At 45.6% G+C, this 72089-nt stretch overlaps 1 protein-coding gene across 1 annotated transcript; it reads left to right on the forward strand.

Moving 5' to 3' along the window:
- The first annotated feature begins 24387 nt into the window (after nt 1–24387).
- LOC142302805 (extracellular calcium-sensing receptor-like) lies at nt 24388–57163 on the forward strand. Its single transcript, XM_075343917.1, has 6 exons — nt 24388–24642; nt 40753–41586; nt 43256–43483; nt 43567–43690; nt 55472–55627; nt 56394–57163. The coding sequence occupies exons 1-6, from the start codon at nt 24388–24390 to the stop codon at nt 57161–57163; spliced, it is 2367 nt and encodes a 788-aa protein (XP_075200032.1).
- Nucleotides 57164–72089: the final 14926 nt, after the last annotated feature.

Here is a 72089-nt window from a genome sequence, read left to right on the forward strand (position 1 = left end):
GGCAGATGATGGCTGAATATCACGACCATCATCTGCCAGGAATGGTGCTGGCTCAGCTGCTGACCCTGCTCCATACACCCGCTTCATCTGGTGCTCATTGAAAAGAAGTTAAAATGGTTTTCTAAGACTTTCCATAACATTTTTTTTCTTACACACATGTAAAATAATTTTTTTGCTATTGGTTTGATAAAAAAATGATTTTCTACCCTTTTGCTTTTATAGTCTCTTTGTTTCTCTGTACAGTAAACTTTGATGCAGTCAGAAATCAGCGGAGAGGAGCTTAGAAAAAGAAAGATAAAAGAGGTAACAAAGACCCATCAGATGCTTCATAGCAAGCTGACTGATGGATATTCAGTCAACTCATTCTGGAGCCAGCAATAGTGGGCGTAACATAGAGGCTACAGAAGTCAAATGATGCTAAACGTTTAATTAAACACGGTTGCAAAATGATCTTTAGCCCAAATTACATGTATTTAAAGGGAACCATCTACTAAGTTTTTGACCTATAAACTAAATGCAGTGCCATAATGGCACTAGGATGCTGATTATAATTAAATTTTAGTTGAGAAATCCTAGTCTTGATTACAGAGTAATTTTTGTCAAAACATCTGAAAATGATATAATTGGTGCCGGGCCTTGAGCATCAGGGAGGACATTGTAGATCGGGTCTCTGTAATGCTTCCTCCCCTTGCTGCCCCTCTATTTAAATGTCTCACCTCTGGCGTTGTGATTAGCTGTCGTCTCACCACCGTGCGGAGCTGTCGCCTCACCACCGTGCGTAGCTGTCGCCTCACCACCGTGCGTAGCTGCCGCCCCACCACCGTGCGGAGCTGCCACCCAACCTACACCCCACCTACTGTCTCCTCCCCAAAATCCTATAGAATGTAAGCCTGCAACGGCAGGGCCCTCTTCCATCTGTACCAGTCTGTCTATTGTAACTTGGATATTGTCACGCTCCCCGGGTCCCGACGCCGTCCCTCACCGCTCCGGTCCTCGGTCCTCCTGCCCCCGGCCACACAGCTCACTCTTCCTCCTCTGAGTCCTTCATGCTCCCTGTTCCCCGCTCCCGGCGTTCCCGTGCCATCCAGGACCCACTGTCGGGCTCTCCTGCATCCTCTGCACCGCTTCCTGCTCTTGCCTCCGGCACTCGTGCTTCGCGCATGCGCATTAGGGTGCGCGCACGGTCATGGACTTCCTCTTAAAGGGCCAGTGTTCCAGAAACAGGATATTGCCAAAGTCAGGTACTTCCTTCCAAGTGGGCGGTGCCTGTTCAACGTGTTTCATTAAGCTAGGTGTTCAGGTCCCCTCTTGCCTAGTCTCCTATTAACCTTGTATATTTCACAGAGCCAGTCCTGCCACTCTAACCCGGTCCTGACCACGGTTCGCCCTGGAAGTCCTTCGGTGACTATCGGCTGTGACCCCACCATCTTCTCCAGCCTGAACCCGTCTCCGATCATCGGCTTCACCTGTGGACCTGCCCACTTGTTCAGCTGGACCTGGATCCCGCCTGACGTCTCTACCCGACACCTGGACCTGAGCCTCGTCATCTGGAATACCTCCAGGAGCTCTGTGGACCCGGAGACATCGTCATTTCAGTCTCCTGAAGGACTCTGTTCCTGTACCGTTAGTGCTCCGGCTACCAAGCATCTAGGCCCTCTGGTGGGGTGATCGGACAGTCCCTGTACAGGGGTTAGCTCTGGGTTGCCTCACTGGAGGAGTCCGGTGCACGGCCCAGAGTATCCACCACCGGGACATAACAGATATGTATTCTTTATATATCCCCTTCTCATGTACAGCACCATGGAATTAATGGTGCTCTATAAATAAATAATAATAACAATAATAAAATAGCGCTATGTCTGACGCATGCGCTGTAAAGTTTCTTATTTTTCTCCAATTCTTCAATAAAATGATGCCGGAATCAGTGCATGTACGTACCGCAATCTGCAGCGCCGGTTTATTGAGGACATTGTGGAGATGACTAGCAACGGTGGGGGCACATGCATTGATAAAAAGATAAATTTCAATCTGTGCATATGCCACCACCACTCATATTCATCTTTACAGTGTCTTCAACACCATGGTGCCGGAGATCACAGTGCACGCATGCTCTGAATCCAGAGCTGTTTTATTGAAAAGTTGGAGAAAAACTTGAAAATCATACTGCGCATGCGCCAGACATAGCGCTAATAGCTGCGCCAGAGGGGAGACATTAAAATAGAGTAGAGGCAGGCAGCCAATGGAGGAATCATCACTCAATACCCAAGCCACAAAGTCCCGCCCCGATGCGAAAGGCACTGCACCAATGACATCATTTTCGCACATTTGTACAAGGATTACTCGGCAATCAAGACTTGCATTCGTCAACTAAAGGTATCATTTTAATCAGCATCTCAGTGCCAATATGGCAGTGCACTTAATTTATAGGGACATACACTGAGCATAGACAGATGCCAAGCTGGGTAAACATTTTTTGTGATTGTGGAATATGTGTTAGTTTGTTTGCAGTTCCTACTTTTTGCCGTTAGAGGCCACTGTTGAAGCAGGACCAGAAAGGAACGATTTAAAAATAGAGATGTTCAAATCCATACAATGCAAATTGGTGTAAAATTTTTAGCAATTCGCAAAACTCGGCAAAGGAACAATTTAAAAATAGAGATGTTCAAATCCATGGAAAAATCGGTAAATATGAAAAATTTGCGATTTGCTTCAAACAACTAAAAAGTCCACTGCCATTTTATGTTTTGCAGAAAATTGTGTCAGCCAGAGAAAGATCACAAGGTCTTGCAGCTATCATCACATCAGATGGTATAGCTAATTAGGAAGGACTATCAGAGCCTGTATAAAGTAGAGGCAGGGAATGCAGCTGCCATTTTATGGTGAATCTGGACAGTGAGAGGACGTCACACCTCAGAGATAGAGAGAGAGAGAGACATAAAATATAGAACAAACTCTAGGGATAGAGTGTGACAGCACAGTAGTAGAAGATTTGTGTGTGTTTGAAGAAAAAAGTCGTGTCATACACAATTTTTAGGACATTTGCAGGCTTTGCAGTACTTTCAATTCACAACAAAACTAATTGACATGAATATATATTTTTTGTCAAAATTTGGCAAAACTTGCAAATTCAAATTTCAAAGGATTCGTCTTTTTACGAGGCTACTGTACAAGAGTTGGGTTGGAATGTGACTGAAACTTTGTGTATTGCCTGATTCAATGACAAAAAACTAAGATAAGTAAACATTTCTCAGTGTTTTCTTATGAATAAGTAGCTGGAGGGAAAATGGAAGTATGGGTGCAGTACCACTAATGCAGAATAATGTTGATTAATTTTTGTATTTTATTTTAACAGGTCATCGCGTTTCTGGGATCAAGTCCCCTTCCTCAGGACCACATGTTGATTTATGTGGTCCTGAGGAAGGGGACTTGTTCCCAGAAACGTGTCAACCTGTTAAAATAAAATACAAAACTTAACTTGCCTATATTTCCATTTTCCCTCCAGCTACTGATTGATTTAATCCGTGGAGCTGCAGCAACCACACTTTTCTAATATTACACGCTGTTAAGAGGAGTTGTGTCTTCCACAACCTGTCCAGGTGAGTCATTTCATTTATCCTACTCACCGTCTATCTGGTAAAACCCTATTTTGCGCTCTTTTCTCTATGAAGATATTAGTATGAAAATGTTTCCATTACAACTATTTACAGGCTCTTTTCCATTCTTATTGTGGATATTACTCTGCCCCTGTTCACTTCACAATGAGGAGCCAGTGGTAATTGAACCAACAATGGTTTTATTAACTTTATATAACTTAAGGATCATGAGGGATGATATGACACAAGTAACAGTGGAAAATTAGAGTACTTCATATAGGATGAATCAGCAACACAGATCTCTGGAATACAATCACAGAATTATTTTACTTCTATCACTAACTAATGGTCAACGTACTGTAGACCCCTCTAGTAGGGAAACGTCAGTGTCACTCTATTCATTACTTTCATCTATTTTTCTAACAATTCTAAACAGTGTACAGGTTCCAAAGGGGTTGGAGACAGTATTCGTTAGGCTGCAAGTCCTACATGGGGGATCTCTGCACACAAATTAACAGCTGTCCACTTTCATTCTTGGAAGAGAAGCCTCAATCCCCACTCAATATTTTATCTTTGCGCAGGAAGCAATGGCCTGCCTATGGATCTTCACTGGCGTAGTCTGTGTCTTCATCCCAAAGTCGGACCTCTGGACCTTGACTGGCAGAGTAGTCTTTCCCAAGTACTTTTATTGGTGCAGTTCATGGACTTCCACTGTCTTTGATCATGGGGTTTTACTGGCTCTGATCATGGGCTTCTACTGGCTACTGGTATAAGTCAGGATCTACCAATTAGCTTAGGTCATGGATCTTCCTCTGAGGTCAGGTCTTGGATCTTCCTCTCAGCTCAGGTCACTGATCATCTTTTCAGCTCAGGTCACCGATCTTCCTCTCAGCTCAGGTCACTGATCATCCTCTTAGCTCAGGTCACCGATCTTCCTCTCAGCTCAGGTCACCAATCTTCCTCTCAGCTCAGGTCACCGATCTTCCTCTCAGCTCAGGTCACCGATCTTCCTCTCAGCTCAGGTCACCGATCTTCCTCTCAGCTCAGATCACTGATCTTCCTCTCAGCTCAGGTCACCGATCTTCCTCTCAGCTCAGGTCACCGATCTTCCTCTCAGCTCAGGTCACCGATCTTCCTCTCAGCTCAGGTCACCGATCTTCCTCTCAGCTCAGGTCACTGATCTTCCTCTCAGCTCAGGTCACCGATCTTCCTCTCAGCTCAGGTCACCGATCTTCCTCTCAGCTCAGGTCACCGATCTTCCTCTCAGCTCAGGTCACGGATCTTCCTCTCAGCTCAGGTCACGGATCTTCCTCTCAGCTCAGGTCACTGATCTTCCTCGCAGCTCAGGTCACCGATCTTCCTCGCAGCTCAGATCACCGATCTTCCTCTCAGCTCAGGTCACCGATCTTCCTCTCAGCTCAGGTCACCGATCTTCCTCTCAGCTCAGATCACCGAGCTTCCTCTCAGCTCAGGTCACTGATCTTCCTCTCAGCTCAGGTCACCGATCTTCCTCTCATCTCAGGTCACAGATCAGTCTCTAATCTCAGTAAATTGTCCAACCAGAAAGAAATCCGACTCCACTCACATGCATGCAATCAGTAATGGAAAGATATCCCCACAGACTCTTCAGGACTTACAGGTGCTATTTTCCAGGCAGTAGTAGTAGAAGAAGTTCAAATGCCAAAAAGACGAAAAATAAGAGTTGCACTCACTGCCCTTGTGAATAAAAGGTGTTTTCTTTATTTATAACTTCATCTTAAAAGCATGAATACAGGGTGTAGCTGGAACATAACAGATGATGGCTGTTTCATGTGCTTTAACACACTTCAATAAAGAAAAAACCTTTTATTCACAAGGGCGGTGAGTGCTACTCGTATCTTTCATCTTTTTACCTCTAATCTCAGGTCACCGATCTTCTTCTCAGCTAAGGTCACTGATCTTCCTTTGTCACTGCTGTCTCTCTGTTACTAGAAGCTTGTGACAGGATCTGGGCCAGAGTCTCTCTTTGCCATTTGAGACTCCTCACATTAAACGTATTCCCTGAGCTTTTGTTGCAGTGTAGTGGTGAAAGCTGCTGTCCTGGTGTCTGACCACAGCCATAAAGCTGGGTTTATTCTTTTGTAGTCTCCTCTGTCTGTTGTACCTTCTCCTTCATATTGTATTAGTGCAGCAGTGGGACTAGTGATCCATACCTACCAACTCACTAGCCAGGGTTTACTGAAGGGTCTCTCAGGGCTTCAGGTATTAAGGCTCGATGACAGGTGAGGAATCTGTATAGAGACTGGCTAGGAGTGCAAAGTGCAGCTGCAGGTGAGTGCCGGAGGTGTCCCATCATCCCTCTCACTAGCACCAGGGCCCACCATTGTTAAAGTGTCCCCGGTGTTCCGCTTGTTTGTTGTGGTGTATCCCCTCTTTGTTGCCTGTCTCGCTGTGCGCCGAACCTTCCCCAAGTCCATGTGTGACATCCTGTCAGCTCAGGTCACCAATCTTCCTCTGTATTAAAGAGGTTGTCTGGGGCTTTGGTTATTTATTTGTAGGCAGCTAAGAACTTACAGCAGGTATTTGCGAACTACCTACCTGTTTTGCTTGGTGACCATCTCTGGCGGTGACTCTACGCCTTCCTTTGACTTCATGTCAACAGAACAGTTTTCCCCATTTTTGTCTGCTCTGTTGATGTGGCCGCAACACTGCTGACATCCTGCAGATTGACAGCCGACTCCACGTAGTTAGGCAGTAGAGAGACGGTGGTCAATCAGCATTACATCAGCAATGACACCCTGTCAGTGGCACTGGATGAAAGTGGTGGACCAAGGGTCGGAATCTACAAAAGGCTGCTGGAAAAGATTTCCTGTTACTAAAACCTTATGGGTTAGTCATGAAATGGTGAGCTAGCAATTGACCATCAGCATATATAGATGCAGTCACATGCATCACATGCGTTCACTTCATTCAACTTTCCATTAAATGAATTGTGTCATCAGCTGATATGCATAGCTTTGTAATGTTTATGGAGGATATGAGAACTATCTGCCCAGGTTGAAATCATTATTGATGAGAGTTGAACCTAGAAGAAAGTTGGGTCTTGCAGAGGTTTTGAAAGATTCTCTGTAGGCCAGTATACTAGAGGTCTGGTTGCCGTATAGGCCTGAGGCAAGGCAAAGTTTTGTATAGTATTAGACTTTGGGAGACTTCATAGAATCAGGAAATCATAGAATGTTAGCGTTGGAAGGGACCTCAAGGGTCATCTGTCCAGCCTGTGTTTGAAGACTTCCATTGAAGGAAAACTCACCACCTCTCATGGCAGCCTGTTCCACTCATTGATCACCCAAACTGTCAAAAAGTTCCAATATCCAGTATCTAATATTTTTTATCTGTATCTTCTCTTTCAGTTTCATTCCATTTCCCCTGATGTTTCCATGTGCAAATGAGAATATGGATGAGCCCACTACATTGTGATATCCTTTCAGATAGTTGTAGACAGCTATAAAGTCTCTTCTTAAGGCGACTTTACACGCTGCGATCTCGTTAGCGAGATAGCTAGCGAGCGTTCCCGCCCCCGTCGGTTGTGCGTCACGGGCAAATTGCTGCCTGTGTTGCACAACATCGCTTGGACCCGTCACACTACTTACCTGTCTAGCGACGTCGCAGTGACTGGCGAACCGCCGCCTTTCTAAGGGGGCGGTTCATTCTGCGTCACAACGACATCACTAAGCGGCCGCCCAATAAAAGCGGAGGGGCGGAGATGAGCGGGACGAACATCCCGCCCACCTCCTTCCTTCCTCATTGCGGGTGGCCACAGGTAAGGTGAGGTTCATCGTTCCTGTGGTGTCACACATAGCGATGTGTGCTGCCACAGGAACGACGAGCAACATCCTACCTGCAACAGCAACGATATTTGGGAAATGGACAGCGTGTCAACGATCAACGATAAGGTGAGTATTTTTGATCGTTAGCGATCGCTCGTACATGTCACACGCAACGACGTCGCTAACGAGAATGGAAGTGCATCACGAATTCCATGACCCCAACGACATCTCATTAGCGATGTTATTGCGTGTAAAGCGGCCTTTAGTCTTCTTTTCTGCAAAACATTCCCAAATCCTTTAACCGTTCCTCATAGGACATAGTTTGCAGTCTGCTCACTATTATGGTAGCTCTTCTTAGAACTTGCACCAGTTTTCTATGTCTTTTTTTTAAAAATGTGGAGCCCAGAACTGGATACAGTATTCCAGATGAGGTCTGACCAAAGACGGGGTAGAGGGGAATACATACTTCACGTAATCTAGACTCTATGCTTCTGTTAATACATCCCAGAATTGTGTTTGGCTTTTTTGCTTCTGCATCACACTGTTGACTCATTTGCAGTCTGGGATCTATTAGTACACACAAGTCTTTTTCACAATAAGGATGGGGTGAGATACTTTATCAAATGCTTTGCTGAAAGCAAAATATGTTATATCTACTGCATTTCCCTGATCTCACTCAGCCAGTGATTCCATCATAGAAGGAAATTAGATTAGTCTGGCATGACTTGTTTGCTACAAACCCATGCTGGTTAATTACTACATTCTTACCAAAGGACTTACATACATGCTGATTTGTTCAAAAATCTTTCCTGATATAGAAAACATGCTCACTGGCCTGTAATTTCCTGGCTCCATCTTTCCTTTTTTTAAATATAGGGACAACATTTGCCTTTCTTTAATCTTCTTTGACTTCTCCAGGAATTTTCAAAGATTGTGGCTAGTGGTTCCGCAATTTCCTCTGCTATCTCTTTCAGTACCCTAGGATGTAATTCATCTGGACCAGGAGATTTAAAATCATTTGCATTAGCTAACTGTTCCCATCTCTCTGTTAATAGATAATGTGGATTATTTTATTCCTTCTATAGTTCAGTGAAGATCAGTTGATGTTTAGAGATGAGCGAACCGGTCGTGGTTCGGCTCGAGTTCGGTTCGTCGAACGGAGGTCCCGTTCGAGTTCAGTTCGCCGAACGTTCGACGAACCGAACTCGAACCGCATAGGAAACAATGGCAGGCATTCACAAACACCTAGAAAACACCCTCAAAGGTGTCCAAAAGGTGACAAACAACTCATAACACAAGACAAACACATGGGAAAGTGACAAGGACATATACTCATGCGAAAACAAAAGAGCTGGACAAGGAAAAAGAGGAGGAGACAGAGATATAGCCATGGCACGCCCTTCTAAAATCATGTAAAACACCGCAAGGTGACTCCAAGCGGAGTCTCCCTTTTTTCCAAAAATTGGGCCACACACACACCCACCCATTCAGTGGCAGCAGTTGTGCCCCAGTTGTACACTTCACAGCTAGATTTGCATCAAGCACATTCAAAAATACGCCATTCTTAACCGTCCCCAGGATGACACCGGGGTAGTTAGCAAAGTCTTTGCTGAACCATGACTTGTTCATCTTGGCTCCTTTTAAAAAACACAGCAAGCAAGGGTTACTCCAAGCAGAGTCTCCCTTTTTTCCAAAAATTGGGCCCCACACATACCCACCCCTTCAGTGGCAGCAGTTGTGCCCCAGTTGTACACTTCACAGCTAGATTTGCATCAAGCACATTCAAAAATACGCCATTCTTAACCGTACCCAGGATGACACCGGGGTAGGTAGCAAAGTCTTTGCTGAACCATGACTTGTTCATCTTGGCTCCTTTTAAAACACAGCAAGCAAGGGTTACTCCAAGCGGAGTCTCCCTTTTTTCAAAAAATTGGGCCACACAGACACCCCATCAGAGGCAGCACTTGTGCCCTAGTTGCAAACAGGATGTTTTGATTTGCATCAAGCACATTCCAAATCCACAAGCATTTACTCTCCCCAGGATGACACAGGGGTAGTAAATTCCTTGTGGATCCATGACTTGTTCATTTTGATGAACGTCAGTCTGTCCACATTGTCACTGGACAGACGCGTGCGCTTATCTGTCAGCACACACCCAGCAGCACTGAAGACACGTTCAGAGACAACGCTGGCAGCTGGACACGACAAGATCTCCAAGGCGTAAGTGGAGAGCTCTGGCCATTTTTCAAGATTTGAAGCCCAAAATGAGCAAGGCTCCATTTGCAAAGTAATGGCATCGATGTTCATTTGGAGATACTCCTGTATCATCCTCTCCAGCCGTTGACTATGTGTCAGACTTGTTGTCTCTGGTGGCCTTGCAAAGGACGGTCTAAAAAAATTATGAAAAGATTCCATAAAATTGCTGTTACCAGCACCAGATACGGTGCTACTGGTACGGGTAGACTGTTGAAGATGACGAGACCGTCCCATGTTTGTCAAGTTACAACTGGGAGATTCACTCCCTGCACCTGCACGGTTGTTTGGTGGAAAAGCGGATCTAAGATCGAGTAACAGCTTCTGCTGATACTCCTGCATACGTGCGTCACTTTCTATGGCTGGAATTATGTCACAAAATTTGGACTTGCACCGGGGATCTAATAGTGTGGCAAGCCAGTAGTCATCATCACTTCTAATTTTGACAATACGAGGGTCATGTTGGAGGTAGTGCAGCAAGAAGGCGCTCATGTGTCTTGCGCAGCCATGCGGACCAAGTCCACGCTGTGTTTGTGGCATAGAGGTGCTAACCGTTCTTTCTTCCTCTGACATCTCCACCCAACCTCTTTCAACTGAAATTTGACCAAGGTCTCCCTCATCCGCTGAGTCTTCCATGTCCATGGACAGTTCGTCCTCCATTTCTTCATGTTCTCTTGCACCTTCCTCAACATTTCGCCTGCTACCATGCGCCCTTGTTGATCCCTGTCCCCCATGGTCCCATGCCTGCCGCGTTGGTGATGATGAACGTCTGGACCTTGGTGATGTTGTTGTGTCTTGCGCATATGAATCCTCCTGTAGTTCCTCCCCTTCCTGTTGTCTCACCCCCTGACTCCGAATAGTGTTTAGCGTGTGCTCCAGCATGTAAATGACTGGAATTGTCATGCTGATAATGGCATTGTCAGCGCTAAACATATTCGTCGCCATGTCGAAACTGTGCAGAAGGGTGCCTAGGTCCTTGATCTGAGACTACTCCATCAGGGTGATCTGCCCCACCTCTGCATCTCGTTGGCCCAGGCTATACGTCATGACGTATTGCACCAGGGCTCGGCGGTGCTGCCAGAGTCGCTGTAACATGTGGAGAGTCGAATTCCAGCGTGTCGGCACATCGCATTTCAGGCGATGAACCGGCAGGCCGAAAGACTTCTGGAGCGATGCAAGTCGCTCAGCTGCGGCGGTTGAACGGCGGAAGTGAGCAGACAGTTTTCATGCCCTGGTCAGAAGGCCATCTAGGCCGGGATAGTGTGTTAAAAATTGCTGGACAACAAGGTTCAACACGTGAGCCATACAAGGCACGTGTGTCACCTTGCCCAGGCGAAGGGCCGCACCCAGGTTTGCAGCATTGTCGCACACGGCCTTACCAGGCTGCAGGTTGAGGGGAGACAACCATTTATTAAACTCGGACCGCAGAGCTGACCACAACTCCTCAGCTGTGTGACTCCTATTCCCAAGACATGTCAAGCTAAAGACCGACTGATGCCGTTGCGCTCTGCTGCCAGCATAGTAATGAGGGGTGTGTGATTCCTTCTGCGCAGTGCGAACGCTGGTGGCCTGACCAGGCAGGCTTGGGGCGGAGGTGGAGGACCCAGATGAGGTGGAGGAGGCAGAAGCAGTGGCGGAACTTGGACAGACAGAGGATTGACACACAAGTCGTGGGGACGGCAAGACTTGTGCAGCAGACCCTTCACCAACTATCACCATAATTACCCAGTGCCCAGTCAGCGACATGTAACGTCCCTGTCCATGCTTACTGGTCCAAATATCGGTGGTGAAATGCACCCGTTGACACACAGAGTTTCTCAAGGAAGCGGTGATGTTGTGTGCGACATGCTGGTGTAGCGCGGGCACACCTTTCTTAGAGAAGTAGTGGCGACTGGGCATTTGGTACTGGGGCACAGCGACAGACATAAGGTCTCTAAAATCCTGTGTGTCCACCAGGCGGAAAGGCAGCATTTCGGTAGCCAAGAGCTTACAGAGGGATAAAGTCAACCTCTTAGCTTTGTCATGGGTCGCAGGAAATGGCCTTTTATTTGTCCACATCTGAGGGACAGAGATCTGGCTGCTGTGTGTAGACGGTGTTGAGTAGGGTGTCCCTGGAAAAATGCAGCTTTGTGAGGAAAGTGCAGGTGTAGACATGATGTCGCCTTCATCCAACGTTGGTGCTATCGATGTCTGAGAGAGCTGTACACACGTACTTGTTTCCCCTTCCAAACCAACTGACGACCTACCAAGCAAACTGCCTGTTGCGGTTACAGTGGTGGAAGTTGTGCGTGGAAAACCAGGTGTGACAGCTGTCCCCACAGTCCTAGAAGATGAAGAGTACGCGGATGCACTAGAAGGGGCAGGCGGTGGATGGTTCGCTCCGCTAGGCCGCATTGCAGCACGGTGAGCTTCCCACCGGGACATATGATATTTATTCATGTGATGATTCATGGAAGAAGTTGTCAAACTGCTGAGGTTTTGCCCTCTACTAACAGAATCATGACAAATTTTACAGATCACATAATTTGGGCGATCTTTTGCTATGTCAAAAAAGGACCAGGCTAGGCAAGGCTTAGAGGGCATGCAACCTGCTGATCCACCCCGACTAGTGCTCAGAGGCACAGTGGTGGCTGAGGATGCAGTTGTAGACGTACTACCCGTACTCCTACTCTGTCCAGGAAGGCGCAAGGTAACTTCGTCGTCAGTTGCATCCTCCTCCACCGTCTCTGTTGACCTCCTCGAGGGCCTGAGTGTGGGTTGACAGTAGGTGGGATCTAGAACTTCCTCATCAATTGTTGTGTTTGCACTCCCCTCACCCTCAGACCGAGCCTCTTCTTGCCCTGACCGAATATTTAAGTTGTCATCCCAATCTGGTATCTGCGTCTCATCGTCATCAGTATGTTCCTCATTGTCTATAACAACAGGTGTTACAGTTTGTGAAAAAGGGTCAACATTATGCTCAGAAACTTGGTCCTCACGGCGTGATTTAGAGTCACAAAGGTTCTGGGCATCACTGCAGACCATTTTCTGGTCTATACTCACTGTAGCTTGGGAGCAGACCTCTGATTCCCAGGCTATAGTGTGACTGAACAGCTCTGCAGACTCAGCCATCTCAGTTCCACCATACTGTGCAGGGCTGATGGAGACTTCAGAGCTGGGAGAAAGCAAGTTTGATTGGGATGACAACTCAGAGGACTGGTGTTTTTTGGATGCGGTAGTTGAGGTGGCAGAGAGGGCACTTGTTGGACCACTTGAGATCCATTCAAGCATTTTCCTTTTTTGGCCATCATCTACCTTTGTTCCAGTTGTTCGTGTCCGTAAAAAAGGGAGCACATCGGATTGTCCACGGTAAGTAGTAGACATCTTACTTTTGCTGGAAGATGGTCTATCTTCAGCAGATGTTAATGGAGCTTTGCCACCTTCCCCACGGACAAACCCTTTTTTTCCTTTTCCAACACGCCTCTTCCCCTTTCCACCAGCATCTGTCATTTTGCCACTCATTTTGATAGCGACAAGATTGTGCACTGAAAATGTGGTAGTAAAAATTGAGAGGTGGTGTAGATTTCAGCGGTGGTCTAGCTTTATTAACAGCAGAATAAACAACAATAATTATCCCTGACAATGCAACTGCGGCCCTTAAACTGGCAGCAGTGTTTGCTAGTATAATGGCTTAGTAACAATGAGTTTGAGTGTGCAAAGGGCAGGAGGGTACAGTGGTAGGGTTGTGGGTCTGGGTAGAGGAATGGAAGCCTGCCTTTCTATCCCTCCTAATGGGGAAATGCAGCGAGGAAATCCCTGACCTTAGCTACACAGACGCTGTCATCTTGTGTAGCTGTTAAACTCTGTGTTCACGGACCTGTCACCTATGGCTCTGACCCTGCCGGTATTAGCCCTTAAAAGGACTGATAGAAAGTGCTATCCCTATGCTGTACAGTGCTGTGTATAGAGCGTACACAGCAGTATCGGAGATAGGCGCTGCGCCAGCGGTGACTGACACCCAGACGCAGAAGAGATAATGGCGTCCGGACGGGCAGATACTCGTTTTTATAATGCAGGGACATGTGACATGGACATCCTATCACACATGCCGTTGCTTCTCTGGCTAAAAGTCCACTTAGCTGTGTGTGTGTCTGCGATTGGCTGACATGCTGACCCTCTCCACTACACGCGCGCGCTTAGGGAAGGAAGACACGGAAAAAAAAAAATGGCGATCGCCATTATCCATACAGCAGTGATCTGAATGCGCTGTTCCCGCACACTATACACTGAAATTTCATAATAGTGTGAGTCACAGAGTGACTTACACTATTACAGCGGAAAGCCAGCTAGGAATTAGCTGGTCTTTTTGCTGCTAGAACCATTCTCGAACGTATCTAGAACTATCGAGCTTTAGCAAAAAGCTCGAGTTCTAGTTCTATCTAGAACAGCCCCCAAAATCACTCGAGCCGCGAACTGGAGAACCTCGAACCGCAAACCGCGCTCAACTCTATTGATGTTACATTTGCTTTTTAGAGAACAGAGATGCAAAATAAAAATGTAGTTTAGCTTTCTCAACATCATTTTTAACCTCTTCCACATTTTCATACTGTAAAAATCCTGTAGCATCTTTGACTTTTCTTTTGACATACGCTCCAAAACCTTTTTTATTCCTTTTTGGTCTCCTTTGCAAGCCTGACTTCATTACTTGCTTTAGCTCTTCTAAAGGGTACTTTACATGCTGCGACATCGCTACCAATATATCGTCGGGGTCACGTCATTAGTGACGCACATCCGGCGCCGGTAGCGACATCGCAACGTCTGACAGCAAGGAGCGATGATTAACGATCGCAAAATCATTCAAAAATGGTGATAGTCGCTCCTTTCCTTAATATCGCTGCTGCCACAAGTTCGTCGCTCCTGCGGCACCACACATCGCTACGTGTGACACCACAGGAGTGACGAACATCTCCTAACCTGCGTCCACCGGCAATGCGGAAGGAAGGAGGTGGGCAGGATGTTACGTTCCGCTCATCTCCGCCCCTCCGCTTCTATTGGCCGGCCAATTAGTTACGCCGCAGTGACGTCGCTATGACGCCGAACGCACCTCTCCCTTGAGGAAGGGATTGTTTGGCGGTCACAGCGACGTCACTGACAAAATATGTGCGTGTGATGCTGCCGTAGTGATAATGTTCGCTACGGCAGCGAGCACCAAATGACGCACGTGCGACGGGGGCGGGTGCTATCGCGCTCGACATCACTAGCAATCGCTAGCGATGTTGCAGCATGTAAAGTACCCTTAACTCTTGTCCTGCATCTTTGCAGACAGCATTATATTCTTTTTTAGATATACCCCCCTCTTTCCATTTGATAAACATTTTCTTTTCCTTTTTAACAAGGACCTGATAAGGAGGATTAAGGAGTTGTGTGGAAATCACTCGTGTTACAATCTAGTGGGGTCCTAAAACTGTAAAGGCCCCTTTACACACTGAGACTTTCTAGCGATTCCACCAGCGATCCCGACCTGGCTGGGATTGCTGGAAAGTCTCTGGTGAGCTGTCAAAAAGGCAGACCTGGCCAACGATGCAGCAGCGATACGGACCTGCAGAATGACCTAGCTGGTCATTGGGGACGTGTCAAAGCAGCTATTTGAAAGAGAAGTCGCTAATGAAGTCGTTGTAACGGAGTCAAACACACCAATGCATGCTGCGCAGCGGGAAACAAAGGAACAAAAAATGGTCCTGAAAGATTTGTAGACATCAGTGACCTCACAGTGGGGACCAGGTCACTGATGCGTTTCACACACTGCAATGTTGCTGGGGAGGTCGCTATTACGTCACAAAACCGGTGACGTTGCAGCGATGTTGCAGCGATTTTGCTAGCAATGTTGCAGTGTGTAAAGGGGCCTTTAATCAGTTCCTATGCCTGCCTATTGCATAGAGGAATTACTATTAGTGACATTACCGAGAGAAAGAATGAGTGTTTGGCATAGTAAGCAATACTGAGGATGGGGTGTCACAATTTATAATTTGGTATTTGGTGTTTCCAAGTTATAGGTGAAGGATAAAAAATGGAGACAAGCTACAGGAGCCAGCAGATTGTACAGTTTTAAATGGACAGGGCAGAAGTTAAAAGAGGAGTATGTAATAGAAATAGGAAGGTAGGAAACAATTATTGGAATCCCGCATGGTAAGCATTTTGGAAACTAATGTGAAACAGTCTTTGGAGTTCAACAAGGTAAAATGTTTGGAAAGTGGTCCGAAAGAATTGTTGGAATCCAGTATGGTAAGCTCTTTGGAAAGTGGTGGGAAACAATCGTTGGAGTCTGGCATGGTGAGTTTTCTTACACTATGGGAAACAATTGTTGGAGTCCATTATGGTAAGCTTTTTAGGAAGTGGTGGGAAACAATTGTTGGTGTCCGGCAGGATACGTTTTTATGAAAGTTATGGGAATACATTTTTGGAATCTGGCATGGTAAAATGTTTGGAAAGGGGTGGGAAAGAATCGTTGGAATCCAGAATGGTAAGCTCTTTAGAAAGTGACGGGAAACAAACATTGAAGTCTGGCATGGTAAGTGTCTTTGAGAGTTACAAGCCGGAAACAATTCTTGGAGTCCAAGTTTTTTTGAAAGTTATGAGAAACAATTTTTGGAGTCCGTCATGGTAAAATGTTTGGAAAGTGGTGGGAAAAAATCGTTGGAATCCAGTATGGTAAGCTCTTTAGAAAGTGTTGGAAACAAAAATTGAAGTCTGGCATGGTAAGTTGTTTTTTAAGTTATGTGAAACAATTATTAGATTCCATCATGGTGAGCTTTTCAGAATGTGGTGGGAAACAATCATTGGAGTCCAGCATGATACTTTTTTTTAAAGTTATGAGAAACAATTGTTGGAGTGCGGCATGTTAAGTGTTTTTGAAAGTTATGGGAAGCAATTTTTGGAGTCCGGCATGGTAAAATGTTCGGAAAGTGGTGGGAAAAAAATCGTTGGAATCCAGTATGGTAAGCTCTTTGGAAAGTGGTGGGAAATAATCACTGGTGTCTGGCATGGTAAGTGTCTTTGAAAGTTCTTGGCCGGAAACAATTGTTGGAGTCCAAGTTTTTTTGAAAGTTATGGGAAACAATTTTTGGAATCTGGCATAGGAATCTTTTTAAAAAGTGGTGGCAAACTATTTTGACCCTGTATAGGATTTGTGAGCAACAGGACCAATGTTATGATGGTGGCCCACTTTGACTTTTTCTAGAGGCCCCTCTTTTCCTTGAAAACCCTTGGTGATAATAGTCAAAAACGTTCCTGTTTTTTTGCTATGTTTTTATGATTTTATTAGTCATATCATTTTTTTTCCTGGGTATTTATTTTATATAAAATGTGACCACAAAATCTAAATTCCAGCAAAGAAACAAAACAATATTTAGAAATGAAGAATCAAATTATCGTTCCAACTATTATAACATTTGTATTTAATGAGGGTTGTGAGATTATGTACAATTAACATCCTCTGCCTATATATATATATATATACCGGTATATATATTCATACTGTATATATAGTAAATGTGTATATATATATATATATATATATATATATATATATATATATACAGTATATATATATATATATATATATATATATATATATATATATGACCCAGCAAAGGAGGTTGCCATGAAAGGGCGCTGGGCTGGTATTACAATGGCCATTATAATATTCTAAATACCTCCATGTATGTATTAGAATTTATTTTGTTTTTTCACAGTGTGCAGCTGGAATTTTTTCTCATATATATACATATATATATATATATATATATATATATATATATATTTCTATATGTATATATATATATATATATATATATATATATAAAAATAAATATATATATATATATATATATATATATATATAAATATATATATACTGCACAATAACATAAAGGGAACAATTAAACAAGGGTTTTGTATTTTGGTGTTCCCTTTATTTTTTTGAGCAGTATATACATATTTAGGTTTATAAATTAAGTTTGAAGTATTACTTTCAGTGTATAAGCATAATAATAATAATAATAATAATAATAATAATGATTTTCAGTAAATAATCATGTTCTAGCTGATTTATGTGATTAATCATTTTATTTTATTTTCCATTTAAGATTAGCATATTGCATATTCAAACAAGTAAAAATAAATGTACTCATGGATTTGATACATTGCCATCAAATTGTTAAAATATAAATTAATTAAAATAACTTTAATATATAACTAATGGAATTTCTAGAAAAAAATTAGATAAATCTGATCTTCAACTTTAAAAATCATTCCTTGCTTCCTTACAGCATGTTGCTCGGGTTATACATTTTCAACCTCTTGTTGTCATCTTCAATTGGACAATCTATTCCATGCAGTCTTCGCGGCAAACAAGAGCCGGCATTTGTCCAGGACGGTGATCTTATTATCGGAGGACATTTCCCAGTGCACACGTCTTACAAACATCCGGTTTACTCATTCAGAGAAAAGGACCATCAGATCACCTGTGACTCGTGAGTCTTCTACATGAATTATTTCTAAATTGAAAATGCAAAAAATTCTGTTTATCACAGGGAGAATCTATCTATCTATCTATCTATCTATCTATCTATCTATCTATCTATCTGAGTGGGTTTGGATTGGCTATCCAAAGTGGCTTTGTTCATGCATGACTTACAGTTCGGTCCAGAAATGTTTGAACAGTGACCAAATCTTTGTGATTTTAGCTCAGCATGTCCCTATTTTTTATTTAATAGTAAGTTGCGAAAAAAGGGGATGGAGTAGACAGAAAGTGAGACAGTAGCGGTCAATGATAGTTTAAGTGGGTAGGGACAAGTTAGGAGGGAGGTGAGTAGAGTAATAATTATGATAATAGTATTAAATGTCTACTGGCAAATGCAAGGTCTTGTAAACAAAATGAATGAATTGGAGACTCTTATATCAACCACGGATTATGATGTGGTGGGTATTACAGAAACCTGGCTGGATAAGGCCATTACTGTGTGACAAATGTAGAGGGCTATACTACATTCAGGAAGGACAGGAAAGACAAAAAAGGTGGTGCGGTGTGTATATTTATCAATTCTAACCTAAGACCTTAGTTCAATGATGACATTGAGGGGAACTGCAACAATGTAGAGTCAGTAAATGTACATGAAAGCTGCTAAATGGAGTTTGCTATAAGCCTCCTAAAATAGCTGAACAGGTGGAGAATGAAAAGGCAGATAATAATAATAATAATAATAATAATAATAATAATAATCAAAGCCTTATTAAGGGGGATTTTAACTATCCAGACATTCACTGTTTGTGCTAAAAACTGTAAGTTCTTATCTACTATTCAAGACAACTACCTCTCTCAGATGGTAGATGAACTGACGAGGGGAGATAATTTTCTGGATTTGGTCCTGCCAAATAGACCAGATATAATATAAGATCTACAGGTCCGGGAGCACTTGGGCACTAGCGATCATAATATGGTAAGCTTTAATGTAATATTCAATAGAATATTTGAAAAAGGGAAATGCTAAAACCTGGAAATTTAGGAAAGTTGATTTAAACAAATTATGGAAGAGCTTACCGTGTAGATTGGGACCATGTCATGGTAACTGGGGATACCGCAAAGATATACTACTAGAGTCCTGTTAAAAATTTATACCGGCTAGCAAAAAAATGTCCAGGAATAAAAAGAAACCACTATGGATAAATAAGACTGTACAAAGTATAATAAGACAAAAATAATGGGTATTAAATCTTGAAAATGAGAATACAGAAATAGCATATCAGGAGTATAAAAGTCTCAATAGGAAATGCAAAACAGAAATCAAGCTATCAAAATTAGCTACTGAAACACAAATTGGCACGGGAATTAAAGTAAATCCTAAAAAATGTTATAAATACATCAATGCCAAAATAACAAATGGTATTGGCCCCTTGGAAAATAATTTCAGGACAATTATAGAGGACAAAGACAAGCCTGAGATATTAAACAGGCACTTTTTATCTGTGTTCACCAAGGAACTGACTTTTAAAGGGACCATGCAACAAAGCAAAAATCAAAGTTTACCATCAGAGATAACTAATTTAGCACAAGAAGAAGTATGTCTGCATCTGAGAATATTAAACATATTCAGTAATGGGGACCGGAGGAATCTGTGCTAAGATCAATTCTTTTAAATCTCTTTATTAATGACCTTGTGGATGGGATTGAAAGTAAAGTGTCAGTGTTTGCTGATGACACCAAACTATGTAGGATATTAAAAATGGACCTTGATAGTACAATATTACAAAGCGATCTGGATAAGATGTCAGAATGGGTAGACACTTGGCAAATGAGATATAATGTTGATAAATGTAAAGTAATACAGCTAGGATGGAGTAATATTATTGCTGCGTATACATTAAATGGAAGTAAACTCAGGACTACAGAACAGGAGAAGGATTTGGGTATTCTGGTTACAAATAAGCTGAGCAACAGCACTCAATGTCAAGCAGCAGCTGCTAAAGCAAACAAAATTTAAGGGTGTCCAAAAAGAGAGATTAGAACTTAGGTCCCAACATACTGTTACCCCTCTATAAATCACTTGTAAGCCACATCTAGAATATATCCACATCTAGGATATTTGTCATCCAGTTTTGGGTTCCACATTTTAAAAAGGATATTCAGAAGTTAGAGGCAGTTCAAAGGTGGCAACTAGATTATTACAAGGGATGGAGGCCGCCCGTATGATGAGAGGTGGGAAAAGTTGGATTTGTTTAGCTTAGAAAAAAGACAACTCAGAGGAGATCTCATTTATATGTATAAATACATGTGTGGTCAATATAAAGGACTGGCACATGACTTAATCCTTCAAAAGACAGTACTAAGGACCTGGGGGCACTCAGGGGGGAAGAAAGAGGACTCCTACAGCTAAATAGCAAAGGGTTCTTTATAGTTAGAGCAGTCAGACGGTGGAATGCCGACCACAAGAGGAAGTAAGGGCAAATACTAGAACATTTTCTGTTATAAATTATTTATTGACAGACAAAAATATATAATTGGTGGAAGAAGGTTAAAGTAGATGAACCTAAGTCTTTTTCAAACTATGTAACTACAGTTATCTTGAAAATAAGCCCTACCCTTAAATAAGCCCTAGCAGGAATTTTCAGCCTTTGTACTAATATTTTCTTTATTTGGTACAAGCCAATGCTAGCAGAGCACCCTGTTTCAGGAGCTGGCTTTTTGGAAGAGTACCTGCATAGTATTTCTCATTACATCATTTTTGGCAAGCTATGAAATATTGGGTTTGAAAGGATTTTGAAAAGTTAATTATAGGTGGTACAAAATGTATAATAAAAGAAAAGTGGCAATTACATGGATGCAATAGTGTAAAAGAGAAAAAAAAATACTACAGCTAAGAATGTGGGAGCTGCTAGCAGCAGCAGTATGACCTCCACTGGCATTAGCCATTTGCGCAATAAAACACAGGTACAAATTTCCCTCATCTGCCTGTGTAAAACTTATCTGTGTTGAAGAATTTGGGGACATTATGGAATATACGGCAGATCACTCATCTGAGTCACAGCAGGATGATGTTACCTCTGACAGTGACGCCGTCATTGAGAGTCAGTGTTCTGCACAGAACGGTCTGCCTGATTACAATTTACTATGGAGCATTATTGTTAGATAATTTTTTTATGTTAAAAACTTGAAATGTCTCACATTACGTTGTGTTATTTTATGGGCGGCTGGTTAGTACTGAGTTACCATCTGTCTCTACGGTGAGGTCACTTTAACATTACTAAGGCCTCTTTCACACATCCGCGAAAAACCACACATGTTTTGCATGGACGAGTAAAAGGTGCGTATGGCCCTTCGTGTGCTGTGATTTTGGTACATGAGTGTTCTCCGTGTGCTATCCGTGATAACACACGGAGAACAGGAACTTTATGCTCACCTGTCCCTGGCACTGCTCTCCGTGGTGCTGATGTCTTTTACTCTGCGGTCTCCGACCCTGTTAACTCCCTGCTGCTGCTGCTTCCGGTCCTCGGTGAAGTGAATATGAGATGAGCATAATGAGTGGGGGTCGGAAGTTAGTAACAGCAGTGGCAGAGAGAGCAGTGCTGGAGAAGGTGAGTGGAGAAATTCATTTTATTTCACAGAAAGGTGCTTTTCTCCGGTGCGTGTCACACTGATGTCACACAGATCACATCAGTGTGGGGTCTGTGTGACACCCAACAGTTACAGTCAGGGCCAGAAATATTTGGACAGTGACACAAGTTTTGTTATTTTAGCTGTTTACAAAAACATGTTCAGAAATACAATTATATATATAATATGGGCTGAAAGTGCACACTCCCAGCTGCAATATGAGAGTTTTCACATCCAAATCGGAGAAAGGGTTTAGGAATCATAGCTCTGTAATGCATAGCCTCCTCTTTTTCAAGGGACCAAAAGTAATTGGACAAGGGACTCTAAGGGCTGCAATTAACTCTGAAGGCGTCTCCCTCGTTAACCTGTAATCAATGAAGTAGTTAAAAGGTCTGAGGTTGATTACAGGTGTGTGGTTTTGCATTTGGAAGCTGTTGCTGTGACCAGACAACATGCGGTCTAAGGAATTCTCAATTGAGGTGAAGCAGAACATCTTGAGGCTGAAAAAAAAGAAAAAATCCATCAGAGAGATAGCAGACATGCTTGGAGTAGCAAAATCAACAATCGGGTACATTCTGAGAAAAAAGGAATTGACTGGTGAGCTTGGGAACTCAAAAAGGCCTGGGCATCCACGGATGACAACAATGGTGGATGATCGCCGCATACTTTCTTTGGTGAAGAAGAACCCGTTCACAAAATCAACTGAAGTCCAGAACACTCTCAGTGAAGTAGGTGTATCTGTCTCTAAGTCAACAGTAAAGAGAAGACTCCATGAAAGTAAATACAAAGGGTTCACATCTAGATGCAAACCATTCATCAATTCCAAAAATAGACAGGCCAGAGTTAAATTTGCTGAAAAACACCTCATGAAGCTAGCTCAGTTCTGGAAAAGTATTCTATGGACAGATGAGACAAAGATCAACCTGTACCAGAATGATGGGAAGAAAAAAGTTTGGAGAAGAAAGGGAACGGCACATGATCCAAGGCACACCACATCCTCTGTAAAACATGGTGGAGGCAACGTGATGGCATGGGCATGCATGGCTTTCAATGGCACTGGGTCACTTGTGTTTATTGATGACATAACAGCAGACAAGAGTAGCCGGATGAATTCTGAAGAGTACCGGGATATACTTTCAGCCCAGATTCAGCCAAATGCCGCAAAGTTGATCGGACGGCGCTTCATAGTACAGATGGACAATGACCCCAAGCATACAGCCAAAGCTACCCAGGAGTTCATGAGTGCAAAAAAGTGGAACATTCTGCAATGGCCAAGTCAACCACCAGATCTTAACCCAATTGAGCATGCATTTCACTTGCTCAAATCCAGACTTAAGACGGAAAGACCCACAAACAAGCAAGACCTGAAGGCTGCGGCTGTAAAGGCCTGGCAAAGCATTAAGAAGGAGGAAACCCAGCGTTTGGTGATGTCCATGGGTTCCAGACTTAAGGCAGTGATTGCCTCCAAAGGATTCGCAACAAAATATTGAAAATAAAAATATTTTGTTTGGGTTTGGTTTATTTGTCCAATTACTTTTGACCTCCTAAAATGTGGAGTGTTTGTAAAGAAATGTGTACAATTCCTACAATTTCTATCAGATATTTTTGTTCAAACCTTCAAATTAAACGTTACAATCTGCACTTGAATTCTGTTGTAGAGGTTTCATTTCAAATCCAATGTGGTGGCATGCAGAGCCCAACTCGCCAAAATTGTGTCACTGTCCAAATATTTCTGGACCTAACTGTATGTCTACTTGTGGAGCACACGGACACACGTAGGCTCCACACGGACACACGGTCCATGTGAAAACACGCAGCCTATTGAATTTAATGGGTCTACTTTTGTTAGTATCTCCTGTACGTGTGAAAACGGATGTCACATGTACCGGAGACACGTATGTCTGAAGGAGGCCTAAAGGCCCCGTTACACGCTACAATTTATCTGACGATCTCATTAGCGATGTGACATGCCCAGATCGTAGTTACGATTTGCCGAGATCGCTCATAGGTCGTTTATTAGCGGTCACATGCAACGATCTCACAAACGACGCAGCATTGTTCAGCGATATATTGTTTGACCAAGGCGTTCGTGTGGATATTGTTCTTCGTTGGCAGTGTGTCAAATGTAGCAATATGTCTGCTGCGTTCCAAACGATGAACAATATTCTGAAACTGAACGATCAACGATTTTCAACCTATTTGCGATCGTTCGGAGTCGCTCGTAGGTGTCACACACAACGACGTCGCTAACGATGCCGGATGTGCATCACGGAATCCGTGACCCCGACGACATATCATCAGATAAATTGTAGCGTGTAACAGGGCCTTAAGGCTGTGTTTGCGCTAACGAGCATGAAAGTGATTGGATACAGTCCTAGCTGACCTCAGGGGGTAACAGATGTCTTTTCAGGACAATTGGAGACTTTGGAGTATTGAAATTTTCCCCAAAACAAATTGTCAGGAAAATAGTATTGTTGAATTCGAAAACTTTTGATCATCTGTACTATCTGTCTGTCTATGTATCATCTATGTCTTTCTATCTGAACTTGCTAGTGATCACCTCTTGTCTTTCAGGTACAGCACTATTTCCTACACTTTGCTTCAAGCAATGGTTTATGCCATTGAGGAGATAAACGCCAATGACGTCCTGCTCCCTAACATCACTCTGGGCTTCCAGTTGTTTGATAACTGTGCACACATGTCCCGTGCCCTGTGGGAGACATTTATTGCCCTGACAGGAGAAGACAATGCGATTCCAAACTATCAGTGTAACGAGAAGGTGCCTCTCGCCATCATTGGTGACCCAATATCACTTCTGTCCATAGCAATGGCTGCATTATTGGGTGTCTACCGGTATCCCCAGGTGTGGACCTCATGTCAAAGTAAAACAGCTAAAACTGTGTATCCTGAAGAAGGGTTATTATTAGGCCTATTATTGTTCTGTTAGTAAGTGAATAAAAACACAACTCTGCCATGTTTGTTTGGGTTGGGTGGGGGGATGATATGGGGATAGTTTTAGTGGTATTTATTATGCTGTACAAATGACATGATATCATGATTATCCAGATCTGTATAGTGGAATCTGATTCCAAGCTTGCATAATTTTACTTTTTTAATGGTGAAAAAATATGAAACATTTTTTTAAAAAATTATTTTTAGTTAACATTTTCTGAAAACCATAACTTTGATTTTTCTCTGAAGTAGCCGGGGATGATTTATTTATTTTTTTATTTAATTTCTAGTATTTTTTTTAAAAAAAAAATGTTTTTGCTCTTTTTTAGACCCATGTATTACAGAATGCAGTAAAAAAAATCATGGTCGATGGGCTTCAAAGGAATATCAAAATGGGGCAACCCATCAGCACCTCATGACCACCTTCTGGAAGTTTGAGTTATGGGCACATGAAATAGCGTGACACTGGAATTGCATGTTTTAACAGCATGCTGATCTGGCTTATATATCCTGAGTCATATTGCAAAGGATTGTTGAAGATCCACTTGTGACTTTTAGGATCGCTACTTCCAATAGGTGGCGCTGTGCTAGAGTTTGTCTCCTTTACTGGAGAGACAATTTGAATATTTCCCAGAGGGGCATTGCAGCTATAAGTCCCCTTACCTGGCAGCCAGACTGGCTTGCAAAGTCTCCTTAAGGAGAATAGTGTTCCCCCGTGGTCCCCACATAGCTTTCTCATGAGCCAGATCAGACACCCCCATACTTTGCACTGACGAGGGGCAAGCACCCCGAAACACCGTGTCTGCAAATTGGGATGCTGATCTGGCTTATATATCCTGAGTCATATTGCAAAGGATTGTTGAAGATCCACTTGTGACTTTTAGGATCGCTACTTCCAATAGGTGGCGCTGTGCTAGAGTTTATCTCCTTTACTGGAGAGACAATTTGAATATTTCCCAGAGGGGCATTGCAGCTATAAGTCCCCTTACCTGGCAGCCAGACTGGCTTGCAAAGTCTCCTTAAGGAGAATAGTGTTCCCCCGTGGTCCCCACATAGCTTTCTCATGAGCCAGATCAGACACCCCCATACTTTGCACTGACGAGGGGCAAGCACCCCGAAACACCGTGTCTGCAAATTGGGATGCTGATCTGGCTTATATATCCTGAGTCATATTGCAAAGGATTGTTGAAGATCCACTTGTGACTTTTAGGATCGCTACTTCCAATAGGTGGCGCTGTGCTAGAGTTTGTCTCCTTTACTGGAGAGACAATTTGAATATTTCCCAGAGGGGCATTGCAGCTATAAGTCCCCTTACCTGGCAGCCAGACTGGCTTGCAAAGTCTCCTTAAGGAGAATAGTGTTCCCCCGTGGTCCCCACATAGCTTTCTCATGAGCCAGATCAGACACCCCCATACTTTGCACTGACGAGGGGCAAGCACCCCGAAACACCGTGTCTGCAAATTGGGATGCTGATCTGGCTTATATATCCTGAGTCATATTGCAAAGGATTGTTGAAGATCCACTTGTGACTTTTAGGATCGCTACTTCCAATAGGTGGCGCTGTGCTAGAGTTTGTCTCCTTTACTGGAGAGACAATTTGAATATTTCCCAGAGGGGCATTGCAGCTATAAGTCCCCTTACCTGGCAGCCAGACTGGCTTGCAAAGTCTCCTTAAGGAGAATAGTGTTCCCCCGTGGTCCCCACATAGCTTTCTCATGAGCCAGATCAGACACCCCCATACTTTGCACTGACGAGGGGCAAGCACCCCGAAACACCGTGTCTGCAAATTGGGATGCTGATCTGGCTTATATATCCTGAGTCATATTGCAAAGGATTGTTGAAGATCCACTTGTGACTTTTAGGATCGCTACTTCCAATAGGTGGCGCTGTGCTAGAGTTTGTCTCCTTTACTGGAGAGACAATTTGAATATTTCCCAGAGGGGCATTGCAGCTATAAGTCCCCTTACCTGGCAGCCAGACTGGCTTGCAAAGTCTCCTTAAGGAGAATAGTGTTCCCCCGTGGTCCCCACATAGCTTTCTCATGAGCCAGATCAGACACCCCCATACTTTGCACTGACGAGGGGCAAGCACCCCGAAACACCGTGTCTGCAAATTGGGATGCTGATCTGGCTTATATATCCTGAGTCATATTGCAAAGGATTGTTGAAGATCCACTTGTGACTTTTAGGATCGCTACTTCCAATAGGTGGCGCTGTGCTAGAGTTTGTCTCCTTTACTGGAGAGACAATTTGAATATTTCCCAGAGGGGCATTGCAGCTATAAGTCCCCTTACCTGGCAGCCAGACTGGCTTGCAAAGTCTCCTTAAGGAGAATAGTGTTCCCCCGTGGTCCCCACATAGCTTTCTCATGAGCCAGATCAGACACCCCCATACTTTGCACTGACGAGGGGCAAGCACCCCCGAAACACCGTGTCTGCAAATTGGGATGCTGATCTGGCTTATATATCCTGAGTCATATTGCAAAGGATTGTTGAAGATCCACTTGTGACTTTTAGGATCGCTACTTCCAATAGGTGGCGCTGTGCTAGAGTTTGTCTCCTTTACTGGAGAGACAATTTGAATATTTCCCAGAGGGGCATTGCAGCTATAAGTCCCCTTACCTGGCAGCCAGACTGGCTTGCAAAGTCTCCTTAAGGAGAATAGTGTTCCCCCGTGGTCCCCACATAGCTTTCTCATGAGCCAGATCAGACACCCCCATACTTTGCACTGACGAGGGGCAAGCACCCCGAAACACCGTGTCTGCAAATTGGGATGCTGATCTGGCTTATATATCCTGAGTCATATTGCAAAGGATTGTTGAAGATCCACTTGTGACTTTTAGGATCGCTACTTCCAATAGGTGGCGCTGTGCTAGAGTTTGTCTCCTTTACTGGAGAGACAATTTGAATATTTCCCAGAGGGGCATTGCAGCTATAAGTCCCCTTACCTGGCAGCCAGACTGGCTTGCAAAGTCTCCTTAAGGAGAATAGTGTTCCCCCGTGGTCCCCACATAGCTTTCTCATGAGCCAGATCAGACACCCCCATACTTTGCACTGACGAGGGGCAAGCACCCCGAAACACCGTGTCTGCAAATTGGGATGCTGATCTGGCTTATATATCCTGAGTCATATTGCAAAGGATTGTTGAAGATCCACTTGTGACTTTTAGGATCGCTACTTCCAATAGGTGGCGCTGTGCTAGAGTTTGTCTCCTTTACTGGAGAGACAATTTGAATATTTCCCAGAGGGGCATTGCAGCTATAAGTCCCCTTACCTGGCAGCCAGACTGGCTTGCAAAGTCTCCTTAAGGAGAATAGTGTTCCCCCGTGGTCCCCACATAGCTTTCTCATGAGCCAGATCAGACACCCCCATACTTTGCACTGACGAGGGGCAAGCACCCCGAAACACCGTGTCTGCAAATTGGGATGCTGATCTGGCTTATATATCCTGAGTCATATTGCAAAGGATTGTTGAAGATCCACTTGTGACTTTTAGGATCGCTACTTCCAATAGGTGGCGCTGTGCTAGAGTTTGTCTCCTTTACTGGAGAGACAATTTGAATATTTCCCAGAGGGGCATTGCAGCTATAAGTTCCCTTACCTGGCAGCCAGACTGGCTTGCAAAGTCTCCTTAAGGAGAATAGTGTTCCCCCGTGGTCCCCACATAGCTTTCTCATGAGCCAGATCAGACACCCCCATACTTTGCACTGACGAGGGGCAAGCACCCCGAAACACCGTGTCTGCAAATTGGGATGCTGATCTGGCTTATATATCCTGAGTCATATTGCAAAGGATTGTTGAAGATCCACTTGTGACTTTTAGGATCGCTACTTCCAATAGGTGGCGCTGTGCTAGAGTTTGTCTCCTTTACTGGAGAGACAATTTGAATATTTCCCAGAGGGGCATTGCAGCTATAAGTCCCCTTACCTGGCAGCCAGACTGGCTTGCAAAGTCTCCTTAAGGAGAATAGTGTTCCCCCGTGGTCCCCACATAGCTTTCTCATGAGCCAGATCAGACACCCCCATACTTTGCACTGACGAGGGGCAAGCACCCCGAAACACCGTGTCTGCAAATTGGGATGCTGATCTGGCTTATATATCCTGAGTCATATTGCAAAGGATTGTTAAAGATCCACTTGTGACTTTTAGGATCGCTACTTCCAATAGGTGGCGCTGTGCTAGAGTTTGTCTCCTTTACTGGAGAGACAATTTGAATATTTCCCAGAGGGGCATTGCAGCTATAAGTCCCCTTACCTGGCAGCCAGACTGGCTTGCAAAGTCTCCTTAAGGAGAATAGTGTTCCCCCGTGGTCCCCACATAGCTTTCTCATGAGCCAGATCAGACACCCCCATACTTTGCACTGATGAGGGGCAAGCACCCCGAAACACCGTGTCTGCAAATTGGGATGCTGATCTGGCTTATATATCCTGAGTCATATTGCAAAGGATTGTTGAAGATCCACTTGTGACTTTTAGGATCGCTACTTCCAATAGGTGGCGCTGTGCTAGAGTTTGTCTCCTTTACTGGAGAGACAATTTGAATATTTCCAGAGGGGCATTGCAGCTATAAGTCCCCTTACCTGGCAGCCAGACTGGCTTGCAAAGTCTCCTTAAGGAGAATAGTGTTCCCCCGTGGTCCCCACATAGCTTTCTCATGAGCCAGATCAGACACCCCCATACTTTGCACTGATGAGGGGCAAGCACCCCGAAACACCGTGTCTGCAAATTGGGATGCTGATCTGGCTTATATATCCTGAGTCATATTGCAAAGGATTGTTGAAGATCCACTTGTGACTTTTAGGATCGCTACTTCCAATAGGTGGCGCTGTGCTAGAGTTTGTCTCCTTTACTGGAGAGACAATTTGAATATTTCCCAGAGGGGCATTGCAGCTATAAGTCCCCTTACCTGGCAGCCAGACTGGCTTGCAAAGTCTCCTTAAGGAGAATAGTGTTCCCCCGTGGTCCCCACATAGCTTTCTCATGAGCCAGATCAGACACCCCCATACTTTGCACTGACGAGGGGCAAGCACCCCGAAACACCGTGTCTGCAAATTGGGATGCTGATCTGGCTTATATATCCTGAGTCATATTGCAAAGGATTGTTGAAGATCCACTTGTGACTTTTAGGATCGCTACTTCCAATAGGTGGCGCTGTGCTAGAGTTTGTCTCCTTTACTGGAGAGACAATTTGAATATTTCCCAGAGGGGCATTGCAGCTCTAAGTCCCCTTACCTGGCAGCCAGACTGGCTTGCAAAGTCTCCTTAAGGAGAATAGTGTTCCCCCGTGGTCCCCACATAGCTTTCTCATGAGCCAGATCAGACACCCCCATACTTTGCACTGACGAGGGGCAAGCACCCCGAAACACCTGTGTCTGCAAATTGGGATGCTGATCTGGCTTATATATCCTGAGTCATATTGCAAAGGATTGTTGAAGATCCACTTGTGACTTTTAGGATCGCTACTTCCAATAGGTGGCGCTGTGCTAGAGTTTGTCTCCTTTACTGGAGAGACAATTTGAATATTTCCCAGAGGGGCATTGCAGCTATAAGTCCCCTTACCTGGCAGCCAGACTGGCTTGCAAAGTCTCCTTAAGGAGAATAGTGTTCCCCCGTGGTCCCCACATAGCTTTCTCATGAGCCAGATCAGACACCCCCATACTTTGCACTGACGAGGGGCAAGCACCCCGAAACACCGTGTCTGCAAATTGGGATGCTGATCTGGCTTATATATCCTGAGTCATATTGCAAAGGATTGTTGAAGATCCACTTGTGACTTTTAGGATCGCTACTTCCAATAGGTGGCGCTGTGCTAGAGTTTGTCTCCTTTACTGGAGAGACAATTTGAATATTTCCCAGAGGGGCATTGCAGCTATAAGTCCCCTTACCTGGCAGCCAGACTGGCTTGCAAAGTCTCCTTAAGGAGAATAGTGTTCCCCCGTGGTCCCCCACATAGCTTTCTCATGAGCCAGATCAGACACCCCCATACTTTGCACTGACGAGGGGCAAGCACCCCGAAACACCGTGTCTGCAAATTGGGATGCTGATCTGGCTTATATATCCTGAGTCATATTGCAAAGGATTGTTGAAGATCCACTTGTGACTTTTAGGATCGCTACTTCCAATAGGTGGCGCTGTGCTAGAGTTTGTCTCCTTTACTGGAGAGACAATTTGAATATTTCCCAGAGGGGCATTGCAGCTATAAGTCCCCTTACCTGGCAGCCAGACTGGCTTGCAAAGTCTCCTTAAGGAGAATAGTGTTCCCCCGTGGTCCCCACATAGCTTTCTCATGAGCCAGATCAGACACCCCCATACTTTGCACTGACGAGGGGCAAGCACCCCGAAACACCGTGTCTGCAAATTGGGATGCTGATCTGGCTTATATATCCTGAGTCATATTGCAAAGGATTGTTGAAGATCCACTTGTGACTTTTAGGATCGCTACTTCCAATAGGTGGCGCTGTGCTAGAGTTTGTCTCCTTTACTGGAGAGACAATTTGAATATTTCCCAGAGGGGCATTGCAGCTATAAGTCCCCTTACCTGGCAGCCAGACTGGCTTGCAAAGTCTCCTTAAGGAGAATAGTGTTCCCCCGTGGTCCCCACATAGCTTTCTCATGAGCCAGATCAGACACCCCCATACTTTGCACTGACGAGGGGCAAGCACCCCGAAACACCGTGTCTGCAAATTGGGATGCTGATCTGGCTTATATATCCTGAGTCATATTGCAAAGGATTGTTGAAGATCCACTTGTGACTTTTAGGATCGCTACTTCCAATAGGTGGCGCTGTGCTAGAGTTTGTCTCCTTTACTGGAGAGACAATTTGAATATTTCCCAGAGGGGCATTGCAGCTATAAGTCCCCTTACCTGGCAGCCAGACTGGCTTGCAAAGTCTCCTTAAGGAGAATAGTGTTCCCCCGTGGTCCCCACATAGCTTTCTCATGAGCCAGATCAGACACCCCCATACTTTGCACTGACGAGGGGCAAGCACCCCGAAACACCGTGTCTGCAAATTGGGATGCTGATCTGGCTTATATATCCTGAGTCATATTGCAAAGGATTGTTGAAGATCCACTTGTGACTTTTAGGATCGCTACTTCCAATAGGTGGCGCTGTGCTAGAGTTTGTCTCCTTTACTGGAGAGACAATTTGAATATTTCCCAGAGGGGCATTGCAGCTATAAGTCCCCTTACCTGGCAGCCAGACTGGCTTGCAAAGTCTCCTTAAGGAGAATAGTGTTCCCCCGTGGTCCCCACATAGCTTTCTCATGAGCCAGATCAGACACCCCCATACTTTGCACTGACGAGGGGCAAGCACCCCGAAACACCGTGTCTGCAAATTGGGATGCTGATCTGGCTTATATATCCTGAGTCATATTGCAAAGGATTGTTGAAGATCCACTTGTGACTTTTAGGATCGCTACTTCCAATAGGTGGCGCTGTGCTAGAGTTTGTCTCCTTTACTGGAGAGACAATTTGAATATTTCCCAGAGGGGCATTGCAGCTATAAGTCCCCTTACCTGGCAGCCAGACTGGCTTGCAAAGTCTCCTTAAGGAGAATAGTGTTCCCCCGTGGTCCCCACATAGCTTTCTCATGAGCCAGATCAGACACCCCCATACTTTGCACTGACGAGGGGCAAGCACCCCGAAACACCGTGTCTGCAAATTGGGATGCTGATCTGGCTTATATATCCTGAGTCATATTGCAAAGGATTGTTGAAGATCCACTTGTGACTTTTAGGATCGCTACTTCCAATAGGTGGCGCTGTGCTAGAGTTTGTCTCCTTTACTGGAGAGACAATTTGAATATTTCCCAGAGGGGCATTGCAGCTATAAGTCCCCTTACCTGGCAGCCAGACTGGCTTGCAAAGTCTCCTTAAGGAGAATAGTGTTCCCCCGTGGTCCCCACATAGCTTTCTCATGAGCCAGATCAGACACCCCCATACTTTGCACTGACGAGGGGCAAGCACCCCGAAACACCGTGTCTGCAAATTGGGATGCTGATCTGGCTTATATATCCTGAGTCATATTGCAAAGGATTGTTGAAGATCCACTTGTGACTTTTAGGATCGCTACTTCCAATAGGTGGCGCTGTGCTAGAGTTTGTCTCCTTTACTGGAGAGACAATTTGAATATTTCCCAGAGGGGCATTGCAGCTATAAGTCCCCTTACCTGGCAGCCAGACTGGCTTGCAAAGTCTCCTTAAGGAGAATAGTGTTCCCCCGTGGTCCCCACATAGCTTTCTCATGAGCCAGATCAGACACCCCCATACTTTGCACTGACGAGGGGCAAGCACCCCGAAACACCGTGTCTGCAAATTGGGATGCTGATCTGGCTTATATATCCTGAGTCATATTGCAAAGGATTGTTGAAGATCCACTTGTGACTTTTAGGATCGCTACTTCCAATAGGTGGCGCTGTGCTAGAGTTTGTCTCCTTTACTGGAGAGACAATTTGAATATTTCCCAGAGGGGCATTGCAGCTATAAGTCCCCTTACCTGGCAGCCAGACTGGCTTGCAAAGTCTCCTTAAGGAGAATAGTGTTCCCCCGTGGTCCCCACATAGCTTTCTCATGAGCCAGATCAGACACCCCCATACTTTGCACTGACGAGGGGCAAGCACCCCGAAACACCGTGTCTGCAAATTGGGATGCTGATCTGGCTTATATATCCTGAGTCATATTGCAAAGGATTGTTGAAGATCCACTTGTGACTTTTAGGATCGCTACTTCCAATAGGTGGCGCTGTGCTAGAGTTTGTCTCCTTTACTGGAGAGACAATTTGAATATTTCCCAGAGGGGCATTGCAGCTATAAGTCCCCTTACCTGGCAGCCAGACTGGCTTGCAAAGTCTCCTTAAGGAGAATAGTGTTCCCCCGTGGTCCCCACATAGCTTTCTCATGAGCCAGATCAGACACCCCCATACTTTGCACTGACGAGGGGCAAGCACCCCGAAACACCGTGTCTGCAAATTGGGATGCTGATCTGGCTTATATATCCTGAGTCATATTGCAAAGGATTGTTGAAGATCCACTTGTGACTTTTAGGATCGCTACTTCCAATAGGTGGCGCTGTGCTAGAGTTTGTCTCCTTTACTGGAGAGACAATTTGAATGCTTTAACAGCGGCATTTAAGCGTGCCACTGGGACTGCGTGTCTTAACTGCGGCACGTAAGCAGCTAAAAAGCATCCATTGGAGCTAGCTAGATGCCGACTGTGTAACACGGCTGGATTCTTTCAGGAATGGAGCAGGGTTATCTACTAAATTCACTCCATACATCGGCACTCAATGTGTCATATACATGTAGGTCAAGGACAAAAATACCATTTGTACAAGCTGTGCGGATGCACCTGGGCCCAGGAGGTAAGGGGGCCTGTTTCTACCGGTAAAGCAGGTGGAATTGTGAAATATGAGCTATTGGATTACAAAGGGTCTGTATATTGTTTTTCCACAGGGGCCCTCTTCTGTCTGTGTCCACTCCTGAATTGTAGTTCACATGTCGGAAAGATGTTAAGTTTAGGTTTAAATCTTTTCCCTTTCATTTTGATAAATTTAAAGGGAACCTGTCACCATATTTGGTGACTATAATCTGCGGCCACTACCAGTGGGCTCTTAGATGCAACATTCCAGAATACTGTATATAAGAGCCCAGACCACTGTGTAGAACATAAGAAAAAACTTTTAAAATACTCACCTAAGGGGTGGTCTGGTCCGATGGGTGTCGCTGGTCTCCGGTCCGGTGCCTCCTCTCTGCGGCGATCGCCGTCCTCCTCCTTCAGAAGCCCTTGTTCATAACATGTCCTATGTCAACCACACTAGTCGTCATTCAGGTCCTTCACAGGTGCACTTCTCTCTGTCCTGCTCAGGGCAGATCAAAGTATTGGAGTGCGCATGAGCGTGCGGTTTAAACATTTACTCGTGTCCTCGTGCTTGTGCATTACAGATACTGTGATCTGCCTTCAGCAGGATGAATCAAAGTGTGCTTGTGCAGGACTGCAATTTTGGCTTGTGTGGATGACATAGAAGCATCATTCATATTGGCCTGGGTAGAAGGAGGATGGAGATCACAGCAGACAGTTGGTGCCGGACCAGAGGGAGGAGGCGCCGGGCTGGAGAGCAGTGACACATCGAACGGGACCACCCCTTAGGTGAGTATCATAGAAGTGTTTTTATATATTATGCAGCATGGAGTGAGCTCTTATATACAGAGCTCATATATATATATATATATATATATATTGTGAGACTGTGACCGGGGTTATCTATTACGGCCGGTATGTCTCGCCCCGGTTGTGCTCACTCCATGATAGAAAGTAAATCCACTCTAGGGTTAATGCTGTTTTCCTACAGGCTGAAGGAAGGGTTAAATGGAAACAGGAACAAGGGCAGGTGTGCCGGGTGTGAGGGAGTGAACACAACTCCCTGAGTTCTCTGCTGGAGAGGCACATGTATATTGGTGTGGATTCTTGTTTGGACATTAAACCGTGTGCTGTGAAACTTAATGCCTGGATCCCGTGTCTTCTGCTGCGCAGCCGACCACGCTACCTCACATATGGTGGAGAGTGCGGGCATCCCGGCCGGTGAGGTGTAGCTTCCTTTTCTGGTGACCCGGTAGCACATGTCCTGGATTCAAGCGGCTATACTACGGCCCAAACCTAGCGACGCCATGGAGGACATACTAAAGCATTTGGCTCAGGCTAATGCACAGCAGCAATAAGCTAATGCACAGCAGCAACACACCAATGCACACCTGCTCCAATCCTTGAAATCGCACCAAGAACAGCTGGTTCAGGCCAATGCACGTCAGCAGCAAGCCTTACAATTGCAGGAACAAAGACATCAAGAACAGATGGTTCTCCTGGCCAAGTCGATCCGTGCTGGACCGGCAGCAACAACCCCGGGACCGGGTGATGACGGCAGCGTCCGGAAAGCGGTGAGACAAGCGTTGCAAAAGATGACCCCGGGGGATGATGTGGAAGCGTTCCTGGCGGTGTTTGAGCGGGTGGCCGAGCGGGAAAAGCTGCCGACCCCCCAGTGGGCTGAGGTATTGTCGCCCTATCTGACGGGGGAACCCCAAAAAGCGTACCTGGACCTCTGTACCGAGGACGCCATTGACTATGTGACCCTAAAAGCCAAAATACTGGCACGGTTGGGGGTGAATACCTATGTACGGGCTCAGCGGGTAAATCAGTGGTTCTATGAGGAAGCCAAACCCGTACGCTCCCAGGCCTATGACTTGTTGCATCTTGTAAAAAAATGGTTGCAGCCTGACACTCTGAGCCCGGCGCAGATGGTGGAAAGGGTAGTAGTGGATCGTTTTGTGCGCACTTTACCCGTCACCGTTCAACGGTGGGAAGGACAGGGTGACCCGAGTACCCTGGACCAATTAGTGTCCCTGGTAGAGCGGCATGTGGCTACGCAGGACTTGATACGGGACACTGAGACTCTGCGTACCGCCCGTCGGTCCGGCCCCTCCAAGCCTAGGGCCAAGGACCCACCGCCGACAACGGTGCAGGAGTCCCCTACCGTCCCGCCTGAGGCCGCGGCCGCCAATCCTGAGGTCCGGAAGGTTCTGTACCCTAAACGACAACCCGTCAAGGGGGTTTCCGTCCCCATTAGATGTTGGCGGTGCCAGCGGGTGGGACATATGGAAGCCCAGTGTCCACTCACCACGGAGCCCATGGATTGTGGGGTTACCCGGCGGGGTTCAATGTATGCTCAGGTGGTGTGTACCGCTGACCTGGTCTCCCCAGAGACGGAGCCCCACTTGTGCCAAATACAGGTGAATGGATGTCCGGTTACAGGATTGTTGGATTCCGGAAGCTTAGTGACCCTTGTGCGATCCACCTTGAGGGCTAAAGTAAAGGCCACAGGACGTACCGTGGGGGTGGTTTGCATACATGGGGACCGCCGAGACTATCCCACGGGGATTGTCACCATCACAGCCCCTTGCGGTCAGGTGCAACATGAGGTGGGACTTCTTAACACTCTTCCTTATGACGTGATCCTAGGAAGGGATCTGCCCTATTTTTGGACTTTATGGAAGGGACCCCCTAAGTCTCCTCAGATATTGGTCAGTCCGGGACCTGAGCCCTACAATCCTGAATCCGGGACACCTGCCGTAGGGGTCCCCATGATAGGGACAGAATGTGAACCCGATAGGTCGCCCCTAGAGGTATTGGCAGGAGAGGCTGAGACGGTCGAACCCATCCCGGAGTTGGAGGCGTCCCCGGATACGTTTGGGACTGCCCAACTCCAGGACCCTACATTAATACATGCCCGGAGTCGGGTGACAGTAATTGACGGGGTGGCACAGCTGCCCGGTGCCCAGGTAAGGTACCCCCATTTCGCTCTTAAGCAGGATTTACTCTACCGGGTAGATGAAATACGGGGCGTGGGGGTAGAGCAGTTGGTGGTACCCCAGCCGCATCGTCGGCGGGTCCTCGACTTGGCTCATAAACACCTGATGAGTGGCCACCTAGGGGTCAAGAAAACGCAGGAGCGAATATTGCAAAGGTTCTATTGGCCCGGAGTCTTTGGGGAGGTAAAACGGTTCTGCGAAACCTGCCCGGAGTGTCAGCTTACCGCACCCCTGACCCATTTTCGCAGTCCGTTGGTACCGTTACCCATTATAGAAGTCCCTTTTGAACGGATAGGGATGGATCTGGTGGGGCCCCTCGTAAAGTCCGCTCGAGGGCACCAACACATCCTAGTGATCGTTGACTATGCCACCCGGTATCCCGAGGCGATACCTCTCAGACATACTGCAGCAAAGCTTATAGCTCGGGAGTTGTTTGCTGTGTTCTGCCGGGTGGGGTTGCCCAAGGAGATCCTTACGGATCAGGGGACCCCATTCATGTCTAAAGTGACCAAAGAGCTATGCCGGCTACTCCAGATCAAGCAGTTGCGTACGTCTGTGTATCATCCTCAAACGGACGGTTTAGTCGAGCGTTTCAATAAATCCCTGAAAACCATGCTAAAAAGGGTAATTTCAAAAGACGGGAAAGACTGGGATATGATGCTTCCCTATTTGATGTTTGCCATCCGTGAGGTGCCACAGGCATCCACGGGGTTTTCGCCTTTTGAATTGTTATACGGGCGACATCCCCGGGTATTGTTGGACCTGGCAAAGGAAACATGGGAGCAAGAGCCCACCCCCCATAAAAGTGTGATTGAACACATTTTGGGTATACAGAACCGCATAAGCGCGGTCATGCCAACTGTGAAGGAGCATTTACAGGAGGCTCAGGCCGCGCAAAGCGGCCGCTACAATAGACAAGCCACCGTGCGGACCTTTAAACCCGGGGACCGGGTGTTGGTATTAATCCCCACGGCGGAGAGTAAATTCCTGGCTCAGTGGCAAGGCCCCTACGAGATAAAGGAAAGAGTCGGGGTGGTTAACTATAAAGTATTGCAGCCCGGTAGGCGGAAACCTGAACAAATATACCATGTCAACCTATTAAAACCTTGGCAGGAACGGGAAAGCCTGATGGCTGTTTTTTCCCCATCTCCCTCCTCTTCGGGTCGTTCTCCTCTGGCTCCAGCGACCTCCGGAGAGGATGAACCGGAAGTAAGGATTGGAGAAGCCCTCACCAAGACTCAGAGGCGAGAGGCCAGACGGTTGGTTCAGCAGAACCCCGATGTCTTCTCCGAGCTGCCCGGTAGGACCAGTCTGATACGACATGATATTGTTACCGAGCCCCACCTGAAGGTACGCCTGAAGTCATACCGGGTACCGGAGGCTCGACGACAAGCCATATCGGAGGAAGTAAAGACAATGTTACGCCTGGGGGTCATCGAAAAATCCCGGAGTGAATGGGCTAGTCCGATTGTCCTAATACCAAAACCCGATGGCTCCTTAAGGTTCTGCAATGACTTTAGGAGATTGAACGAAATATCCAAGTTCGATCTCTACCCCATGCCCCGGGTGGATGAGCTGATTGATAGGCTGGGACAGGCGCGGTATTTTACCACGCTCGACCTGACCAAGGGGTACTGGCAGGTGCCATTGACGGAGTCCGCCAAGGAGAAAACCGCTTTTGTTACGCCGGAGGGTCTCTTCCACTATGTTGTCTTGCCTTTTGGGTTACATGGCACTCCGGCCACGTTCCAGAGGTTGATGGACTTAGTGCTGGAACCTCACCAGGCGTATGCATCAGCGTACCTTGATGACATCATTATTTACAGCTCCGATTGGCAGACCCACTTGGAACAGGTACAAGCGGTGGTGGACGCGCTTCGAACAGCCGGATTGACAGCCAATCCCAAGAAATGTGCGTTGGGACTCACGGAAGCCTGCTACTTGGGCTACGTGATAGGCCAAGGAGTGATTAAGCCCCAAATTAACAAGGTTGAGGCGATCCAGAAGTGGCCTAGACCCCTGACCACGAAGCAGGTTAGGGCCTTCCTGGGTATCGTGGGGTACTACAGGAGGTTTGTAAAGGATTTTGCGGGACTATCAGCCCCCTTGACGGACCTTCTCAAAGGCAAGAAGTCCGTCATGGTGCGCTGGACTCCGCAGGCCGAGGACTCCTTCCGGGCCCCGAAGGGGGTCCTGTGCGGACAGCCCGTTCTCGTACACCCTGATTTCCGGAAGGAGTTCATAGTACAGACTGACGCCTCAGAGGTCGGCCTGGGGGCAGTGTTGTCTCAGGTGGTACAGGGGGAGGAACACCCCGTCACCTTCTTAAGTAGGAAGCTCACCCCTCCCGAGCGGAATTATAGCGTAGTGGAGAAGGAGTGCCTGGCGATCAAGTGGGCCTTGGAGTCCCTACGCTATTACCTGCTGGGACGGCAGTTTCGCTTGGTGACGGATCACTCTCCACTGGTCTGGATGAGGTCCGCCAAGGAACGGAATGCCCGGGTTACCCGGTGGTTCCTTTCTCTGCAGAACTTCCGGTTTACGGTTGAACATAGGGCCGGTGGGTTGCAGGGCAACGCCGATGCCTTGTCCCGCGGGCCGTGTTTGATGGCGGGAGTTCAACCCCGCACGCTTGAACTGAGGGGGGGGGGTATGTGAGACTGTGACCGGGGTTATCTATGACGGCCGGTATGTCTCGCCCCGGTTGTGCTCACTCCATGATAGAAAGTAAATCCACTCTAGGGTTAATGCTGTTTTCCTACAGGCTGAAGGAAGGGTTAAATGGAAACAGGAACAAGGGCAGGTGTGCCGGGTGTGAGGGAGTGAACACAACTCCCTGAGTTCTCTGCTGGAGAGGCACATGTATATTGGTGTGGATTCTTGTTTGGACATTAAACCATGTGCTGTGAAACTTAATGCCTGGATCCCGTGTCTTCTGCTGCGCAGCCGACCACGCTACCTCACAATATATATATATACAGAGCTCACTGGTGGTGGCCGCAGCTTATAGTCACCAAACTGGTGACAGGTTCCTTTTAAGGTACAATATTAGGCTGGTGTTAGCACTGTGGCAAAAACTGCAGGCTGTGGAACAGTTTTCTGGAATCACAGAATTTCCTTTGTGTTTTTTTTATGTAATTTTTTAGGTATATTTTTTACTTTTTGTTGTTTTTATCCATAGGTAACTTTTATATTAGACAATTTATGCTTTACAACCTAGTTTCTTATTGTAGTCAGACCAGTGATTGGTCTAGGTAGACAAAGCACCTACCTCCATCTTTCAGGATCCTGGCTATTATGTGAGCACTCACACACCAGTCTGGGTCAATGCCTTCCTGGGCAGTGTCGCAGGCTTTATTTTTTACACAGCATTACCTGAGCATTGTCTATAGGAAATAGAACATGACAGAAGCAGTTCTCTTCTCGCTGATTGATGTCTCTGATAGTTGTGCACCCAAGAGTTACGTTGCGAATTGCTCTAGCAGTTGACTTACACTCATGAACCGGGAGAACCCAAGACCTGCACAAAGTTGACAGAGGTGGACTAAAAATTTGGGGTCGAGGACAAGAGATCAACATGTTATTTTCATCCCTATCATTTATTATTATTTGAGGTCCGTATTTTTGATGTTGTGAACAATATTGTACTTGTTTTTGTCCTATCATTCCAGGTCAGCTATGCCGCATCCGTAAATGCACTGAGCAATCGTCTTTTATACCCATCATTTTTGCGTACTGTACCAGGTGATGACAAGCAGTCAAAAGCCTTGGCCAAATTGGTTTCCTTCATGGGTTGGAAATGGGTTGGTTTGCTGTCTCTCAATAATGACTATGGAATTCTGGGGTCGCAAATCCTCAAAGAAGAACTGCAGAAGTTGGGTGTATGCATTGCTTATCATGAGATATTTGGGCAAGGAACTTCTTTAGCAAAACTCCAGGTCATAGCAAACATTATTATTCAGTCCTCAGCAAAAGTTGTCATTCTGTTCTCCAGAGACCCTCATATATACCAGATGTTGGAACTGCTTCTAGTGAAAAAGGATGTGGAAAGAATCTGGCTCGCCAGTAATGGCTGGTCAAATTCACCAGTGTTGTCCATCACAAGATACAGTCATTTATTGGTTGGAACCATTGGATTTATACTACATGACATAGAGATGTTGGGATTCAAAGAATTTTTGCTGGGACTTCGACCAGCTGCCTTACTTCCTCAAGATATATTCATAGAGAAGTTCTGGGAGCTCGTTCTCGGCTGTCGCTGGCCAAGTGGTGACTCTAGTGGGGACAATACGACTTTGTGGTGCACAGGAGAAGAGAAATTGAAATCATACATGAACAGCAAGAGTGACTACAATGACTATGACTTCAGGATGCCATATTTAATATACAGTGCAGTCTACTCAGTAGCTCATGCCATCCATAATCTGATCTTCAGCTGTGCCCTGGACCAGGAATCCATCACAAGTCATAAATGTGGGGAAGTGACTAAAATAAAGCCATGGCAGGTAAAGATTCTTTTCAGATTGTCCACCTGTTATATGTTATTATAGTCGACTTATTTACAGGTCAATTGTGTGTTCACGTAAGGTGAATGCACAGGGTAATAGCTGGCGGACATTGATCATCAGTAAAACATTGAATTAAAATTAACCACACAAATGCAGTATCGGCACAATGGTGGCCCATTTCCTTTCCAGGGCATTGTTGGCTAAAACAACAGTACGATTTCTTAAAACATTTCTGTGCTTGATATCGTAACTATTTGCCCATGACGTGTATTAATATACCCTATGTGAATAAAAATATTGGAGACATCTTAAAAATTGAATTTAAGTTTCTCATTAAGTCCCATAGCCCTCAGCGTCTAACATATGGGCTATCATCCCCACTGATTAGCAATTTGACCCATTAGCCCTGGTGTAAATCCACTGGGCCCCTCCATGCCATCTGCCTTTACTACCATGTGACAGAGTGGCTGGTAGTACAGAGCTCACATATGCCCACACGGTACTGTAATATAAGCCACCGGTGTAACAAGTTTGTTCATGATATTTCCCCTCATCACCTGTGAGTGGTATCTTTGAGAAGTGGATGAACCGCAGCAACTCAACCGTAAAGGGAAGACCCCATAACTTTACAGAACAGAGGGCCGAGTGCTGAGGAGCAGAGGGCAGAAAAGTCACAATGACTGTTGATTCCATAAGTGCAGAGTCTACACCTCCTCTGGTAACATCAGCACAAACACTGCTGAGCAGCTGCAGCCGTACATCACCAAGCACAACGCCAAGCTGTACATGACCAAGCACAATGCCAATCCATACATCACCAAGCACAAAGCCGAGCCACATATCACCAAACACAATACCAAGCGGTACATCACCAAGCAAAAGGCTTTGGCGGTGTAAAGTCACCACCAAAACTGGACTCTGGAGGAGACATGTTCTGTGCAGTGATGGATCTCACTTCTCTTTTTGCGTCTGATGGACAAGTCTGAGATTGATGAATGTAGAACGTTCCCCACCTGACTGCATTGTGCTCGCTGTACACTTTGATGGAGCAGGGATAATGCTCAGCCACTTAGTTCCAGAAAAGGGACATTTTAAGGCTTCAGCAAAGGACATTAAGGACAATTGTAGTTTCCAGCTTTGTGTGAAGAGTTTGGGATCCATTTCTGTTCCCCATCGCTATGCCAGGTGCACAAAGCAAAGTCCATGAAGAAATGGTTGAAGGAATTTGGTTTGGAAGAACATAATTGGCCCCACATAGCCTGGCTCTCAGCCCCATGCAATACCTTTGGAAAAAAAACTAAGATGGAGATTGTGAGCTCGGCCTCTCCTCAAACTAAGTGTCACTTCACAAAGGCTCTTCTGGATCAGACTCTTCCAAAATCTTGTAAAAATTCTTTCTCAAACGTGTGAGAGCTGTTATAGCTATAAAGAGGGAACAGACTTCATATTAATGTCTATGGAAGGTCATAAAAGCTACTGGAAGTAAGATATGTCGGTGTCCTAACACTTTTGTCTATCTGGAATGTTCTTATTTTGTTGAGTATTAGAAGTTCTTAAACTGTTCATAGTGTCCTTATCTTTGTGTACTTTATGTTGTCATTGTATGTATTACTTGTATTTTTTGGCAAACAGTAAGCTAAAGCCATAAAGCATTTTTGGTTTGCAGGTCTTCTACCATCTGAAGCGAGTCAATTTCAAAAATCGAATAGGAGAAGAGATGTTTTTTGATGCTAATGGAAATCCCCCAACTGATTATGACCTCCTTAACTGGCACAGGGTCTCAGACGGTGGGATTAAATTTGTGACAATTGGACGATACAATTTACTTCAAGATGAAAAAAATGAGCTGAGTATCAATATCACGGCCATCCAATGGATTACTGGAGGCAAAGAGGTACAATATCATACCAATGGTAGAAAATGGCATTGAACAGAAGACGCTGGCTTCATGATATCACAAAGTATTTTATTCTTTAGGTTCCCAACTCAGTATGCAGTGAAAGCTGCCCCCCTGGATTACGAAAAGCTTCTCGAGAAGGACAACCGATGTGCTGCTATGATTGTGTTTCCTGTTCAGAAGGTGAAATATCCAACCAAACAGGTATATCTGAGTATTTACAGTTCTTGTTATACAAAGTCAACTGTAGTACAAGTCACTACTTATGGATGGTACAGATGGAAGAGTAGTCAGGCAAGCCGGGGTCTGGTAGCAAGAGGACAGGTATGGATATAGGGAGTACACAGAAGCTTAGTCAGGTCACAATCCAAGGGTCAAAATTCATGGAGGGCATGTAATAGGTTCAAGGAGTAAACTGAGATAAGGTCAGTTAACAGTCCGAGGTCAAAAGCCAGCAGGTCACAACTGGAACAGGGAGCGGGCAGAGAGGAGTCAAGCAACGGTCCGGGATCAAGAAACAAAGATCAGAACGCTAGCAGAAACACAGACCAACAGCACAACTGCAGAACCAGAATGTATGAATGGCAAGGTTCTGGGAGAGCATGCTCACTAAAGAAGCAGAGCAATTATCAGGAAGATGGAACACTTGAGTAATCAGCACCTCCCAGAACCAACATGGAAGCCTGCATTGTCAATCAACCTGCCAGCCAGTAGCCCAAGAACACATAGCATCTCCTAATGTGCAAGATGGAATCATGTCACTGCTAGCTCAGTTGTCCAGGAAAGTGCATTAGAGTATCTCCTAGTGTACATAGGGTGCAACATGCTGTGCACAGAGGAATCGTGACATGAACCTTGTGGAGACACGGGGGTCAGTGGGTGCTCTCGTCTGCTGGCCCGGCCACCTTTAGAAAGACAGCATGGCCCAGGGCTCATCCCAACTGAACGCCTGACCTCCTTAGCCATGGGCGGAACAGTACTCAGGCAGCACAGGGTGAGGGAATCACAATATTAAGACTTTATTGGATCCCCAAACAATTAACGGCACATAGCACATAACCAGCAAAACACACAAATGTAACAGGCAACAGAGTCTCACCCTTCAGCTGGCTCACCAGGGATTTGAATGTCCGTGCCTCAGAGCTTCCAGGACTACTTACTCCAATCCAGCAGCACCCCGCTTTCGGCGGGCACCCACCGAGAATGGAATAACGCCAGATTTAGGAAGCTGGCTGAGGTCTGCAAAGTCTGTAGTCAGGTGACTGGATTGTCCCAACCTGGGTTTCTTCCTTAAGTAATCTCAGGTATGATGATATGATATAATCCTGGCAGCCAGAGTCGAAATCCCTAGACTGAGGTTATGGTCTCCAATCGGAATCAGAGTCCCTAGATTGAAGCAATGTAGCCAAGTGATCCTCTAGTCGGAGTCAAAGTCCCTAGACCAAGTCCACAAGGCATCCTGGTTCTGATCCCATAGAACTTAGACTGGATCATGTAACATCTATCAACCTGGTGACTCCAAGAAGTCCCTTTTTATAGCCATAGCCTTCCCTTAGGATATACTGTGAACTTATCGGATTAGTTGTACAAGGTTGCTTCTCTTATTGTATGAATTTCAAGCTGCATGGATAATGTTCATTTAAATCATGTGGATTGAAAGACTGAGGATATTTACATGTAGTCTGCAACCCCCAGACTAGACAATAGCCACTGCGGTAATTTACATTAGATTAGCAATACACAACTACATTACAATGGACACTCAGAGGGGTCTGGCAGAAACAATAGTTTAGCAAGCATGAGTTAACACACAGGAGAACAATACGTCTGGCTAATGTAAGAAATGTTAACCCACGACACACATTGAAAAAGTCTGTGTCGTCACAAACCTTACCTAAGTTAAGCTGGCAGACATATATAAAAATTGGTCTTATTGGCTGGTTTTGACCATTTTGTCTGTCCAATGACTTAACATTTTACACTAACATACTTAATGATAGACAGCAACAGACTTATATAAGAGTGAACAGGGGCTGAATATATTGGCCAGTCTTTGGAGATTTTAAACAGAGACATATGACTCTGTGCCCACTTTTGCACAGTACTTTCAAAACAGTGAAATCAAACAAAAGAGTCAAAAATATTAGACTGATGCCCCGATTCATTAACATTGGCGTTTCCCATGCCAGTCTTCCTAAAGGGCGTTCAAGGATGTGTTTCACCAAATTAATGGCGAAGATCCAAAAAGAATAACGTAACACACATATAAAGCTGCACATCCAAAAAAAAAAAAATGCATTGAGGAGAAACAAAAAAGAAAAAACAGATGTCAACTGTAAAAAGTATTAAAAATTGTCATGTGGCAGATGACTACCGCCTGAGGCAGGGAGTACAGTCTCAATCAATGATTTAGGTAAATGGCAATACAGCCATCCTAGATTGGCAATCCACCTGAGGTGACCACTCTCCCACCCTGCTCTTTGGATGCACTTTTACTCTAGCCCCACTTTTTTAATGATTTACCATTGCACTCTCTTTTTAAGGATACCATTTTGTTTTTAGCCTTTTCTTTATTGTTTCTAGATTGGGGTCCCCAACTTATGGCTCAGGAGCCACATGTGGTTTGCGAACCCATGATGTGAGGCTTGGAACTGTCTTCCAGTTGGTGCATAAGCACCAGGGCTAGCAAATAGCTATGAAAAGCTAATCTCCAGATGGTGACTTTTGTGAGTAGCCCAACACAGAAGAGAAAATGTAAATGAGGGTGAGGTAGGAACCCCTGGAGTTTGGCATACTGCCTCTATGTAATGTGTGTGGAAAAGCTTTGGCTGTCATAGTCCTGGTAATGGAGGCTCTAGGTGCAACTACTGTGAGAGAGTGGGAGCTGTATGTGGCTCACAACCCTTTCTCAGAGCTGTACATGGCTTGCAACTTTCACACAGAGCTGAATGTGGCTTGCGACTCTTTCCAAAAGCTGAATGTGGCTAGTGACTCTCTCTCAGAGCTGAATGGGGCACGCGACTCTCTCTCCGAGCTGGTTGTGGCTCATGACCCTCAGAGCTGAATGTGGCTTGCGACTCTCTCTTAGAGCTGAATGTGGTTTGCGACTCTCTCTCAGAGCTGTTTATGGCTTCCAACTTTCTCTCAGACCTGAATGTGGCTCGCAACTCTCTCCAAAAGCTGAATGTGGCTAGAGATTCTCTCACAGAGCTGAATATGGCTCGTGACTCTCTCTTAGAGCTGAATGTAGTTTGCAACCCTCTCTCAGAGCTGAATGTGGCTTGCGACTCTCTCTCAGAGCTGAATGTGGCTTGCGACTCTCTCTCAGAGCTGAATGTGGCTTGCGACTCTCTCTCAGAGCTGGATGTGGCTCATGACCCTCAGAGTTGAATGTGGCTTGTGGCCCTCTCTCAGAGCTGAATGTAGCTCACGACTCTCTCTCAGAGCTGTATATGGCTTCCAACTTTCTCTCAGAGCTGAATGTGGCTTTCAACTTTCTCTCAGAGCTGAATGTGGCTTCCAACTTTCTCTCAGAGCTGAATGTGGCTCGCAACTCTTTCCAAAAGCTGAATATGGCTAGCGACTCTCTCTCAGAGCTGAATGTGACTCGTGACTCTCTCTTAGAGCTGAATGTGGCTCTCAAGGTCATTAAGGTTAAGGGTCACTGCTCTAGACAGTACCTGATACACAGGTTTGTGATTGTAGAATGTGGTGTATTGAGAAAAGCAAAAGTTTTTTTTAACCTATACTTAGAAAAGTTTTTTCTAAGTTTTCTAAGTTTCAGACTAGCAATTTACTTTCTTTCCTTAATTCATTTTAGAGCCCTTGAAACACCATTTGTATCCTGCTCTTAGTTTCAGTCTTTTCTCATTTGGAAGTATCCATTCCATTAATACATGTTGGATATGATCTTTTTTTATCTCATGTATCAGCACACCTTAATTTTGGAATGATTTCCAACACTACAGTGTAGGAAGGAGTATATGCTAAACTCCCTATGTACAGTCTGAGTTAACTGCTCGACCTGATAACTTGAATGCTTTCCTAATTTCTAAGGACCTAGTTATATAAGCCAATCACAACCATTAAAGAACAGACCAATCAGCTCTGCAAATACAATTTAATCTGATTGTTCTGTGTGCATAGAATATAATGTTATATGCAGCACATGTCCTATTCACACAGAATGATGTGTTGCACTGAATAAAGGCCCAGTCACACACAACGACTTACTAGCGATCCCGAAAATGATATGACCTGATAGGGATTGCTGGTAAGTCGCTGGGAGGTCGCTGGTGAGATGTCACACAGTCAGACCTTACCAACGACGCAGTAACGATCAGAGACCTGTATAACGATCTCGGTGGGTGTTGGGACCGTGTTAGGAGGTCGTTGGTAGGCGTCAAACACAGTGATGTGTGCTGCCCAGCAGGACATCGTCTTTGAAGAAAATGGTCCAGACCATTCAGCAACGACTAGCGATATCACAGCAGGGGCCTGATCGCTGGTAGGTGTCACACATAACGAGATCGCTGGCGAGATCGTTGCTGCGTCACAGAAACTGTGACTCAGCAACGATCCCGTTAGCGATCTCGTTGTGTGTCACGGGGCCTTAACGCTAGAACACGCAAGCATAACAATCTACCATAGAAAACAAATGACCTAGCAGGCCTGCGAGGCCCCAGGTATGCATTCTAGGGTTAATGATTTTGAAACCAACATAAATATATTTGCACCAATTGAAAGCATTTTGCTCATTTGTCAGGTGATTTCTGGCCAATAGTTGTAAATGAGCTTTCTTAGAAATGTTCATTCCAGACAAGTCTAAAGCCTTAAGACAGAGAAAAAGGAACTAGTGATCAGCAGGCACTACCATGCTCTGGTGCTCAGTACTGGTAACTAGTGATGAGCGGGCACTACCATGCTCTGGTGCTCAGTACTGGTAACTAGTGATGAGCGGGCACTACCATGCTCTGGTGCTCAGTGTGGCGCCCCTGACCTGGTCAGGCACCACTGAGTACTGCACCCATGCTGGGGACAGTACAAACAGGTAATCCAGAAGGCTGACCGAGGTGTGACTACACAGGCGCATAGTGATCAGGTCTCACACATGTACCTTTGGGAGGACCCCTGGGGATCCCAGGAGGGGGTAAAAGCCTTCACCTCCACTTGAGGAGTGGAGGGGGCGAAGCCTCCATCTCCACTCAAGGGGTGTGGTAGAGAGCCTGGTTGCTAGGTGGCGTAGGCAAGAACAGGAGAGGAGGAGTAGTGAGTCAGTTTAGTGTGCAGCTCAGGGAAAGCAGACGTGAGGAGCAGACCCTGGAGCTGTTGCAGTCTAACAGCGTCCGCGCAGTGACTACCGACGGGGGAGAACGGTCACCTGGTAGTGCTGCCCGAACCCCACACACAGCTAGAGAGAGCAGCGTAGTGGAAAGTACGGAGACTGTCAGGGAGTACCAGGCCCAAACGGGCGGCAGATCCCGGTGCGGGGATAGATCCACCTTTCCTTGCTAAACCTGCCGGTGTGGGGCCCTCAAAGCCCACGCCACAACACCCCAAAGGCCGCAGCCACGTAGCCACAGTTAGGGCCCATAGTTCACAGGAGGCAAGCAGCTGGAGTGATCTGGTCCAGGCGACAAGCAAACGGCAAACAAACGAGGGGAGCAGCTACTTCCCTGGGTGACCCCCATAGGGACTAAAAGTCGGGGTTACCACAAACCACAGAAGGGCTAAGGAAGGCGAGTCGGTAGCCACCCTCATCAGTCAGCCTGAAGGACACCTGGTTCCAGCCTGGTTCATCCCAGCTACGCCCGGGTTACTCACTCTGCCACCTTCTGTGAGTAAAACCCCTGAAAGACATTCTGCTTGTGTTGAGTTATTCTGCGCCTTGTGGTTCTACACACCTACACAGGGTCCTGGGGCTTGCCTCACTCTCAGGAGGCTACTACAACTGACTGCACCCACCATCAGCCCCAGGCCTCCCTTAATCTGCAGTGGCGGTCCCCACTGACCGCAATTCTGAGAGTGGCGTCACGACAATCCTAAAAGAAGATCTCCTACCTGTGACAAGATCCAGCTGCGTGGAGTCCCTGAAGGTAATGCACCGACACAACACTGGAGGGGCTTCACATCTGGCGTCATGAACAGGATAAGGACTAGACCTGTTCAGACAGGTGACCATGTGCCTGGGCGGTCCGCTTGAAAAATTGGAAGCGCCGCCATATTGCCACCATGAAAAGCGCGCTGAAAAACAACAGCAGCCCGCGCTGGGAGAAGTTACCGCCCACGAAGAGGTGTGGCTACCCAGAGATCCCCTGCAGAGTCCTGACCTCGCAAGTGAAGAGAGCGGAGGCGTTCAGAGACGTCGGGACAGAAAGGGAGCCAGAAGCCTGCTGCTGGAAGAGGCAGAGCAGAAACTGAAGAGCCTGCTACTGGAGGCAGCGACGAGTCCGCTGCTGGGAAATCGTGCAGAAGAAGGCCCAGAGGAAATGGCGTCTGAACGCAGAGACCCAGAACCAGGCTCCGCTGCCTGGTGGTATCGGGAGCTTGCCCAGTTCTGCGACCGACTGGAGGCCAGGGTCGTAGAGCAGATCAGAGAGGAACGCACGGAGCTTCTGGAGATGGCTGCAGCGGTTCAGGCCTACGAGGGGAGAGCCACGCGACGAGTGCCAGACCGAGCGGCGACGACTCAGACCCCGATGGTGCCACCGATGGGTGAGTCCAGTGTTGCCCCTGCCAGCGCGAGTGCCCCGACCCCTGCTGCCACGCCCGCGGTCCCTGAAGAGGCGCCCGGCGCGGCGACGCTGGGCCAGGCCGCAGCAGCGATGCCCTGCCCGGCCCGCCAAGCCCAGGCCGCCGCAGCGATGCCTTGCCCGGCCTGCAAAGATCCGGCTGCCACCGCGACCCTCATCCATGCCGCGGGTGTGACGCTGACCCAGGCCGCCGCCTTGCTAGGCCCGGCCCGCCAAGACCCCACCGCAGCAGCGACGCTCATCCACGCCGCAGGCGAGGTGCTGAACCAGGCCGCAGCCACGCCAGGTGCGGCCCGCCAAGCTCCGATCGCTGCAGCGACGCCCAGCCCAGCCTGCACAGATCCCATCGTAGCTGCAACGCCAATTCAGGCCGCCGCAGCGATGCCCTGCCCGGCCCGCCAAGAACCGGCCACAGTAGCGATGCCCGCTAAGACTCCAGCTGCGACCCTGAGTGAGACTGCGACAGCAACGCTGATCCAGGCCGCCGCCATGTCAGGCGCGGCCCGCCAAGACCAGGCCGCCGCCATGTCAGGCGCGGCCCGCCAAGACCAGGCCGCCGCCATGCAGGGCGCGGCCCGCCAAGACCAGGCCGCCGCCATGTCAGACGCGGCCCGCCAAGACAAGAATGTACCTCTGTTTACCCCGGCCTGCAAGGCCAGAGCAGACACCGCTCCCCAGTCTAAGGAAGTCCCTGCTAGGAAGTCCCTGATAGGAGAGGACCCCGAATACTGGAAGCTGAAGGCTGACCTAGAGGCCCAGTTCCCACAGGAGATGGTGGATCGGTATCTGCTCCCTCCGCACACCCCCAAGGCGACTTCTGCAGCAACCACGCCAAAGAGTCCCCCGCCCGGGCCTGCTGATGACCACCCATCCCCGGCGCTGCCACAACAGGAGTGCTCCGAAGAACTAAGGGGGAGAGGAGGCCAGGAAGCTGAGGAGCTGACCCCGGAGCCATCAGCAGTGGATCCATGCCCCGCGCCAGAGATGCTGCCGTATTCCCGCTGGGATGAAGAGAGCCCGACACCCTCTGCTGAAGAAGATCTGTCCAGGTACCTCACCTGGGAGCCTGCAAACAGTGAAGCCGCAACCCAGCAGAACCTAGCCCGTAGGACACGGCGCCGTAGCAGAACAAGGTTTTCCCCTGCACCGCAGTCTCCAGAGCAGAAAGACGAAGTCATGGCCAGAGACTTGGAAGAGAAACGGTTCCTGAGAAGGGCCAAATCCCAGGTTAGAGGTCCACTTTGTCGTGGTGTAGTAGAAGACTTCAGCTTGAAATCAGGATATGGCTTCATAGTAGCTCCTGGTATGAAGGAAGGCATCTTTGTTAATAGAAGAGACGTAAGAGCCCATTTGCCTAGAGGACATCCAGGAAGGAACCTACGAACAGGAGATTCAGTGGAATTCACCATGCACCAAGGAGAAAGGGGATGGTATGCATTGGATGTTACACCATGTTCCAGAAATCCCTACAGTGAACCTGCTGTCTCAACAGAAAAAGAAACAGATACAGAAAAAGAAACAGATACAGAAGAAGAAGGAAAAGACAGAGATGGAGAAAGCAACAGGTGCCGCAGCCCTACAGGCCCAAGCCCTGGTGAGGAGGAATCTGTGTAAAGTAAAGTAAAGTACAGCAGTTACAAGTTTTGACAAGTTTTGCAACGTTTACAAGTTTAAGAAATGCGCCCACATGAACTAATGTGAGAAACCCATGAACCTTAAGGCTATGAACTGGCTATAGCCACAAACTCTCGCAGTGTACATAGTTACCCCAGAGGTACCACCACCAGAGCCAGCCTGTTTAGGGGCTTGGCTCGCCTGCAACCAGGGAGCACGCCTGTTTATGGGGCCTGGCTCACCTGCAACCAGGGAGCACGCCTGTTTATGGGGCCTGGCTCTCCACCACAAAGAGGGTACCTGGTCAGCACCAACCGTGAAGGCCGCCTCTGGATCCTGCCAGAAGTGGCTGAAGGCGCGGCTTCACCAGGCCAGGTATGCCCTGAAGACCACCAGCCCATGAAAGCCGCCTCTACATCCTGCCAGAAGTGGCTGAAGGCGCGGCCAACGGGAGAGGAAGATTGGAGGAAAGGTCTGGGGAAGTGGATGGCCCAGACCTGGTTACCAAAAGAAACCGGTGACCTGCCTCCTAAAAGGGGTTTAGGGTGGGTTAACGGACTTGTGGGTGGAGGGTGGTGATGTATGGTACCTGGTGGTTTTAAAAGTTTTACCATGTTTTACTGTTTTATGCATTTTAAAATGTTGTCTTGCAGCCCGAGGATGTGCTGGTGATAACTAAGGGGGAATGTGGCGCCCCTGACCTGGTCAGGCACCACTGAGTACTGCACCCATGCTGGGGACAGTACAAACAGGTAATCCAGAAGGCTGACCGAGGTGTGACTACACAGGCGCATAGTGATCAGGTCTCACACATGTACCTTTGGGAGGACCCCTGGGGATCCCAGGAGGGGGTAAAAGCCTTCACCTCCACTTGAGGAGTGGAGGGGGCGAAGCCTCCATCTCCACTCAAGGGGTGTGGTAGAGAGCCTGGTTGCTAGGTGGCGTAGGCAAGAACAGGAGAGGAGGAGTAGTGAGTCAGTTTAGTGTGCAGTCCAGGGAGAGCAGACGTGAGGAGCAGACCCTGGAGCTGTTGCAGTCTAACAGCGTCCGCGCAGTGACTACCGACGGGGGAGAACGGTCACCTGGTAGTGCTGCCCGAACCCCACACACAGCTAGAGAGAGCAGCGTAGTGGAAAGTACGGAGACTGTCAGGGAGTACCAGGCCCAAACGGGCGGCAGATCCCGGTGCGGGGATAGATCCACCTTTCCTTGCTAAACCTGCCGGTGTGGGGCCCTCAAAGCCCACGCCACAACACCCCAAAGGCCGCAGCCACATAGCCACAGTTAGGGCCCATAGTTCACAGGAGGCAAGCAGCTGGAGTGATCTGGTCCAGGCGACAAGCAAACGGCAAACAAACGAGGGGAGCAGCTACTTCCCTGGGTGACCCCCATAGGGACTAAAAGTCGGGGTTACCACAAACCACAGAAGGGCTAAGGAAGGCGAGTCGGTAGCCACCCTCATCAGTCAGCCTGAAGGACACCTGGTTCCAGCCTGGTTCATCCCAGCTACGCCCGGGTTACTCACTCTGCCACCTTCTGTGAGTAAAACCCCTGAAAGACATTCTGCTTGTGTTGAGTTATTCTGCGCCTTGTGGTTCTACACACCTACACAGGGTCCTGGGGCTTGCCTCACTCTCAGGAGGCTACTACAACTGACTGCACCCACCATCAGCCCCAGGCCTCCCTTAATCTGCAGTGGCGGTCCCCACTGACCGCAATTCTGAGAGTGGCGTCACGACAATCCTAAAAGAAGATCTCCTACCTGTGACAAGATCCAGCTGCGTGGAGTCCCTGAAGGTAATGCACCGACACAACACTGGAGGGGCTTCACACTCAGTACTGGTAACTAGTGATGAGCGGGCACTACCATGCTCTGGTGCTCAGTACTGGTAACTAGTGATGAGCGGGCACTACCATGCTCAGGTGCTCAGTACTGGTAACTAGTGATGAGCGGGCACTACCATGCTTGGGGGCTCGGTACTCGTAACTAGTGATGAGCGGGCACTACCATGCTTGGGTGCTCGGTACTCATTAAGAGTAATTGAATCCTCGGATGGGCACATCTCGAGTACTCGAGTATAATAGAAGTCAATGCGGGACTCAAGCATCTTTCCGAGAACTCTTCCATTGACTTCCATTATACTCGAGTGCTTGAGTCATTTCATTTCGACCATCCAATTGCTCTTAACAAGTGCTGAGCACCTGAGCATGTTAGTACCTGCTCAACACTATAATTAAGGGGAGAATAGAGTACACTGTCAGATCCAGGAGAAAAGCTCTAATGGTTTTATGTCTGACTTTGTAGAGCAAGGTTACTTTTTCTTAATATAAACAATTTATTTAACAAATTAGATCTCTAATATATAAAGCTCAGTGTATGTATGTATGTGTGTGTGTGTGTGTGTGTGTGTGTATGTATGTCCGCTAAAGGAATCCGCACCATCGCATTTACAATCACGAAATTTTGCACAGACACTCCATGTGACTCAGGGAACATAATAGACTATGTTTGGGCGGGAAAATTTAACCCTGCGCTTTCCAGTTACTCTACAAAAATCCTGCAGCCATTAAACTGAATGGAGCTGGGAGCTGCAGGCTATAAGTAGCAACTGTCAGTGGTTGCTATAGGAACAAAATAAACTGTTAGTATAAGAAGCTTATGTGTGAGGTAATAAGATGTCGGTGGTGAGACGGATAGAGAGAGACACAGAAATAGACAGACAGAAAAAGACAGGGAAAGAGACGGAAAGAAACAGCCGGGCAAAGAGACAGACGCCCAAAGAGACAGACGCCCAAAAACACAGACGGGCAAAGAAGCAGATGGGCAAAGAGACAGACCTGGAAAAAGACAGACCTGGAAAGAGACAGAGCGGGAAAGAGACAAAGTGGGAAAGAGACAGAGCAGGAACGAGACAGACCTGGAGAGAGACAGCCCTGGAAAGAAACAGCCCTAGAAAGAGACAGACGGGCAAAGAGACAGCCCTGGAAAGAGACAGCCCTGGAAAGAGACAAGCCGGGAAAGAGACAGACGGGCAAAAAGACAGCCCGGCAAAGAAACAGTCCTGGAAAGAGACAGCCCTGGAAAGAGACAGACCGGGAAAGAGACAGACCAGGAAAGAGACAGACTGGGAAAGAGACAGACCAGGAAAGAGACAGACGGCCAAAGAGACAGCCGTGAAAAAAGACAGCTGTTCAAAAAGACAGCCGGACAAAGAGACAGACAGACAAAGAGACAGACTGGCAAAGAGACAGCCGGGAAAAAAGACAGCAGGAAAAAAAGACAGCCGGACAAAGAGACAGATGGGCAAAAAGACAGCCGGGCAAAAAGACAGCCAGACAAAGAGACAGATGGGCAAAGAGACAGACAGGCAAAGAGACAGAGAGAGAGACAGACAGATACAGAGATTGAGACAGACTGATGCAAATACAGAGATAGAAACAGACAGACAAGGAAAGAGACAGACAGCGACACACAAACAGAGACTGGGAGAGAGACAGAAAGACAGTTGCAATCACGGGCAACGCCCGGGTACTACAGCTGGTAAGAAATAAAAAGATAATCCAAATGTGTGTATAGTTTTTAAGTCTTAAAGTCTTTTTATCTTATTTAATCTCTTAGATTCCAGCAACTGTTTATTATGTTCCTCGGAGACGTGGCCAAATACTATTAAAACTATGTGCCTTCCTAAAGACATAGAGTTTCTTTCATTCTGGGAACCACTTGGAATTACCTTAACTTCTACAGTTATTTTCTGCTCTTTCACCACCTTTAGGGGTGCTTCACACACAGCGAGCTCGCTGCCGAGATCGCTGCTGAGTCACGGTTTTTGTGACGCAGCAGTGACCTCATTAGCGATCTCGCTGTGTGTGACACTGAGCAGCGATCTGGCCCCTGCTGCGAGATCGCTGCTCGTTACACACAGCCCTGGTTCGTTTTCTTCAAAGCCGCTCTCCTGCTGTGACACACAGATCGCTGTGTGTGACAGCAAGAGAGCGACAAATGAAGCGAGCAGGGAGCAGGAGTCGGCGTCTGACAGCTGAGGTAAGCTGTATCCAAGATAAACATCGGGTAACCAAGGTGGTTACCCGATATTTACCTTAGTTACCAGCCTCTGCAGCTTAATTAGCCCGATGTGTACTGTGTACACTGTACTGTACTGTACTGTACAGTACTGTGTACTGTGTACTTAGCTTAATTAACCCGATGTGTACTGTAGCTAGGAGAGCAAGGAGCCAGCGCTCAGTGTGCGCGGCTCCCTGCTCCCTGCTCACACAGCTAAGCGGTGTGCACTGGTAACTAATGTAAACATCGGGTAACCATACCCGATGTTTACCTTAGTTACCAGTCTCCGCAGCTTCCAGACGGCGGCTCCGTGCAAGCGCAGCGTCGCTTGCACGTCGCTGCTGGCTGGGGGCTGTTCACTGGTCGCTGGTGAGATCTGCCTGTTTGACAGCTCACCAGCGACCATGTAGCGATGCAGCAGCGATCCTGACCAGGTCAGATCGCTGGTCGGATCGCTGCTGCATCGCTAAGTGTGAAGGTACCCTTAGTGTCTTGTGTATATTCATCAAGTACAAAGATACCGCCATCGTCAAGGCCAATAACAGTGACCTTACCTACTGCCTCCTCGTCTCACTGTTCTTGAGTTTCCTCTGCTCGCTACTCTTTATTGGAGAACCCAAAAGATTAACTTGTCTCTTGCGTCAAGCAGCTTTTGGAATTATCTTTGTCATTTGTGTTTCATGTATATTCGCCAAAACTCTGATGGTTGTCATAGCTTTTCGTGCAACCAAACCTGGAAGCAATATGAGGAAATGGCTTGGACCAAAAGTTCCTGCTGTGGTCATTTTAATCTGTACCTTCATACAAGTTTTAATCTGTGTGTCCTGGTTCCTATGTTGCCCCCCTTTCCCAGAGAAGAATGTTAAGATAAAAACTGGAGTTATCATCTCTCAATGTCATGAATGTTCAGATGTCTTACTGTGGTCCATGCTTGGGTACATGGCATTTCTTGCTTGTGTAAGTTTCATAGTTGCATTTCTGGCCAGGAATTTACCGGACAGTTTTAATGAAGCAAAGTGGATCACTTTTTCCATGCTGATATTCTTAAGTGTCTGGATCTCTTTCGTCCCAGCCTATCTCAGCACTCAGGGAAAGTTCATGGTGGCTGTTGAGGTGTTTGGAATCATGTCCTCTAGTGGTGGAATCCTAAGTTGCTTTTTTTTCCCCAAATGCTATATTATATTATTGCGACCTGACCGAAACACGCGTGAGAGCCTCCTGGTTAAAGGCACTAGCCAAAAGACATAGAATTCCTGAAATGTGTAAAAACAAACATAGGATGTACACTTTTTGTTCTTTGGCCATAGAAGATTAGATATTTATGATTCGAAAGACATTTCCTGTATTACTCAAAACTTTGCTATAAAGGTTTCTGACACAACTATACGTAAAGGGATAAAAGAATAACCAGTTCCTCTCTTTTGCACTCCAAAGTGCTACTAAAGCAGTGAGAAATTGCATGTTGAGGTTCCTGACGTGCATTTGGGTGTGACGGCGCACTTATAGCTCCTCAGTAGAGTTGAGCGCGGTTCGCGGTTCGAGCTTCTCCAGTTCTAGGCTCGAGTGATTTTGGGGGCTGTTCGAGATCGAACTAGAACTCGAGCTTTTTGCAAAAGCTCGATAGTTCTAGAAACATTCGAGAACGGTTCTAGCAGCAAAAAGCAGGGCTTTTTACAGCTACAGTGTGCAGGAGCCATCGCTGGCAGCCTGCCAGAAGCTGGTAACCAAGATAAACATCGGGTATCCAAGCAAAGCGCTTTGGTTAGTAACCCGATGTTTATCCTAGTTACGTGCAGGAAGCCCACACTTCCCCGCTCAGCTCGCTCCGCTCCCTCCTGCCCGCGGCATGTACGTACGTACGTACGTACGTACGTACACACACACACACACACACACACACACACACACACACACACACACACACACACACCCCCGCTCGGCTTACCTGCGGTGATGAAGTCCCGCCATCCCGACCTCAGCGCTGTCACTGTCCTCCATGGCCGCCGCTTGTCACATCACCTCTCGCTTCCGACCCGAGACTGACTAGCGGTGACGTCACGGGCCTCTCGCGATACTTGGTGTGAAGGCGCCGGTCATTGAACTCAGTGACAGGGGCTGTCAGTGTGCTGGAGATCAGCGCAGGTAATGTACCTCGCTGACAGCAGCACTTGTCATGCCCTGCAGTGACCTGGGCTGACCCATTGATGTTAGCTCAGGTCACTGCACTGCTCTCCCAGCCAATGGGGAACATCCTGCTCTTCATTGACTGGGACAGTGTGGATCGTCATGGCAACCCCTTGGATTACAGCAGACCTGGATTTGTTTTTCATTCTAATAAATTGGTTAAAGAGGGAATGTTTTGGGGAGTGTTTTTTCAAATAAAAATGTGTTTGTCGTCTATTTTTTTTTTTATTACTGACTGGGTTGGTGATGTCGGGTATCTGATAGACGCCTGACCTCACCAACCCCAGGGCTTGATGCCAGGTGACATTACACATCTGGTATTAACCCCATATATTACCCCGTTTGCCACCGCACCAGGGCGCGGGATGAGCTGGGGCGAAGCACCAGGATTGGCGCATCTAATGGATGCGCCACTTCTGGGGCGGCTGCGTCCTGCTATTTTTAGGCTGGGGAGAGTCCAATAACCATGGACCTCCCTAGTCTGAGAATATCAGGCCCCAGCTGTCTGCTTTACCTTGGCTGGTGATCCAATTTTGAGGGACCCCTACGTGGTTTTTTTTTTAATTATTTATTTAATTTAAAATAACAGCGTGGGGTGCCCTCAGTTTTGGATTACCAGCCAAGGTGAGGTTGCCAGCTGTGGTCTGCAGGCTGCAGCCGTCTGCTTTACCCTAGCTGGCTACAAAACTAGGGGGAACCCTACGTCATTTTTTTTTTCATTTTTTTGGCTAAATACAAAGCTAAGCACCCCTTAGTGCCACATGAAAGGCACCAAAGGGTGCTCCACTTTTTCTCCATTTTTTCTCCACTTTTTCTCCATTTTTTCTCCACTTTTTCTACATTTTTTTCTCCATTTTTTCTCCACTTTTTCTCCACTTTTTCTCCACTTTTTCTCCACTTTTTCTCCATTTTTTTCTCCATTTTTTCTCCACTTTTTCTCCATTTTTTCTCCACTTATTCTCCACTTATTCTCCACTTTTTCTCCACTTTTTCTACATTTTTTTCTCCATTTTTTCTCCACTTTTTCTCCACTTTTTCTCCACTTTTTCTCCACTTTTTCTCCATTTTTTTCTCCACTTTTTCTCCATTTTTTCTCCACTTATTCTCCACTTATTCTCCACTTTTTCTCCACTTTTTCTCCACTTTTTCTCCACTTTTTCTCCATTTTTTCTCCACTTTTTCTCCATTTTTCCTCCACTTATTCTCCACTTATTCTCCACTTTTTCTCCACTTTTTCTACATTTTTTTCTCCACTTTTTCTCCACTTTTTCTCCACTTTTTCTCCACTTTTCCTCCACTTTTTCTCCATTTTTTCTCCACTTTTTCTCCATTTTTCTCCACTTATTCTCCACTTTTTCTCCATTTTTTCTCCACTTTTTCTCCACTTTTTCTCCACTTTTTCTCCACTTTTTCTCCATTTTTTTCTCCACTTTTTCTCCACTTTTTCTCCACTTTTTCTCCACTTTTTCTCCATTTTTTTCTCCACTTTTTCTCCATTTTTTCTCCACTTTTTCTCCACTTTTTCTCCACTTTTTCTCCATTTTTTCTCCACTTTTTCTCCATTTTTTCTCCACTTATTCTCCACTTATTCTCCACTTTTTCTCCACTTTTTCTCCACTTTTTCTCCATTTTTTTCTCCACTTTTTCTCCACTTATTCTCCACTTATTCTCCACTTTTTCTCCACTTATTCTCCACTTTTTCTCCACTTTTTCTCCACTTTTTCTCCATTTTTTTCTCCACTTTTTCTCCACTTTTTCTCCACTTTTTCTCCACTTTTTCTCCACTTTTTCCTCCATTTTTTCTCCACTTTTTCTCCACTTTTTCTCCATTTTTTCTCCACTTTTTCTCCACTTTTTCTCCACTTTTTCTCCACTTTTTCTCCACTTTTTCTCCATTTTTTTCTCCACTTTTTCTCCACTTTTTCTCCACTTTTTCTCCATTTTTTTCTCCACTTTTTCTCCACTTTTTCTCCGTTCTTTTTCTATGGTCGGTCTACCCATTAGCTCTGCCATGCATACTGTAGCTCTACACCTACTGCACATGTTACTTTATGATTGACATCTCTTTCGTACCAGAGCTGTCTAAGCCTACTCTGACCCCATATTTGTCATTACTATATTGTCCTTGTACTGTATTATGACATTTGTATCATGTGTTTCATTTCTTGCTATGTTGCAATTTTTTTTGCTGCATCCCAGTTGTACCTCCACATTGTTCGAGTTTATGTTATTGTTCTCTCATTCTTATGTGATACTGATTATTGTCATTTTTCATGATTACAAGCAGATAAGTCCAATCTGACGAAGGCTGAGGCCGAAACGTCATTTGTAACTTGTTTTGGACAAAAACATATATGCTTATGAAAAAAATTTTTTTCTTAATACGGACCAATAAAGAGTGATTTTGCATTACTATCCGTTGTGACTTACTGACTTAGTCTGGGAGATTTAGAGTGCCGAGGTTACTCACTAATTTTATCTATTATTACCTCTGAGCACCTATATACCAGTGAGCAGAGCTTCCTCTACAGTAGTTCTCCTGATTAGGCATGCCCTTACCTCATGAGCAGGGCATTGCAGCTTTGGTAGCAACCATTACGACATGGACTCTGCTGCTGTGGACCCGGGGAGAGTGAGTGCAGATTCATTGCACCCACACTCCTCACATGAAGGGTCCGCACTCCTAGAAAATGGGGGATACGTTCCCTGAGTGTCTCCCCCCCATATTCTAGACGGTCCAGAGTCGTCGTGGGACCCCTTTATTTTTTTTCTTACAATAAATTGGTGAAAGAGGAAATGTTTTGGGGACTGTTTTTTCAAATAAATTTCTTTTGTCGATTTTTTTTTTTTTGTTAGTACTGACAGTTTATGATGTTGGGTATCTAATAGACACCATGACATCACAAACTGCTGGGCTTGATCTCAGGTGACTTTACAGCTAGTATCAACCCGATTTATTACCCCGTTTGCCACTGCACCAGGGCACGGGATGAGCTGGGGTGAAGCGCCAGGATTGGCGCATCTAGTGGATGCGCCACGTCTGGGGTGCCTGCGGCCTGCTATTTTTAGGCTGTGAAGGCCCAATAACTATGGACCTTCCCACCCTGAGAATACCAGACCACAGCTGTCCGCTTTACCTTGGCTGGTGATCCAATTTGGGGGGGACCCTACTTTTATTGTGTAATTATTAATATTTATAAAATAATTATAAAAAAGAGCCTGAGGGGACCTCCACATTGGATCCCCAACCACGGTAAAGCTGCCAGCTGTGGTTTTCAGGCTACAGCCGTCTGCTTTACCCTAGCTGGCTATCAAAAATGGGGGGACCCAACGTCATTTTTTTTTTAACTATTTTTTAAATAGAAAAAATTAATGGGCTTCCCTGTATTTTGATTGCCAACCAAGGTAACGGCAGGCAGATGGGGGTGGCAACCCATAGCTGTCTGCTTTATCTGCTGAGAATCAAAAATACCGCGGAGCGCTACGTCATTTTTTTTAAAGATTTATTTTTACAGCACTGTGATGTCCAGCAATCAAGATACAGGGAAGCCCATTTTATTTTTAGTTATTTAAATAAATAATTAAAAAAAATATATATGGGCTCCCGCTGCATTTTTTGTATTGCTAGATAAGGGTAATCCAAGCAGCTACTGGCTGCTAACCCCCACTGCTTGGTGTTACCTTCACTGGCAATGGAAAATCCAGGGAAGCATTTTTTATTTTTTTTGCCAAAAAACTACAAAAAAAAGGATGTGAGCTTCGCCATATTTTTGTATGCTAGCCAGGTATAGCAGGCAGGTGCTGGAAGAGTTGGATACAGCGCCAGAAGATGGCGCTTCTATGAAAGTGCCATTTTCTGAGGCGGCTGCAGACTGCAATTCGCAGCAGTGGGGCCCAGAAAGCTCAGGCCAACCTGTGCTGCGGATTCCATTCCCCAGCTGCCTTGTTGTACCTGGCTGGACACAAAAATGGGGCGAAGCCTACGTCATTTGTTTTCTAATTATTTCATGAAATTCATGAAATAATAAAAAAAGGGCTTCCCTTTATTTTTGGTTCCCAGCCGGGTACAAATAGGCAACTGGGGGTTGGGGGCAGCCGTACCTGCCTGCTGTACCTGGCTAGCATACAAAAATATGGCGAAGCCCACATAATTTTTTCAGGGGGCAAAAAACTTCTGCATACAGTCCTGGATGGAGTATGCTGAGCCTTGTAGTTCTGCAGCTGCTGTCTGTATGGAGAAGAGCAGACAGCAGCTGCAGAACTACAAGGCTCAGCATACTCCATCCAGGACTGTATGCAGAATTTTTTTGCCCACCAAAAAAATGACGTGGGCTTCGCCATATTTTTGTATGCTAGCCAGGTACAGCAGGCAGCCACGGGCTGCCTCCAACCCCCAGTTACCTATTTGTACCCGGCTGGGAACCAAAAATATAGGGAAGCCCATTTTTTTTAATTATTTCACTTATTTCATGAAATAATTAAAAAACAAATGACGTGGGCTTTGCCCCATTTTTGTGTCCAGCCGGGTACAACTAGGCAGCTGGGGATTGGAATCCGCAGCACAGGTTAGCCCGAGGTTTCTGGGCGCCTCTGCTGCGGATTTCAGTCTGCAGCCGTCCCAGAAAATGGCGCTCTCATAGAAGCGCCATCATCTGGCGCTGTATCCAACTCTTCCAACAGCCCTGGAGCCAGGTGGCTTGTTGGGTAATCATGAGTTAATACTGGCTTTGTTTTACTAGCCAGTATTAAGCCAGAGATTCTTAATGTCAGGCACGTTTGACCCGGCCATTAAGAATCTCCAATAAAGGGTTAAAAAAGAGACACCACACAGAGAAAAAATACTTTAATAGAAATAAATACACAGACACACTTAGAGACTCCATCTTTATTACCCCCTGTCAGCCCTCCACGATCCTGCTCTTCTGTCTTCTTTCTTTCTAGTGTAGTAGTAGTGACGATTGTAGTGAGGATGAGGTTCACCAGCCCATCACTTGGGGCTGGGGAACCTCATCCTCAGTACAATCCTCACTAGTGTAGTAGTAGTGACGATTGTAGTGAGGATAAGGTTCACCAGCCCATCACTTGGGGCTGGGGAACCTCATCCTCAGTACAATCCTCACTACAATCGGGAAGCAGCGTGCAGCCTTCACTCCGTGAGTGATCAGTGCTGGCTGTCAGCGGTAACAGCGGTAACGCTGACAGACGCGTTACCATAGCAACGGTGCTCTCAGAGCTGCGGTTAGCGGTGACGTCACCGCTAACTGCGTTGCTATGGCAACGGTGATCTCCGTTAATTACCGGCTGTGTCAGCCGGTCCCTAACGGAACGGGGAGTCGACTGTGTGCTAGAGCATGTCGCCGGTAAACGGCGATACACATATGTGCACCGTGTACCGGAGAGATGCACTCGCAGGTCCTACATGACGCGTCATAGTCATGTGACCAGTCTGTAGCCAATGAGATAATAGCCACGTGACTGGTCACATGGCTATTTTGACGTCACGATAGGTCCTGCATCTCTGCTGGCAGTGCCGTCACCGGGAGGATTCAGCGATCATCGGATGGAATAGCGGCAGGAGACAGAGTGCAGAAGGGATCGCGAGGACCGGTAAGTGTTATGGCAATGTTTATTAACTGTTTGTGTACATTTATAATGCATTTTTATGTGTTTGTGATTGCCTTTCATTATAGCCTATTGGCTCGAGTTCGGTTCATCGAACGTTCGACGAACCGAACTCGAACGGGACCCCCGTTCGGCGAACCGACCTCGAGCCGAACCGCGACCGGTTCGCTCATCTCTACTCCTCAGACAATTCAAGTACAATACCCTGGTTTGACAGGACATCTATTTTGGTGCTTTGGCCACTCACTTGTCAGTCAGCTATGGAAGGCTCCTCTGATTCATTGACAGGATATTTGCTCCTGTACACGGGCATTCATCTTTCGGTCAGCCAGTAGAGGGTGCTGCTAGTTGGAGAATACAGTGGAGGCTAATAAGCTGTAAGTGCATTGTCACGTCTCAACACACTTCCAAACTAAGCTTCAAATGCAATTTTTTGCTGCTAGAGCAGCACTTGGGGGTCATAATGGACATGGTATTCTTATGTTTTAAAGTTCTATACAGCCATATAAATGATTTTGGGGGTAACATTTTCAAACAGGTTTTATGGTTTGTTTTTTTTTAAAAGAACTCATCAGTCCAATCATGGGGCCCTGGTGCTGCATTGAGTGCAGCTGCCCCTTATTGTTTACACAAGGCTATTCATTCGACTGAGCTAGAGTACCAGGGAGATTTGCACAAAAGGAAAAGTCAGGGTGCCCATGTAATTAATAAAGGGGAAGTGGCACTTACGTTGAATGGTGGTGGTCTGCGAAACTATGCCATTACATTTTTCAAGAAGATACTGGACATTCTTCTGTGTTAAAAAACATCTTAGCTCAGTAATATTGTCCTCAATATCTGAACAACAAGAGTGACCCACAGTTTCATAACGACATTTAGTAACTCATTAGAGACAAAAGGTTGGAGTGGAATAAGTCAGTGATGAGCACATTTTATTTGGCTTGATTTTTTGAAACAATTCAGATTCTCCTAACTCCTAATTTTTTTGCAGTGCACGTTGTGCAAATGCAACAAAATGGCCGTCTATTTTTTGAATTCTAAAAAAATAAATACATCACTGCTTAACTGTCCTGCTGCTCTAGTAGTCCACCACCTGGTCGTCCACTCCATCCGGCCCATTTCCTCCTACACAGGACCAGAGATATCTTTGGTGCAACCTGTTCCACTGCACAGGGGCCCAAGATGTTTGAGGGCCCATTTCTACTTCCAAAGCAGGTGTAATGGTGCATTTTGATGAGCTATTGAATTGAAAAGGGCCCATTTACTATTCTTGCAGAAGGGCCCTCTTCTGTCTGAAACCGCCAGTGAATCCTATCCCCATCACACGACTTATTCTTTGGGCATCTTCACTTTGCTCCTTCTGAGCCTCAGACTCACAGCGAATGTTGGGACTATGTAGTGACAAATGTATGAGCACATAGGAATTGAGATCTAAATGTGGAGATGCAAAAACATTTTAAGAAACTAGTCCGCACATAATTCTGGAGCTTCAGAAGTACAAATTTATCAAAAACGGTGTCATTTAAGAAAATCTCTAGGTTGTTCATAAATAGATAAAATAAATGGATAAAATTGCAAAGTGTTTCTAAAATCTCTGATCTTAAGACTAGAAGAACTTTTAATTTTATAGTGTACAGCTCGTTGCCTATGTTACTGGCCATCCTGCAGTCCCAATCTCGCCTATGGAGCATAAGGCACAAGCAGGTGCTGTGACTTACAATCTGGTCTCACCACTCTGAAGCTGGCCTAATCAACGGATCCAGCCAAGCCCAGTTTTCCCGGGTTTCTCCAATGTTGCAGAGAAATAGCTGTCTTTTTTAGCAGCTTGGGAGACAGTACAGTTTGGACCATAGGTGAGAGCATGCTAGTCCAACCTGCCCATCTTCAGGAGTGCACCACCTCCATCAAAGCAGGAGACCAGGTGTTGTGCGCTCCTCAAGATTACACTTGAAAAAAAACACTTTTTTTTAAGTCCAGACAATTTTTTGTTTTTGCACTGTTGTTGCTTCCTCCCCTTCTTTCAAGAGTTATATTTTTATATATTTTTCCATCTATTTAGCCTATGTGAGCTTCTTTTTTGTCAAACAAATTATAGCTTTGTATGACACCATCCACTTTATCATACAATGTACTCAATAAAGAAAAAAAAAAATTCAATTGGATTGAACTGGTAGCTTCTACTGTTAATGGTAGATTCTGGCTATTTAACATCGTGGTTACAGGGTGTTAAGGGGTTAAAACTCAGCTAATCCATTAATTTATGGTGTAATCAATTTATGACTGTATTTGCTTTTTTTGATAAATCTCTAATGACGTATACACTGTGTGCAGAATTATTAGGCAAATGAGTATTTTGATCACATGACACTTTTTATACATGTCGTCCTACTCCGAGCTGTATAGTCTTGAGAGCCAATTACCAATGAAGTAAATCAGGTGATGTGCATCTCTGTAATGAGGAGGGGTGCGGTGTAATGACATCAACACCCTTTATAAGGTGTGCTTAATTATTAGGCAACTTCCTTTCCTTTGGCAAAATGGGTCAAAAGAGAGATTTGAGGAGCTCTGAAAAGTCCAGAATTGTGAGCTGTCTTGCAGAGAGATGCAGCAGTCTTGAAATTGCCAAACTTTTGAAGCGCGATCACCGAACAATCAAGCGTTTCATGGCAAATAGCAAACAGGGTCGCAAGAAGTGTGTTGGGCAAAAAAGGCGCAAAATAACTGCCCATGAATTGAGGAAAATCAAGCGTGAAGCTGCCAAGATGCCATTTGCCACCAGTTTGTCCATATTTCAGAGCTGCAACGTTACTGGAGTATCAAAAAGCACAAGGTGTGCCATACTCAGGGACATGGCCAAGGTAAGGAAGGCTGAAAAACCACCACCTCTGAACAAGAAACATAAGATAAAACGTTAAGACTGGGCCAAGAAATATCTTAAGACTGATTTTTTAAAGGTTTTATGGACTGATGAAATGAGGGTGACTCTTGATGGGCCAGATGGATGGCCCAGAGGCTGGATCAGTAAAGGGCAGAGAGCTCCACTCCGACTCAGACGCCAGCAAGGTGGAGGTGGGGACTGGTATGGGCTGGGATCATCAAAGATGAACTTGTGGGACCTTTTCGGGTTGAGGATGGAGTGAAGCTCAACTCCCAGACCTACTGCCAGTTTCTGGAAGACAACTTCTTCAAGCAGTGGTACAGGAAGATGTCGGTATCATTCAAGAAAACATGATTTTCATGCAGGACAATGGTCCATCACATGTATCCAACTACTCCACAGCTTGGCTGGCCAGTAAAGGTCTAAAAGATGAAAAAATAATGACATAGCCCCCTTGTTCACCTGATCTGAACCCCATAGAGAACCTGTGATCCCTCATAAAATGTAAGATCTACTGGGAGGGAAAACAGTACACCTCTGGGAACAGTGTCTGGAGGCTGTGATGGCTGCTGCACGCAATGTTGATTGTAAGCAGATCAAGCAACTGACAGAATCTATGGATGGTCGGCTGCTGAGTGTCATCAGAAAGAAAGTTGGCTATATTGGTCACTAATTTTTTTGGGGGGAGGTTTGCATGTCAGAAATGTTTATTTCTAAATTTTGTGCAGTTATATTGGTTTACCTGGTGAAAATAAACAAGTGAGATGGGAATAGATTTGGTTTTTATTAAGTTGCCTAATAATTCTGCACAGTAATAATTACCTGCACAAATAGATATCCTCCTAAGATAGCCAAACCTAAAAAAAACCCACTCCCACTTCCAAAATATTAAGCTTTGATATTTATGAGTCTTTTGGGTTGATTGAGAACATAGTTGTTCATCAATATTAAATAAAAACCTCTAAAATACAACTTGCCTAATAATTCTGCACACGGTATATAACTGCGGAATAGTGTAAAGATGTGACTGATTTTCTGCCGCATATTTTTTCTGATGCAGCCGATTTGGGTTTTTGTATCTTTATTTCTTTATTTCTTTCTCTCCTATTTCAAAGAGGTATAACTTTTCAGAATTTCCATGAACACGGCCACTTCATGGTCTGTTTTTGCAGGACAAGTTGTTAGTTCTGTACCATTTACTTTACCAGTTAAAAATTGTGAAAAAAAAAGCCGAGATGAAATGGTAAAACATTTATTAATTTCACAATTTTTCTTTGTGCTTTGCTTTCACACTGTTTCTTACGGGGTAATAATTGGGGTCATAATTCCTCAGTTCAGTAGAAATATTGTGACACCAAACTTGTATAATTTTTTTTTTAACTATTTTGTGGTCTTGAGAAACTTCAAAACTTTGCAAATGACATTGAGTTTATGTCGCCCTTTTCCGAGACCCATTCGTTTCTTTTTTTTTTATTGCATCTTGAGCTATAGTGTTTACTTATACCATTTAGGGGTAACTGTTTTAATTATTTTTTTTTGCAATTTTTTTTGCAATTTTTGTGGCAAATACAGAGGCCAAAAACAGCAGCAACATTTACAAAATAAGTACACCCCTTCAACCACCAGCCTGTTTTTACATTCATGCCCAGGTCAATTTTTTCAATTGTGACCAGTGTGACAATATTTCTAGAAAGCTTAAACGAGTCTCAGTGATTCTGAGATTGTTTTTTCATGGCATATTGTAGTTCATAATAGTGGTGAGTTTAGAACAATACTTTTTTGTGTTTATTTGTGAAAACATCAGAAATTTGGTAAAAATGTTGAAAATTTTAAAATTTTCAAACTTTTAACTTTATGCCCTTAGGCCCTGTGGGCACACTGCAGATTTGCCATGGATTTTGCAGCGGATTTACCGCAGAATTGCTGCAGAAAATGTGTCTAACATTGCTGCAGTCATTCCCCAGCAAATACTATGGGTTTTAAAAAATGCTGTGCACACACTGCATTTTTTTATACCCACGGATTTACCCGTGTATTTTCTGCTGCGGAATTAATGAGCAGTCACTTCTTTTCCGCAGGTACCTGCGGTTTTTGCCATAGATAATGGTAAAAATCCGCGGAGACCAACTTGCGGAAAATCCACGGTAAATCCACAGCAAATCGCGGCAAAACCGCGGCAAAAATGCGGGTGCGGTTTTACGGCGGTTTTTACCGTGGATGCGCGATTCTTTCAGAGGGTCCGGATTTTTCTTAAGAAAAAGGCACTTTCTAATGCGCACATAGCCTCAAACCAAACAATTATATTGCACAAAAAGTTAATAAATAACATTTCCCACATGTCTACTTTACTTCGACACTATTTTTTTAAAATATGATTTATTTTTGTTAGAAGGGTTAAATTTTTATCAGCATTTTCTTATTTTTCCAACAAAATTTACAAAACCATTTTTTTAGGACCACATCAAATTTGAAGTGACTTTCAGAGACCTACATGGCGGAAAATACCCAAAAGTGACACCATTCTATAAACTACACCCATCAAACTGCTCAAAACCCACATCTAAGAAGTTTACTAACCCTTTAGGTTCTTCACAGGAACCAAAGTAATGTGGAAGAAAAAAAATGAAAAGCTTATTTTTTTCCAACAAGAATGTTATGTTAGACTCAAATTTTTCATTAGACTCGACAAAGCGCGTGTCAGCGCGAAACAGGCTGTCGTCCGTTCACCGTCCCCTGCACCCCCTCTCTCCCCATGCTCCTGTATTTTGTCTGCAATAACGCAGAATAAAGGATATTTTTTGCACGCGATGGAGTGAGTTGCCGCATTCTGTTCTAGGATTTGTGGTTATGGACTTGTGTTGTTGCTGAGCACCGCTCCACCAGGCATCTTCAATCCAGGAGCAGTTAAAGTCCAGAAACATTGATTCCATGCAACTGTGAGTACGGCTCCACTGTTTGGCAGATTTTGCTCTGCAGTGCCCGATCTTGATAATTTTTATGTATCCAATCATGTGAAAAGGTATTTAAGGTGGCCACTTGCAAGTTGTTCTCCTATTTGAATCTCCTATGAAGAGTGGCATCATGGGCTCCTCAAAACAACTCTCAAATGATCTGAAAACAAAGATTGTTCAGGGGAAGGATACAAAACGTTGTCTCAGAGATTTAAACTGTCAGTTTCCACTGTGAGGAACATAGTAAGGAAATGGAAGAACACAGGTACAGTTCTTGTTAAGCCCAGAAGTGGCAGGCCAAGAAAAATATCAGAAAGGCAGACAAGAAGAATGGTGAGCACAGTCAAGGACAATCCACAGACCACCTCCAAAGACCTCCAGCTTCATCTTGCTGCAGATGGTGTCAATGTGCATCGGTCAACAATACAGCGCACATTGCACAAGGAGAAGCTGTATGGGAGAGTGATGCGAAAGAAGCCGTTTCTGCAAGCACGCCACAAACAGAGTCGCCTGAGGTATGCAAAAGCACATTTGGACAAGCCAGTTACCTTTTGGAAGAAGGTCATGTGGACTGATGAAACAAAGATTGAGTTGTTTGGTCATACAAAAAGGCGTTATGCATGGAGGCAAAAAAACACGGCATTCCAAGAAAAACACTTGCTACCCACAGTAAAATTTGGTGGAGGTTCCATCATGCTTTGGGGCTGTGTGGCCAATGCCGGCACCGGGAATCTTGTTAAAGTGGAGGGTCGCATGGATTCAACTCAGTATCAGCAGATTCTTGACAATAATGTGCAAGAATCAGTGACGAAGTTGAAGTTACACAGGGGATGGATATTTCAGCAAGACAATGATCCAAAACCAGGCTCCAAATCTACTCAGGCATTCATACAGAGGAACAATTACAATGTTCTGGAATGGCCATCCCAGTCCCTAGACCTGAATATCATTGAATATCTGTGGGATGATTTGAAGCGTGCTGTCCATGCTTGGCGACCATCAAACTTAACTGAACTGGAATTGTTTTGTAAACAGGAATGGTCAAATATACCTTCATCCAGGATCCAGGAACTCATTAAAAGCTACAGGAAGCGACTAGAGGCTGTTATTTTTGCAAAAGGAGGATCTACAAAATATTAATGTAACTGTTAAGTTGATGTGCTCATACTTTTGCACCGGTCAAATTTTGTTTAAATGCGGATTGCACATTTTCTGTTAGTACAATAAACCTCATTTCAATCCAGAAATATTTCTCAGTCCATCAGTTATTAGATATATGAAACTGAAATAGCTGCTGCAAAAACCCAAATTGTTATAAAGTAAAAAGGTTAACATTAATAGGGGTGCCCAAACGTTTTCATATGACTGTACATAGTGGACACCATGTCACATTTGCAAAGCCCCTGATGTGCCTAAATAATAAAAATCCCCCACAAGTGACCCCATTTATGAAACCACATCACACAAGCAATCAAGAAGTGTGGTAAGCACCTTGAGTGCCCAGGTGCTTCACAGAATTTTATAACGTTGAGCCATGAGAATGAAAAGGTGAATTTTTACCACAAAAATATTTCTATTCCTATTTTTTTTCATTTTTACAAGGGTAACAGGAGAAAATGGATCATAGAATTTGTTGTGCAGTTTCTCCTGAGTACAATGCAAAACCATATGTGGTGGAAATCTACTGTTTTGGTGCACAACAGGGCTCAGAAAGAAAGGCGCAGCATTTGAATTTTGGAAAGCAAAATTGTCTGGAATAGATAACGGATTTCAAATTGAGTTTAGAGAGCCCTTGATGTGATGAAACAGTCTAAAACCCCCACAAATTACTCCATTTTGGAAAACACATACCACAAGGAATTTATCTAAATGTGTGGTGAGCACCTTGAACTCACAGGTGCTTCACAAAATGTTATAATGTTTAACTAAGAAAAAGGAAATTAATATTTTTCCCACAAAATGTTTATTGAGTCCCAAATTTTCATTTTCATAAGGGTATCAGGAAAAATGAGACCATGCTATTTATTGTGCAATTTTTCCTGAGTATGCCGATACCCCATATGTGTTGGAGAACTACTGTTTGGGTGCACGGCAGAGATCAAAAGGGAAGGAGGACTATTTACATTTTGGAACGCAAAATTGTCTGAGATTGAGAGCAGACACCATGTCGCATTTGGAGAGCGCCTGATGTAACTAAACAATGAAAACCCCCATACAAGTGACCCCATTTTGGCAAATAGATCCCTAAAGGAGTTTAGCTAGATATGTGGAGAGAACTCCAAGGTGCTTCACAGAATTTTATAACTTTCAGACGAGGAAATAAAAAAACATATTTCCCACACAAATTAAGATTTAGCCTTACATTTTATTTTTTTCACATGGGTTACAGGAGAAAATGCAGTATACAATTTGTTGTGCAATTTCTCCTGAGCATTCTGCTAACCCATGTGTAATATAAAACCTCTGTTTGGGTGCACAACAGGACCAAGAAGGGAAGGAGCGCCATTTTGACTGCAACAGATTGCAGATGCCATACCAC

Source organism: Anomaloglossus baeobatrachus, chromosome 4 (genome assembly GCF_048569485.1).
Source record: "Anomaloglossus baeobatrachus isolate aAnoBae1 chromosome 4, aAnoBae1.hap1, whole genome shotgun sequence".
NCBI lineage: Eukaryota > Metazoa > Chordata > Amphibia > Anura > Aromobatidae > Anomaloglossus > Anomaloglossus baeobatrachus.

Excerpts from the sequence above, each read along its gene's own strand:
- LOC142302805 (XM_075343917.1), top strand. The coding sequence starts at position 24,388 with ATGGTTTATGCCATTGAGGAGATAAACGCCAATGACGTCCTGCTCCCT. Across the intron at positions 41,587-43,255 it reads CTAAAATAAAGCCATGGCAG|GTCTTCTACCATCTGAAGCG; the intron begins GTAAAGATTCTT and ends TTTGGTTTGCAG. Across the intron at positions 43,691-55,471 it reads TGAAATATCCAACCAAACAG|ATTCCAGCAACTGTTTATTA; the intron begins GTATATCTGAGT and ends TTAATCTCTTAG.